The sequence below is a fragment of the Gossypium hirsutum genome, chromosome A06, assembly GCF_007990345.1.
Source record: "Gossypium hirsutum isolate 1008001.06 chromosome A06, Gossypium_hirsutum_v2.1, whole genome shotgun sequence".
Lineage (NCBI taxonomy): Eukaryota > Viridiplantae > Streptophyta > Magnoliopsida > Malvales > Malvaceae > Gossypium > Gossypium hirsutum.
The window spans coordinates 116,917,324-116,989,412 of record NC_053429.1 but is presented as its reverse complement, the minus strand read 5'-3'; the positions used below and the strand labels follow the sequence as shown (position 1 = coordinate 116,989,412).

The 72,089-nt window shown below is 33.6% G+C and overlaps 3 protein-coding genes and 1 long non-coding RNA gene across 7 annotated transcripts; 3 read left to right on the top strand and 1 right to left on the bottom strand.

Annotated features, from left to right (window-relative positions):
- Positions 1-9,333: 9,333 nt before the first annotated feature.
- LOC107962003 (probable F-box protein At4g22030) lies at positions 9,334-10,149 on the bottom strand (the record flags this gene model as incomplete). The annotated part of the gene is made up of 1 exon (XM_016898210.2): positions 9,334-10,149. A coding segment is annotated over exon 1 (816 nt), but the record flags the coding sequence as incomplete, so codon positions are not given.
- Positions 10,150-30,315: 20,166 nt separating this feature from the next.
- LOC121230709 (uncharacterized) lies at positions 30,316-32,825 on the top strand. The gene is made up of 3 exons (XR_005928837.1): positions 30,316-31,094; positions 31,222-31,257; positions 31,822-32,825. It is a non-coding gene; the product is annotated as an uncharacterized lncRNA (long non-coding RNA).
- Positions 32,826-34,710: 1,885 nt separating this feature from the next.
- LOC107963441 (probable F-box protein At4g22030) lies at positions 34,711-36,210 on the top strand. The gene has a single exon (XM_016899959.2). The coding sequence runs from the start codon at positions 34,737-34,739 to the stop codon at positions 36,081-36,083; it is 1,347 nt and encodes a 448-aa protein (XP_016755448.2). The 5' UTR covers positions 34,711-34,736; the 3' UTR covers positions 36,084-36,210.
- A 31,186-nt stretch (positions 36,211-67,396) lies between these two features.
- On the top strand, positions 67,397-70,743 carry LOC107962002 (ABC transporter F family member 5). 4 transcript variants are annotated; one of them, XM_016898209.2, is made up of 7 exons: positions 67,397-68,699; positions 68,785-68,900; positions 68,984-69,106; positions 69,793-69,891; positions 69,988-70,032; positions 70,119-70,192; positions 70,292-70,743. In XM_016898209.2, exons 1-7 carry the CDS (start codon positions 67,625-67,627, stop codon positions 70,374-70,376), a joined length of 1,617 nt encoding a protein of 538 aa, XP_016753698.1. In that variant the 5' UTR covers positions 67,397-67,624; the 3' UTR covers positions 70,377-70,743. The 4 variants fall into 4 exon arrangements, with proteins under 4 accessions (XP_016753698.1, XP_040971900.1, XP_040971902.1 ...); XM_041115966.1 differs by having other exon boundaries at positions 70,119-70,547; XM_041115968.1 differs by lacking the exons at positions 69,988-70,032; positions 70,119-70,192; positions 70,292-70,743 and having other exon boundaries at positions 67,398-68,699; positions 69,803-69,883.
- Positions 70,744-72,089: the final 1,346 nt, after the last annotated feature.

Genomic DNA, 72,089 nt, shown 5'->3' with positions numbered 1-72,089 from the left:
GAAAAATTTATATAAAATGAAAATTAATTATTAATTTGGTTGGGTATTGATAATATTGTATATTTATGTTAATACGTAGCTAACATCGACTCGAATTCCTCAAGAGGAAAAGGAAAAGCTAAAGTCGTCGACGAATAGCTTGAAATTTCAGTTTGTATTTCTATGATCTGTTGAGTCTAATTATTGCTTGTTCTTGTTAAATTGCATGATTTATTCATGAGGTAAGTATATAATTCTTGTATGAGTTAAGTTGAGATGATTGATATGGTATATCGAGATAAAGGACTAAATCAAATAAGATAGAAAGTTGTATAACTTACCTGATACATGAAATTGGTATGAATTTGAGTTAAGAATTTATATACGATATTGAAATATTAAATTCATGATTAAATTGAGATTGCTAGAATGTAAATTGAACTTATAATGGAATTGAAAATTGGTTACCTATTAAATGGATAGATTATACTTCGGTTTATCCGATGATGCACCGTGTGCCAATATAATTGCTTCAGCTTGTCTGATGATGTACTGTGTGTGCCAGTATAATTGTTTCGGCTTGTCAGATGATGCACTGTGTGTGCCAATATAATTGCTTCAGTATGTATTTTTTTTACATAAAACTTTTATTCGAAAATGTATGTATTTTTTTTTACTTAGAGAAAGATATTATTTTCTTTTTTTTTTAAATTTTTGGTACTAATACTTTTTTTAGAATTTTACTAGCAATAAATAATTTGAATTTATTTATAATATCAATAAAACAAACAAAATTATACAAAATTATAAAATATTTTTAAAATGTTTTAATTGATACATATAACCAAACTCATGCCTCACCAGGTAAGAAAACTTATATTAACTAGCATTCGGATGTTATTGATGAGACATTTTTGAAGTGTATTCATTGCTAAAAATAAAAGTTTATAGATGAATAAATAATATGAATAATCTTTGTTGTTGTTTTTTTTAAAATAATAACCCCAAGCTAAATGTGTTTTATATATGATTGCACATTTTTTACTCTATTTTATAAAGGTTGAACTAAAATAGGTTTTAACTAGAAATTAAATATGTCATACGCAATATATATGATTAATTTTCTAGTCATAGAATAGTGGAAAGCATTAGTTGATCTCATAAAATCACTATTCTAGCACAAAATCTTTTAGTGGAAATGTGAATGTAATAATCCTAGATTTGAAAGCGAGATCATATTATGCATGTTCCTAATAGTGTACATGATACTTTTATATATATATATAGCTTAGATATGATCTATAATCTTATAGTCTTATAATTTTGAGATATAGTAAAATTTTGAAATTCACTTTAAAAGTTGTGAATCAAAGATCTCGTTAGTATGAAAATACCAATATTAATTCTATTTGACCTATTTTAGTAATGGACATGGTTTTGATTATAGTCACAAAATGATTAAAAATATCCATGATAAAAGGTGTATAAATGTGTGACGTTGTAGTCAAATAGTTGGACAGTAGATTATCCTCTAATATGACTATTTACTAAAATATATGAAATACCCTTGCTTTGTTAAGAAATAATGTTATTTGGATATGCATATGTGATAAGTTTTAAAGGTCGTGTATTGACAATGAAAAGAGGTTATGAAAAATAGGAAATATGTTGTCTAGTTTCACTAAGGGATTTGAGGTCTTTTTGCAACATTTTACTTGGTGAAAAATACATGATAATACCAATAAAGTGATCATTGTTAATTGATAATCATACAAATGGCATTCTTGATAGCATTCTTTTGCAAAAGAATGAATAACATGGTGGAGATGTTGGTCTTGTGAACTTTCAAGACACAAATAAATATAAAGTTTCACCAAGTGATATAGAAAATTAATATAGCTATGTTAGAAATTTGGAAATTTAGGAATGAGGTACAAGACCATACTATTTGAGTTACCCATGACGGAAACTCGATCCAACGCCTGGTATAACATTAAGTCTTAAGTTCAATGAGATAAAGTACATCATCAGTATGTGACTACTAACACTATAAAACATTATATAATATACCATCATAGGGTGAAAAGTGCTAGGTATCCGTAATGATGGGGGGATGAGTATTACATTCTCAATAGACACATAACATAAATATGTTAGATTCTTATAATTACGGGAACAATCTCAATGAGATCTACCTATGTAAGTAGAAATGTAATCGCTTCTAGGAGCTCAAGGACTTGGCTTTAACAACATGAAAAGAGGTTACAAACACATGGTCATAATAGTGTCCCTAGATACCGTGCATTGATTGGTGTTGAAATCGTTGTGTGAGATGTGTTCAGTTAATCAAATGAAATAGTTGGTTCAAACCATAGTCTACCATGCAATTTTGATTAACTATAACATGTTTTCATTAAATTAAAGTTCAATCCTAAGACCCCTTCATTTATGCAATCGATTTTCAAGATTATCAAAATCTAAAATATTTTGAAAATGCAGAGAGGAGGGAATTGTTGGAACATTTTCAAAATATTTTTAATGTTCCAATAGTTATAATTAAAAAGTTACAAGTGATTCAAAAGTTGTCACTTGGTTATTAATTAAGAGTTGTCACTATTTATAGTGATAATTTATGTCTATTGTCAACAAAAGTTATATCACTTAATTAATAATAAAAAGTCATAATTATTCAAATATATATCTATTGAATAATTATGTTTATTGCTAAAAGATGTGATTATTCATTTGGATAGTTATGTCTCTATTAAGAGACATGAGAACTCCTATAAATAGAAGTTAAAATTCATTTATTTGGTACACCAAAAACACATCAAAACTTGAGAAGTAAAAGTTTCTTTTTATTCTCCTCCATCTTTTAATATTTCTAGATTGTTCTATAAATAATTACTGTAGAAATTTTTTGTAGAAATTGATATACTTGCTATGCTCTGCTCAATGCTCAGTGAACTATTTCTACTAGTGCAAAATGTAGACAACCATTGAGTTTCATTATCCTCGAGGTTCATTTACTATTAACTTTTTTGCATATCAAATTATTAGGGGGACAAATAAAAATTTTAAAGAAAGTAGCATTGATACACGCATATAAATTTTTTTAACTTATAAATTAATCAAAAATTATGAGTTAAGAAAACACACATAAATTTCAAACTTTCAACTTTACTATTATCTAATTTTTAATAAATATATTTTTTTCCAACTAGTTCAATATCATGGAAGGTGAATATAATTTGTGTGACATCATCTGTCTAGTCTCTTGGCCGAGAGTCAAATTAACGCTATAGCTAATTTTAATAATCACATTTTCCCTTTACACAAAAATCACATTTTCAAACCTTTCCATCTTAGTATATGCTATACTTTATAAAATTATATATAAATGAATTATTTATCTACAAAAATCCATCCATATGGGGCCAATCACAAAATCAGCCTCCCTTTTAGTTTTATCCATATTACATCATGATGTTTAAATATATATATATATAATGAATTATTTAAATATATATATATAATAAGTTATTTAGTTATGTTATTTTAATTTTTTATCTCTTTTAATTTTTAAATTTATAATTATTTTTAAAATAGATATTAATTAATTTTGTTGATGTAAAATGCACTATGCAAATTGCAAAATTTAAAGGTAGAAAGAAGTAAAAATTTAAATAAAATATTAAAATGATTTTTTTGTAAAGTTGAAGAGACAAATAAATAATTATTGCAAAATAAAAAAAAATTTATGTCTTACATCATGGTAGTTCAGGATGAATATAAAACTCCACTTTTTTTTTAATCAATTTGATCATCTTATCTTTGCAAGATGAAAATAAAACTTCATATGAATTCAAACTATGACTTCATGTTCTGAGTTCTAATAACCAGTTTTTTGTCAATACTCAACAAAGATGTTCATTTGATCAAGTAACTGTTAAAATTATGTTTGAATGGTTACGTATACATATATACATACAAAAGAATCATTTCTAAGATGTACAAAAAAATAAAGAATCATTTATAAGCTTATATATCAATCAAAATAGTTTGCTTGCAAATTCTTCACTGCATTCTGCAATTGCTGCAAGTTGCTTAAGTTCTGATAGGCTCCTCCCTAGCTGCAAAGCCACTTTCATTTCAAGGATTTCTCCATTTTCTCTTCTCTCAACATCTTTCTCATTGATATTTGACATTATGTTCTCTTCAATCAGCTTAAAGAATCCGACATTACCTCGATACATCTCGAACACCATTCCGACCTGGCCGCCATGTTCCAACGAGTTCACCGTGGTAGCTACTGCACCTGCTACGACTCCCATCATCACAGGCCATGAACAATCAGTAGTGCCCACGAAGGAAGATCCCAAGGCCCCTAAAATGGTTAACAAGGGACCTGATATTGCCAACATTTTATTAAGTTTCAATGCTTTGCTACCCAAATCTATATACTCAGCCAAATTGTAGTTGAATGATTAATATTTGGAGAAATAAAACAAAGAAAATGATAAAGAATATAATGGAGAAGAGAAATAAATTTTGTATGAAAAAATTCTTTCAAATAATCTTTTATTTCAAGCACACAAAGTTAATAATTCTTCATCACATACAACTCTTTATATAGGAGTTGTAAGTGACTATTCATCTATATCACTATATGCTAGGAGTTGTGACTATTCATGCATGTGTGTATCTTTTCATATTCAAGCCTCTTAACTTTTCATCTTCAAGTCTCTTCACTATTCATATTCAAGTTTTTTCACTTTTCATATTCAAGTCTCTTCACTCTTCTAACTTTTCATAATTTATTTGTGCAAGGTTAATTTAATTATGTGCCAACAATGCCTCCCTTAAATTAAACTTGCTTTGAACTCCCAACCTTTCAACATTTTTCTTGAAGACTTGTCCACTTAGAGGCTTTGTGAAGATATCAGCCATCTGATCTTCCGTCTTGCAATATTCAACTTGAACATCACCATTATTGACTAGTTCCCTCAAGAAGTGATATCGAATGCGAATGTGTTTTGTCCTTCTATGAAGAACTGGATCTTTTGTGACCGAAATAGTAGAACTATTGTCACAAAACAAAATTGTTGACTTGCTTTGCTTCTGCTTAAGACTTTCCAAAATTCCACGTAACCAAATCAATTGACATCCTGCATAAGATGCAGCAATATATTCAGCTTCTGTAGTCGAAAGCGCCACAATTGATTGTTTCTTTGAACTCCATGAAACTGCACCACTACCAAAGTGAAAAACATAACCAGAAGTGCTTCTGCTATCATCAATGCTTCCTGCTAAATCACTATCCGTATAACCAATGAGATCAACTAATGTATTAGCTTTATAGAAAATTCCATAATCAATGGTTCCCTTCACATATCTCAATATTCTCTTGGCAGCCTCCCAGTGATTGGAGTAAGGTTTCTCCATGAATCTACTTACCAAGCTAACAACATACACGATATCAGGCCTTGTCGAAGTCAGATACATCAACTTCCCAACCAAACTTCTGAATATGGTGGAATTGACAAGCTTTCCTTCACCCTCTTTAGATAACTTCAGACCTGTAATGCATGGAGTAGAGACTGGATTCGCATTTTCCATCATGAATTTTTTTAGAATTTCCTTTGCGTAGCTCTCTTGTGAAATAAAAATTCCTTTCTCGGATTGATGAACTTCAATGCCAAGAAAATGATGAAGTTTTCCCAAATCTGTCATCTTAAATTCTGCCATCATTGAGTGCTGAAATTCTTTCAACATCTTCACATCATTTCCTGTGAAAATAAGATCATCAACGTAGAGACTTACAACCATGAATCTTCCTTGATAATTGCCTTTGATGTAGAGAGTATGCTCATATGGAGATTTCTGGAATCCACACTTCTGAAAATAAGAATCGATGCGGCTGTACCATGCTCTGGGTGATTGCTTCAACCCGTACAAAGCTTTCTTCAACTTGTAAACTTTTTCTTCTTCTCCTTTTTTGACAAACCCTGGTGGTTGATCAACATAGACTTCTTCTTTGAGAACACCATTCAAAAACGCAGATTTTATGTCCATTTGGAACATTTTCCAATTGTTTTGGGCAGCAAGAGAAATAAGTAACCGAACTGTCTCAAGTCTTGAAACTGGAGCAAATACCTCTGTAAAATCTTCTCCTTCCTTTTGCTTGTATCCTTTTGCAACCAGTCTTGCCTTGTACTTGTTGATAGAGCCATTCGGATTCATCTTTGTCTTGTACACCCATTTGACTCCAATTGAATTCTTGTGCGGCGGTAAATCTGTGAGTTCCCATGTATCATTGTTTTCAATTGAGCAAATCTCTTCTTTCATGGCTTTCCTCCATATTTCTTCTTGATATGCATCATCAAAAGAAATTGGATCTTCTCCTGCAAAGAAGGCAAAGAATACAGCATCATTTTGTACAACTTCATCCGTTACATCATATAACTCTTGGATGCTTCTCGTTTTTCGGATCGGGCTGGATGAAGAAGAATTTGATGAAGAACTTGGGGAAGCAGGAGGATTTTCTACTTGAGCATCATCTTCAGCATTCTCAATTACTGCCTCTTCTTCTTCTTCTTCAAGTTCAAAAGGAAAAATTGGCAAATTTTCCTTTTCAACTTCCATATCTTCAAACATGGAATTTTCATCAAACCGAACATCTCGGCTTATCACAATCTTCTTTGTCACCGGATTATACAACTTGTATGCCTTACTTCTTTCACTATAGCCAATGAAAATGCATTTCTCTGACTTGTCATCCAACTTGCTTCTCATTGCATCTGGAATATGAGAGTAGGCAACACTCCCAAATACTCTAAGATGACTAACACTAGGCTTTATACCATACCACGCCTCATGTGGTGTGCAATTCTCCAAGCTTCTTGTCGGTGATCTGTTTATAAGATAAACTGCACAGGAAACAGCTTCAGCCCAAAATCTTCTTGATAACCTCTTCTTCTTAAGAAGACATCTAGCCATTTCCATAATTGTTCTGTTCTTTCTTTCACACACACCATTTTGCTGAGGTGTATGGCGGACTGTCATTTCATGCCGGATGCCACTATCTCGGCAATATTTCTCAAATTCTTTTGAAAAATATTCACCTCCACGATCTGTACGCAAGGTGTTAATTTTCAACCCAGTAAAGTTCTCCACTTCTGCCTTGAAATCTTTGAATCTCTGAAAAGCCTCTGATTTTTCTTTGACACAATACACCCATAACTTTCTTGAGTAATCATCAATGAAAGAGATAAAGTAACGATTACCTCCCAAAGATGAAACTGTCATTGGACCACAAAAATCTGAGTGAATAAGTTGCAATGGTCTTCTTGCTTTCCACGAGGATTGAGAAGGAAAATCAATTTTGTGTTGCTTTCCAAGTTGACATGCTTCACAAACATCATCAAGCCGATCGATTTTTGGTAAACCTCTAACCATCATCTTCCTTGAAAGCATCTTCAAATTTCCATAGTTTAAATGTCCATATCTATCATGCCATAACTTTGAAATTCCTTTATGAGCACCAATAAAACAAGACATATTCTGACTTTGAAGGGTAAGAGAGAAAAGATTATTTGATGCCACTCCAACTCTAGCAACAACCTGATTTTTCTTTGATAAATAGCAAGCCATGTCACGGAAATGAATATCATACTCCTTCTTCAAAAGATGCCCAACGCTAAGCAGATTATTTTTAAGACCAGGAACAAAATAAACTTCAGACATTTTCTCTACCCTTCCTTGCTTTGTTTTGAACTCCAACTCACCAACACCGCTAACTTTGTAAGCTTTTCCATCTCCTACTTTTACTTCTCCACAATCAGATTCAAAGAACTTCAAAAATAAATTTTTGTTACCTGTCATATGCTTGCTAGCACCACTGTCTATGTACCAGACATCATCAATCTCTCCACCATGAGATACGAGCAACAAAGTTTCTTGCTTTTGCTCTTGATTATTTTGTACTATATTAGCTTCATTTTTCTCTTCTTTTTTGTACCAGCATTCACTTGCCAAATGACCAGGTTTGCGACAATTATAACATTCAAAATAGCCACGATCTCTTCCTCTTTGATTTCCACGTCCACGTCCTCTTTGTGATCCTCTAAAATTTTGACTTTGGTTGGCTTCTTTCCATCCATTCTCCGTGCTTGCATCTTCACCTCTTTCACGAGCATTTGAGCCTCTTCCTCTAAAATTTCTTCCTCTTCCACGACCACGATTTCTCCCTCTTTGATTTTTAAAATCTCCCTTCTTCTCATTTAGAGACAACTTTGACTGGAGTGCTTGATCTAGATCTACTTCCTTTTTCTTCTTGTTTAATCTTTCTTCATGGGCTTGCAACGAACCTGTGAGTTCATCAATAGTCATGGTACTCAAGTCATTTGATTCTTCAATGGCAACCACAATGTAGTCAAATCTGAAATCTAAAGAACGGAGGATTTTCTCAACACCACGAATATCATCCATAGTTTCACCATTTCTTTTTAATTGATTGACTATGGACAAAACCCGTGAACAGTAATCAGAAACTGATTCTGACTCTGTTTTTTGCAATCTTTCAAACTCTCCTCGAAGAGTTTGCAACTGAACTCTTTTCACCTTTTCATCTCCTTTGAATGAATTTTGTAAAAATTCCCATGCTTGTTTTGCCGTGGTGGCACAAGCTATTTTTTCCCAAGCCGCTTCATATGATTGAACTCCTTGATATATCCAAAATAAGGCTTGCTGATTTTTCTTCCTTGATTTTCTTAGACTCTCTTTTTGAACTTGTGTTAATCCTTCCTCCTCTTCAGCCTCAACTTCATTATAACCTTTTTCAACAATCTCCCAAACTTCTAGAGATCCAAGAAGAGCCTTCATTTGGATGCTCCATTTGCCATAATTTTCTTTGGTTAATTGGGGAACGGAAGAAAGAGGAATAGAATTGTTCATTTTGATCGAACCTGGCTCTGATACCAATTTGTAGTTGAATGATTAATATTTGGAGAAATAAAACAAAGAAAATGATAAAGAATATAATGGAGAAGAGAAATAAATTTTGTATGAAAAAATTCTTTCAAATAATCTTTTATTTCAAGCACACAAAATTAATAATTCTTCATCACATACAACTCTTTATATAGGAGTTGTAAGTGACTATTCATCTATATCACTATATGCTAGGAGTTGTGACTATTCATGCATGTGTGTATCTTTTCATATTCAAGCCTCTTAACTTTTCATCTTCAAGTCTCTTCACTATTCATATTCAAGTTTTTTCACTTTTCATATTCAAGTCTCTTCACTCTTCTAACTTTTCATAATTTATTTGTGCAAGGTTAATTTAATTATGTGCCAACAATCTTTCTGCTTCAAAACTCTAACAACTTGCCTCATTTCTTCCTCTAGCTTTCTGGTCCAACCATTGTTTCCCTCTATTTTCCCAACAAATCCTTGTTTTGACCTTTGTTTTGGCCACCACCTTGCTGGTTCAACTTTTGAAGGGAATTTTTCAAGCATAGAACCCAGTAAAGGAAGTGGATATGCCTTAGCAAGAGCTAAAACTTTCTCCATTGCTTCATTAACATCATTTATATCTGGTTTGCCAAGAGCTAATGTCGTTTCAATTTGAACACGAAGCTGCTTGAACAATCTCGCAGCACTTCTTTGTTCTTCTGCAAGTTGGGATGGTTGAATCTTGTTCATAACCAACAACAAGCCCGTGGCTGCTACGTAAAGCACAATGGAAGATAGCTTAAATGCCATCAAAGGTGACCCTTCAGCAGCTAAAGCGGCTAGCCCGGCCATGGTGGCACCACTGAGGGTCATGGCATTGATGGAAGTCAAAAGGAGGCCATTCCAATTATCACGCTGCTCTCCAATGTTCTTATGCATCTCCACTCTATCTGCAACAGCCTCCATGATCGCATAAAGCTTGGCAATCACCTGAGGATCATCAGATGATTTGGTGTCATGTCTAGCAATAGGATAACCGGTTCTCGTTTCCATTTCGTCAACTAAATATCTGCTAGAGAGCTTCGGGTGAGAGACTACACCAAGGTGGACCCTTGGTGCGTTAACTCTCGCACCAACTATTTCACGACGATAGCGCAAGGAAGGCAAACTTTTTGACAACAACAGGCTGCTTGAAACTTGAATGCCTGCCATGGCTTGTTTAAGTTTAATCTAAGAGCACCAAAGTGAATTGGGTTTTAATAGGAATGAATTCTATATATATGTAGATATGGTCTAATCGTTGAAACTTGAACATTTGAACAAGATTTATGGGCTTCCTTCGCTGACTTTCAACGGTAATAACGAGTAACAGATGTTGAAACAGACAACAGCATGGGAGCTGACCATGGCTGTCTTTTGTCTTAACTTCAACCCCAATGCCAAAACTGCTACATAGATTGAAGAAAACAAGACCATATATAACCAAAACTTTTATTTTTGTTTAATGATAATTTAGTCAAATTATTCATGTGTACACTATAAATTAATTCTCCCCCAAGAGCAATATCTGGGAATTAGAAATTCTGCAAAAATCCTAACCACATTTTCGTGTTAAAAATAAACTTCGTTGAAACTACTAGAAGTCATGTATTAAAGTATGTGAAACGTGCTTACCAAAAATAAATAAATTACAGTACTTAAGCATTTTAAAACCATTTCGTTAATTTTTTTGTTGACTAATTATTTCGTTAATTAATACAGTCGAGGTATGGAAAATGTCAGTATATCACTTCTCAGCGAAATCATTCTTTCTCTACTAGTGTTATCGAATCTTACGAAATCTTTTGCTGAGGGTAGCTGAGGGTATAAGCAAGTGATCTATATCAAAAAAGTCCCATAAGTCCTCAAGGTTTCGTCACCTTCCGATGCACCTCCATATCTTCAAACACACAATAAGTGCCTACCAATCGGTGTAATTCCAACATAACAACACCACATACTCGTAACACGAATCCTACAAACATATAAAGTGATATATGTATTAAACTGAAACATAAAATATCAAACGCTAAAATTCATAAATTTTGTATTACATCTTGATGAAAAGTATAATAATTTTTCTAATTAACATATTACTGATGTTTAAAGGACTATAAGAATATGCTAACTCGAAATCAAAGGTTTAACGCCAATGACATAGGTGGAAAACTAAAGTTAACTTTAGCGGGAACTCCAATGGCAATGAGTTAGAAGTATATATAAAAAAAAAAAACCTTAATGGTTGTACAGAATATAACCAAAACAATTGTCAATCAATATTTATATCACAAAGTAGATGTTGACATAATCAACGTTTAAACCTTGTCGACAAAGTGCATATTCATATTAGAAGATTTAGATTAAGCAGTAATAAATTTTACAAAACACATCAAAACATCTTACATAATAAATCATAGTTATGTATAAACAATTAATTGAATATAAAAATATATCCAAAGATCAAATCTCGAAATGAAATCACATTCTAAATTCATATCAAATCATATAATTTGCGTACATAATGCAGCTGAGTTTGGATGAGATCTTTTTCCTTATTAAATTAAAATCTTTTTATCGGGTGAAGGTAAGGAAAGATGAGGTGGATTTATTGGAAGCGCAATGGTGGGACTACCCCTCGGTTATGTTTGCCTTCCAGCTCCAGGCAGGGTTCTAGAGTGGGTATCAAATGGTCAGCTTCGTCCTTTGGAGCAGCAAAATTCAATGTCAATAGCGCTGCTCGACGAAAACTAGGTTTGGCTGGCTTCGGTGGAGCGTTGAGGGATCACTTCGGGAAAATATTGATGTTATTCTCAAGATCTCTTGGTATTATGGACTCTAATGAGCCTGAACTCAAGGCCATTGTGATGGCATTGCAAATTTATGCTTGTTCTCGGTGGAGAAATTTGTTCAGTTTGATTGTGGAATTGAACTCTCGAACGGTTATTTCATGGTGGTTTAATCACACTAATCGACCTCGGAAATTCTGGGTCGACCTATATAAAACTATTGATGCCATCTGTTTAAAGCTAAACTGTGTGGCGTTTGATAATGTCTTCAGAGAAGCGAACAATCTTGTGGATGCCCTCGTCAACAGTGACACTGGTCGAAATTCTTTACTCCAAGTATGCTAGCTCGGGGGTGGCTAATGGATTATATTTAGGTGAATTTGTCTATTTGGCATGTTCCTTGGTCTGGTTGTTTGTTTTTATAGTTCCCTTTGTAACACCCTATACCTGACTTGCTCGTCAGATTCGAGACAACGAGATATCACATTCGTTACTAGGGAAACTACAATTTCATTCACATATTGAATAAACAAGCCATTATATTTCAAACTAATTTAAATGCATTATTTAAATAAATAAGGGTTATAAACGAACTTATGAAAGCTCTCATATTAATCTGATGATGAATGAGGGGTTTAAATGTAAAATAATCAAAACAGGGGTGTGCTGTCGCAACACTGATGATTAATGTCGTGACCCCCAATGCAGAAGTCTGATGTTGCGACATCATATAGAATGTGTCATGACCTTGAAAACAGAATCCCGACATCGTGACTTCAATAAGGAAACATCGCGACCTTGAAGGTAGGGGTAACTCAATATCGTAACTTCAACAAGGGAGAGCCATGACTATGAAGACAGAAGCTCAATATCGCAATACTAAAAGGGAGTGTCGAGATCTTCAATGTTCCTCAAGTTGCATCTTTCAACTCAAACCTACAAATCACACCACTCAAATGGTCTAAATGACCCAAAATCTAACTCAACTCATCTTAAAACAAATGATCATATTTATATTTCCATCCAATTGAATCTCATACATCATACATATACTAAATGAGCATATACACCCTTGTTTTACTAACTTTGATCATGACCATGCTATTTAGTAAGTATATTGTCATTTACAAAATGTAACATTCTTACCATTTGCACCAAAACATCCAAAATAGACCTTAATATCAATTTATGACCTTAGGTACATGTCAATTTTCATAAAATAAAATAAAACTTATATGAACTTTGTTGAGTCGAGAGTGAGTTTTGGACTCTGTTTTACTCCTCAAGACCTCGAGATTTAACGATATCTACGCACTAAAATAAACAAACCGTACTTTGAGCAATAGGGTTCAGTGGTACTTTCATAATTTAAATAAATAATCAATAGAAATAAGATATAATACAATCAATATATGATTCATCTATCAATTAAATCATTTCACATTTCATGTCTCAAGTGCATAACCGATATAAAATTCCATTTGAAATTTCATACATTAACACTTAATTTCTTTTATTATCATTGTAGACACTCAATTTTGCCCGGGCCCAGAAATAAGTCCAAAAACAAAAATAATAAACCCCCAAAAAAAAACGAAGTCCAAGTTCAGTCCAGAATTACAAATATAATTTGGCCCGATCAGAATGGCCAATTACTTGAAAAGATTTAAGGTCCATCTACAAGCTTGACTCATATGGAAATATAATCTTCAATGATATGCAATCTTAGATATGATATGCAATCTTAGATATGATACAATCTTAGATATGATTGCAATCTTAGATATGATATGCAATCTTAGAAGATATGATTTTGTAATCTTAGAGATTTAATTTGTAGATACCTTTTAATCTTAACCGTTGATGTAATTGATCTGTACTGCTGGATTTGAGGAGGTTCAACTATAAATAGAGGCCTCTCCCTTCATTGTAAACACACTGGAGTTTTGGGAAACAATAAAATTTTTTTAGAGCTTTCACTCAAATTTCTCTCCCTCTTACGTTCTTATTTTCTACGGTTTGTTCTTATTTTATTCTTTGTTCATCTTCGTTTTTCAACCCTTTTTATTTTGATTTAATCAATGTTTCCCTGAACCTTAATATCAATTTATGACCTTAGGTACATGTCAATTTTCATAAAATAAAATAAAACTTATATGAACTTTGTTGAGTCGAGAGTGAGTTTTGGACTCTGTTTTACTCCTCAAGACCTCGAGATTTAACGATATCTACGCACTAAAATAAACAAACCGTACTTTGAGCAATAGGGTTCAGTGGTACTTTCATAATTTAAATAAATAATCAATAGAAATAAGATATAATACAATCAATATATGATTCATCTATCAATTAAATCATTTCACATTTCATGTCTCAAGTGCATAACCGATATAAAATTCCATTTGAAATTTCATACATTAACACTTAATTTCTTTTATCATCATTGTAGACACTCAATTTTTCCCGGGCCCAAAAATAAGTCCAAAAACAAAAATAATAAACTTAAAAAAAAAGTCCAAGTTCAGTCCAGAATTACAAATATAATTTGGCTCGATCGGAATGGCCCATTACTTGAATAGATTTAAGGTCCATTTACAAGCTTGACTCATATGGAAATATAATCTTCAATGATATGCAATCTTAGATATCATATGCAATCTTAGATATGATACAATCTTAGATATGATTGCAATCTTAGAAGATATGATTTTTTAATCTTAGAGATTTAATTTGTAGATACATTTTAATCTTAATCGTTGATGTAATTGATCTGTACTGTTGGATTTGAGGAGGTTCAACTATAAATAGAGGCCTCTCCCTTCATTGTAAACACACTGGAGTTTTGGGAAACAATAAAATTTTTTTAGAGCTTTCACTCAAATTTCTCTCCCTCTTACGTTCTTATTTTCTACAGTTTGTTCTTATTTTATTCTTTGTTCATCTTCATTTTTCAACCCTTTTTATTTTGATTTAATCCATGTTTCCCTGATTTTTTTATATTTTATTTTTTTAATAATTTTAGTATCATATCAAACTCTTTCATTTTTTTAATAATTTTTTTTAGTATTACTCTTAGTAAATTATTTTTTAAATTTTACTCAAATCATTATTTTAAAAAAAATATATTTCATTTAATTGTCATATTTTATCCAAAAGTTTTTCTAAAATGAGGCAATGTTTTTCGTATTTAGGAATTCGGGAAATAGTGCCCTAACATGCTGGGTTGCGATTTCCCGTTTGTCTAAATGCCTAAAGTATCCTTCTAAATAGATTTTGTAAATCACGAGATGGTTTCCGTTACAAGAGTTTAAGAATATCGTGTCCTATCATGCTGGATGTGATGTTTGTATTCTTTCGGAGCTAAGGAATCTCGATTTTTCAACTTAAATAATTTTGATTTTAAAAAAAGGATCCTATTTTTAAATCCTTTCAAAATTTTGACATTAAGACAGAAAACTATTCAATTTGGTACCAATTTTGGGCGTTGCGAGGATGCTAATCCTTCCTCGTACGTAACCGACTCCCGAACCTGTTTTCTTAATTTTCGTAGACCAAAACGTTTTATAAAGTGATCCAATCACACCTAAAAAGGTTGGTGGCGACTCCCGTTTTTGTTTTTCAAAAGTCGATCCCTATTTTTCAAACATCCCTTTAAAAAAATGGTTTCGACAGCTTGGCGACTCCACTTTAAGAGAGTTAAGCCAAGAAATTGAGTATTTTATGTCTTAATGTCAAAAGTTTTTTAAATTTAAAATTGGATCCTTTTTACATGTGTTTGCTGCATATGTTTGTTACCTTATTGCTGTACATTGCATTTGCATGATCGTTGTGGTCACACCCTTAAGTGGGAGTGAGAAGCTAAGCTTTCGTGAGGTTTTCACCTCCGCATGAGTTAGTGGATTACTTCCGGGATATATTTGTACCTATGTTTTCGTGAGATTTTCATCTCCGCATGGTCATAGGGAAATGTATCCTTCTAAACCGAACTTAGTCCATATGAGCCTATAATGGGTGAGGATCGAGGAATCTACTAGTTTAGGTACCCTTACTTTAGAACTGAACTACATATAGTGAACTTTAAGTGCTTGCTCTAGGTAGTATGGTGATGACCTTTAATACCTACCTTTATAAGTGCTTGTTTATTACATCTTTTTATATGATACCGACTTGTTTTTTATTTTGTCATCATCGCATATCATTCATCATTAAAAGGTGTCGATTCAAGGTTCGATTTCTAAGTTAGGAAGTTTTGTAAAAAGGAACGAATATCTTAAAATGGAGGACAACTCTTCCGTTTGTGCGTAGTCAGAGAAAACCCAGTTAGAGAAAGGAGATAGTGTCACTGAGGGATATACATCAGAGTTGTGGGACTTTACTCGTATCAATTCGACACAGAATATTTTCAAGAGATGAAGGACATTTGGGCCCAATGGGGTGACGGGGCTAGATAGCTTTTCTTTCATACTTATGGAGATCTTTCTTATTTGCTAGACATTAAGGTAGATAAGCATCTGTTTCGAGCTATGGTACAGTTCTGGAACCCTGCTTATAGTTGCTTTACATTTGGAGAGGTAGATGTAGTGCCTACTTTGGAGAAGTATACAACCTTGCTTTGCTGTTCGAGAATTCAAGGTAACAAAGCTTATGTTAGGCCTACTAGTCTCCCAATTTTCGTGAGGAAATTAGTGATGATCACAGGGATGAGTGAGCAGTGCACTGCAGCTCGAGTGCAGCAAAAGGGACATAGTAAGTGCATTCCGTGGGCCATTTTGAGGGATCTGATATTGACACACCCAGATGTGACGAAGAAGGTCAACGTTTTGGCCTTAAGTATTTACGGCTTGGTGATTATCCCGAAGGCGATAGGGCACATAGATGAGACAGTCACAGATTTGTTTGATCATATTGATAAACAGAACACACCGGTGCTAGTAATCCTAGCTGAGACGTTTAGATCCTTGAAGTACATGTTGGAGAGCCAGTGAAGTAGATTCATTGGATGTGCACAGTTGTTGTTAGTATGGTTCCATAGTCACTTTTGAAAGCTTGAGAAGGTTCCTTGCCGAGTGTTCTTTGAGGGTTATTCCCCCTTAAAGGAAGCAGCAACTACACCAAGGAGAGACGATATTACAGAAGAAAGGTGGATGGATATTCTTCAGAATCTTCGAGAGGAGGAGGTTTTGTGGAAAGCACCTTGGATGACTCCTAATGAAGTCCTTTATCGCTGCAACAGTTTTGATTGGGTACCTCTTCCTGGGATTTGGGGAGTCGTTGGCTATGCACCGTTACTCATCCTAAAGTAATATAAAGCGGGACAGTTCAGATAGAGGTTAAGAGTTAGCTTTGTTATTAGATAGGGTTAAGACTCTGGGCCTATGAGTGAAAGCGTATTTGTAATCCGTTTTATGAAAAGACTTTTGTTCCTTAAATAACGTTTTCTAAAATGAAACTGAATCGATATCGATACCTTTTTGCATTCATGCATTTGCATTACATTACATCAAAGAAAAGAAGGTGTTGATTCGAAATTCAATTCCTAAATAGAATAGTTTGTCATAAGGAAACGAATTTCTTGATAAAGTGGATAATAGTGCGGTTGCCTGAATATAGTCCAAGTAAACACGACGAGAGAAAGCTGGTAGTCCATGGAGGAATACATGATGTAATTGCCAGAGATTCAAGCCAACAAAGGCATGACGAGAGAAAGCCGGAAGTCCACGAAGGAATACATGACTTAATTTAATTGCCAACGAAGATTATCCAAGAGCCGGTACTTTTTGATGAGTATCATTCGAGTCTTGTTAGAGATAAAGTTGAATGAAGCTGAATGGATACAATCGTGATATGATTAGTTGAACTTGATTGAGGAAAAGAGGCTAAAGGCTATTCGTCATGGTCAGATGTATCAGAAGCGAATGATGCGAGCTTACGACAAGAAAGTGAGACCAAGAGAATTCCATAAGGGGGATCTTGTGCTGAAAAGATCTTCCCTATTCAGAAGGACTTTAGAGGAAAATGGATGCCAAATTGAGAAGGGTCGTATGTCGTGAAGAAGGCTTTCTCTGGGGGTGCATTGATCTTAACGGAAATGGATGGGAAGAGTTTGCCCAATCCAGTGAATTCAGACTCAGTCAAAAAGTACTTTGTCTAAAGGAGAGAAGAATTCAGGGTGAAAACTCGCAAAGGGCGCCTTGAGTTTTCGAAAAAAAAATAGAGAGGCCAAGGTGAAAACCCGCAAAGGGCCCCTTGTGACCAAAGGGGTTTTGAGTTGAAAACCCGAAAAGGCAGCTCAAATTTTGAAGAGCGCACGGTAATCTTGCTATATCTGATTCAACGAAGAGTGAAGCGCGTTGCATATCGGGGCATCAACAAAGTACTTTGGATCTTTTAAACACATGTTGAATTCAAGAAAGTCTTCATGGAGTTGGCATATAAACGCTCAAGTGGCGATATCTAGGGCATCTAACTTTTGTCCTGTTTGCTATCTTTAGATTCTTTTTCTTCTCAAAGATAGGCTTTCAGATTAATTTCGTTTGTATTTTTGACAAATTTATTTAAATCTAATTATTCTCAAGATTAAATTCATCTTCTATTATTCTTAAAGTATGTTGCATTAAAATAATGATAGATGAACTAAATAATTTTCACAAATGAAGTTTTGCTCATTACTCTGGAAATTTCTAGATAATACAAGAAACTAAAACAGAATAATTGTTCGAAGAATTCACGTAAGTAAGGTTTGAAAGAACTCGAGAAAATTCTTTCTTTAGTCTAAAATGATGATTGGACAAATCAAATGATTCGATCCTAAGAGAGGATCATCTTACAGACATTTTTGGTGGGTCATAGCGTTTGAAGAATGGTGCAAACCCACAAGCTGAGTAGGAATGATACTTCGAGAGAAATAAGGATAAACTTCAACGAAAGAATGAGTGGTGACGTCTGGAATAGGGGTCATATTCATAAACATTTTGCATTATAACAGGTTTAATTAGGAGCATTTGACTCACTTCGATCATAGCATCCTAATCATTAGGCATGAACTCATACACATTATATAAGTTATGTCCTTCAAGGGACAATGAAGATTGATGCGCCTTAACCCCCAAAACAATAGGGTAACAGGCTAAAGCATAGCAGATTTGACCTTCAGGTGTTTATGCTGAAGCAGATCCAAGATGATTTAACATCTCTGTATTGTCAGAGAACAAATCGAAGAAACAGATTTGGCATCTCCATATTCGACGGAGAGCAGATCGAAGACATAGCAGATCTAACCTTCGGATGTCTTCACATCGAAGTAGATCCAAGATGATTTGGCATCCTTGCGTTGACAAGGAGCAAATCGAAGACATAGCAGATTTAGCTTTCACGTGTTTACGCTGAAGCAGATCTAAGATGATTTGGCATCTCTGTACTATCAGAGAACAAATCGAAGAAACAGATTTGGCATCTCCATATTTGACGGAGAGCAAATTGAAGACATAGCAGATCTGACCTTCATTGAAGCAGATCCAAGATGATTTGGCATCTCTGTATTAGATAGGGAGCAGATCGAAGACACAGCAGATCTGACCTTCATTCAAGCAGATCCAAGATGATTTGGCATCTCTGTATTAGACGGGGAGCAGATCGAAGACATAACAGATTGGACCTTCATTGAAGCAGATCCAAGATGATTTGGCATCTCTGTATTAGACGGGGAGCAGATCGAAGACATAGCAGATCTGACCTTCATGTGTTTACATCGAAGCAGATCCAAGATGACAGATTTGGCATCTTTATATTAGACAGGGAGAAAATCAGAGATAACAGATTTGGCATCTCTGTATTAGACGGGGAGCAGATTGAAGAAGAAGATTTGGCGTCTCTGTATTAGACGGGGAGCAGATCGAAGATAACAGATTTGGCGTCTCTGTAATTAGATGGGGAGCATATCAAAGATAGCAGATATCACCTTCCTGAGTTGCAGTGAAGCAAATTAAAGCCGTCAAGAGGCCATTTAAAGAAGATCAAGGATCAAGAACTCAAGACTCGGCGAGCCCAGGCAAAATTGGTCCTTTTATAGTCTTTGCTCTATTCCTGTTACACAGCAATGAGCAAAGAGGGGCAGCTGTAGACACTCAATTTTTCCCGGGCCCAGAAATAAGTCCAAAAACAAAAATAATAAACTTAAAAAAAAGTCCAAGTTCAGTCCAGAATTACAAATATAATTTGGCTCGATCGGAATGGCCCATTACTTGAATAGATTTAAGGTCCATTTACAAGCTTGACTCATATGGAAATATAATCTTCAATGATATGCAATCTTAGATATCATATGCAATCTTAGATATGATACAATCTTAGATATGATTGCAATCTTAGAAGATATGATTTTTTAATCTTAGAGATTTAATTTGTAGATACATTTTAATCTTAATCGTTGATGTAATTGATCTGTACTGTTGGATTTGAGGAGGTTCAACTATAAATAGAGGCCTCTCCCTTCATTGTAAACACACTGGAGTTTTGGGAAACAATAAAATTTTTTTAGAGCTTTCACTCAAATTTCTCTCCCTCTTACGTTCTTATTTTCTACGGTTTGTTCTTATTTTATTCTTTGTTCATCTTCGTTTTTCAACCCTTTTTATTTTGATTTAATCCATGTTTCCCTGATTTTTTTATATTTTATTTTTTTAATAATTTTAGTATCATATCAAACTCTTTCATTTTTTAATAATTTTTTTTAGTATTACTCTTATTAAATTATTTTTTAAATTTTACTCAAATCATTATTTAAAAAAAATATATTTCATTTAATTGTCATATTTTATCCAAAAGTTTTTCTAAAATGAGGCAATGTTTTTCGTATTTAGGAATTCGGGAAATAGTGCCCTAACATGCTGGGTTGCGATTTCCCGTTTGTCTAAATGCCTAAAGTATCCTTCTAAATAGATTTTGTAAATCACGAGATGATTTCAGTTACGAGAGTTTAAGAATATCGTGTCCTATCATGCTGGATGTGATGTTTGTATTCTTTCGGAGCTAAGGAATCTCGATTTTTCAACTTAAATAATTCCGGTTTTAAAAAAGGGATCATACTTTTAAATCCTTTCAAAATTTTGACATTAAGACAGAAAACTATTCAATTTGGTATCAATTTTGGGCGTTGCGAGGGTACTAATCCTTCCTCGTACGTAACCGACTCCCGAACATGTTTTCTTAATTTTCGTAGATCAAAACGTTTTATAAGGTGATCTAATCACACCTAAAAGGTTGGTGGCGACTCCCATTTTCGTTTTTCAAAAGTCGATCCCCATTTTTCAAACATCCCTTTAAAAAATGGTTTCGACAATCATATCTCAATTACATATATGGTATGTTATACTTTAATTCCATTCTTTTCTCCTTTTTATCTCAAATCTATATATATTTTTTATATTCATATCAGCCTTGAGAGCTTGCTTTAACCAATTTGCATGATCTTTCACATGTCATCTTTTATTACTTTAACAATAACATACAATATACATCATTCAATATTGGTATTTCATATCAAATGTCAAATAGAATGGTATATGCTTCATAATCCCTATTAACCGGACACGAACTCAAGACAGATACACGAATCATCCAACCATTACACCAATATATCTGAAAACCAATGCCTTATCGATATGCCCGAAGTATAAATTGCACTCCACGCCTCATCGATATAAACTGAAGTAATGTGCGCTCTGCACCTTATTAGAACATCCGAAGTATAATATGCATTTTGCGCCTCATCGGTATAAACCAAAATAAAACCCGTACAATAATCTTATGGCACACCAACTATACTCGACTCCGTCCGAGACAGTTAATAGGGTAACCAATGTTTTCAAGTATATATATGACCCATAAATCATAATTTCATACATAATAAATTGCATCAAGCTAAGTTTGATCCATACCATTTCATATCATCATATACATACTAAAGCATGAGCCAAGTAAGATTCTTACCTTAATTAAGCTAGTTTGTAACAAGGCATCTATATACATATTGAATTTAAATCATTAAAGTACAAATCGTATTAGCTACTTGTCTCCGGCTCTCGTCCTTCTTTTCTCTTGAGACAATCTGATGTCGTCTTTAGTTACATTCGACAATTCAATTATAAAATGGTATTAGTTTCCACTCAATCTCATGAAAAACATATAATCAAACATATTTTGCATTTTATTCATTTTAATCTTTATATCTAAAATACTCATATTTTTCGATATTTAACATCGAATCAAAATATTAATTCATATCTTTTCATTAGGGACCTTGTACTTTTAATATATATAGCATAATTTCTTAATAATTTTCGATTTATTCAATTTAGTTCCTAATATCATAAAATTATCTATAAAGCTTAACTTAATTTCTAAATCCTTAACATAATTCAAGCTTACTAACTAAAAATCTCTTCAAATCCAAACTTAAATTCATCAATTATACTTTAATGGTAACTTGCTAAACATCTAACAATTAAAGAAATTGATACATGGGTTAGCTAAATCAAGGTCTCATGCTTCAAAATTCATAAAATTCCAAACAAAATACAAGTTTACCTTAATTAGTTGGGACAAAAAATGGAGATGAAAACTTGGGAATTTTTCTTTCTTCCTAACTTGGGACAGCACAGCTAAGTCGAAAACGATGAATGTTTTCATCTTCCACTAACTATTTTTATTTATACTTTGATTAATAATATAATTAGACTTAATTAACTTGATTAACCAATGTTTAATAATTATAATCCAACTTAAATTAGTTAAATAGAAATGGAAGACTTGATTTGGTCTCACCGACAAACTCATGCATTAATAATGGTTAAATAACCATTAGGCCCTTTAATTAATTGCTAATTGAGTCCTCAATCATTTTCTAATTTAAAATTCAATAGTGATTGAAATTTTACAATTTAGTTCCTGAACTTTAATTAATGTTTTTCCATATTTAATTACTTAAACATTCTTTAATATACTTCCATACCAAACTTCATAAATCCTCCTATTATAAACCACAAACTCGGTTCACTGAATTTGATTCCGAACCATAATTTTCAACACGAACTAAGGTTGGGTCGTTACATCCTTATTATAGATTTTGGCTATCTATTTTTATATTTATGTAAGTTTGGTGCTTTTCTCGTCCTGCACCTTTGTATGTTTTCTATTGTTTTGGTAGCTCATCTTAATAAATCCTAGTGGCTGAGCAAAAACAAAAAAACAAAAAAAAAAGTGTACTTAATCCTATATGTACAAGATTAGGTTGATTTTAAGGGTGATATCAAGTCACTTACTTGAGCTCCTTATTCTAATAACTTAGCTCATCCCCAGGATAGGTAAAGTCCTATCCAGAACCATATAAGAAAAATAAACTAACCATATACTTGGAAGTAACTCCAAATATTTTAGATAACAGTCTTACCAACTTGCGTAATATGTATTAAATTAGTCACATTTTGAGTTTAAAATACTTGAAATCATGATGGATATAGAAATTAGACTTAAAAATTGTTTAGTAAAATATTGAAACTACCTTTAGTGCTACTGTTACACAATGTTTACTAAAAATAAAATATCCTTAATGGCTCAAATCCTAACAAGTTTTATATAAGATCCAATAATTCTACCAATTTACCTTTCTTGTTATTTTCTATCTTTACTTACAAAACTCAAGATTCGCTTATGTTTATTTCATGACAAAGTAGGCTTAGGACGTTTCTAAAAATATAATAATTCATATATATATTTTTTAAATCCATATATACGGATAATACAAAAATTTTCATATCATTCTTCTATATTCATAATTTACAATTTAAGTTCTTTACCTACCGTATCTTAAATCCAATAAAAGAAGCTTAAGCATTATATCTTATACGTGATAGAATAAAACCCAATAAATTTACCTAATCTATCAAGAAGAATCTTGAGAAATGTATTTATGTTTTCTCATTAATCAACTACTCCCGATTCTTGCAATCTAACAAAATATTTATTTTGTAATTCAAATAAGACAATTTAATATCTTATTCTTTTTAATTAGAGGACCCAACATTTAATCTCCAAGCTTCCTTTTCTCTTTAGATGTAAAAATCCTCACCCGATCCAATTGATAACTTGAGTTACAAGATGCTACAGTAGAACAGGGACATTCACATACAAAACCAACAAAGAAATCTATTCTATTTAGATCACAAGCGTATATAGTAGATGTTATAACATAAATGAGGCTGATCAAGTTTTAAACAACATTATTAGTTTCTGGTATTTTACAAATCTATACGAAAAATTTTAAACAAAAAATGCCAAGATGGTCCGTCAGAAAAATGTCCGCCCAAAGTCTATCTGCCATGTGTTCCTATTACTTTATTATTATTCGTCCAAATAGTTTGCATTTGCAAGTCCACCAATTATTCAAAATAAGTTAGCATATTTAACACATGCAATTATTTCCATTTCAAACGCACTAATAGTCTACACCAACATTGAACAAGTATCACAAAAGAGTACATATATATATATACACACACTCAACGTTCAAAACATCACAATTCATTCACATACAATTTCACCAAATAGTCCTTATATACATATCACTTGACCCAGTGTAGAGTTCAAATAATTTTACCGAAATAGGAACCAGATAGTGTGAGTTGTGGACCGACTTGCCTATCGAGTTTCGTTAAAATCTCTATCGGGAAGAGGAAATTAAACGAGATAAATATTAAATATGCTTAGTAAATGCATAGGTTTAAAAATTAAATTCACCTCGCAAAAGATTCATACATATATATAACTTAACTAAATTCTTTAAGTTGTCAACACAATTCACATGTAGAAGGTAAGTGCATCGCATTCAAACATATAACATATCCCAAACATTTCATTATTCATTCACACATTATTTCAACTCATATAAATCATACTGTCAACATTTATATTTCAGAAATATCCAGCCCAATGAATCACCATGAACAGAAAGGAATATACACAGGTGACCATCCGATAACACACCAAATTGCTCATAAAAGCTTTCCAACCAATAACACTCCAGATGCACATAGTGCTAAGCTCGTAGGCTAAATATTCTCCCCCGATAACATGCTAGATTGCTCATAAGAGTTTTCCAACCAATAACACTCCAGAATCTCCGAAGATATTAAATTGGAAATTCGCAAAAAATACAGGGTTTCAGAAACATTCAGTAAACTTCTTGCATCTTCTTCACATTTTTCTTCTTCCCGTACAATGCGCAGGTACCTTGATTAGCATGCCAATTGTATCATTTGTTCATTCGGGCAACACACACATAACTAGACTTTCTTTTTACAATTTAACACATTTTCTCATTTTACCAATACAAGTTTACTAACAATTTTCCATTACGTTCACATTCAAACGTATCATAAATAAACATAACAACACCCTATAAACTTACTTGGTACAGCAGTAGAACATGATATTAGAGACTATTCCAAGAGTTTTCCTTTCCCTCTGTTATCAATGGGTTGATTTGATTTTTGATATAAACATTAATACATTCAGTTCATCAATGACAACACTTCAAACTTTAACGTTTTAAAATTAGACATGAAAGTTAGCTAAATCGAGATACAAGAATCTCAAAAACATGAACTCATGAAGAATAGGGCTTTGGAAACACTTATATGCAAAACCAATTAATCAAGAAAGCTTAGAGTTTTTCTTTCTTATACAGAGAACTATGGTTTCGGTGAAGGAAAACGAGAATAAGACTCCCTTTCCATCCATTTCAGCATATAACACTTAACATTTTAGTTTCATCATTAAATGAAAATTAACAGGTGTTTCCACTAAACATTGACACAATCGGTACTACCATGCAAGAGTGGTTATTTACCACTTTGACCCTTAAAATTTTTTTACGGTTTAGTACGTACATTTTTATTTCTAACCTGCTAACTGAATTTTACCAATTCAAACATCAATAAAACAATATAATGAACTCGTAAATATTATTACTCTATCATCAGAATTGTGGTCCCCGAACTATTGTTTTTGACATTGCAGAATATCAGGTTATTACATTAGGGTTTTTCATTTTCCCTTAAATTTTTATTCTTTTTCTTTTCTCGAAAAAAATTGTTACCTAGTGTGCTCTTGGGACTTTTCCCATTCATTTTCACATATTTTTTTATATTCTTGTAGGTTGGATAAGGTAATTACCCTTTAAGATATGGGTTCTAAACTGGCTATTATAAAGATAATATTGATACTACCTCTATATTTTCGAATCTTGGCACTTTTGATAATATCATATAATTGGCTTAACCATAAAAAAATTGATTTAAGGCAACGTTTTTGAATCAAATGTGATTGACTACAAAATGGAAGACTCTCATTGGAAACTTACATACCTTAAGAGATTTAGAAAGGTTTGATGTGATTTGTTTTAAAGAAACTTTCTAATAGGAAAAAAGAGTCGAGAGAAAGCTATGATGCAAAAATTGAACATTATCTAATAAGAATGAAATCATATTCTGTGACTTTGTTTATCAAAAATCTTCCACTAAGGCTTCACTACAAAAGACTATGATTGGTGTTCTAATACCATGGTAGAGTTGTTGATTTATTTATCTCGCAAAAGAGGAACAAAAGTGGATAAAATTTTTGTTTTGTTAGATTATCATCAATGACCAATGCATGAAGGGAGATGTATAGATTGAATGGATTTAAGCTTATGGCTAGCAGAATCTATGTTTTTTTTTTTGCTAGATTCAACAGTAAAAGTGAGTAAACCTGCTAATGGTAGTCTTCAAAACAAGGAGAATAGAGACAATGGTGATGATGTCATCATCTTGGATAATAATAATAATAATAATAATAATAATAATAATAATAATAATAATAATAATAATAAACATGAATGAAAGTCATTCCATTATAGGAAGGAAAAATGGATTTGGATCAAAAAGAAAAAGAAAGATAGGGATTGGCATGCTAATGGGGATTTATGTATACCTAGAGTCCTGTATCCGAAGTCTTGTACTGGGAGTTATGTTGCCTTCGAGCATTGCACACATTACGTGCATTCTTTGTTGCTTTTTAGCTTAACACTTTGGTGCTCTTTGGTGTGTTTGGTGTCTTGGCACTTTAGTGCCTTTTAATGTGTTTGAGAGGGATGTGATTTGGTACCTAACACTATGTGCTCCTTGGTGTGTTTTGGAGGGAGTATCATGTATTCAGTTCATTTCCCTAATGTTTACTATGGGCTATTTGAACCAAAATATTGATAACAAGATGTGTTTATGACTATAAATTTCAAAATGTACTCTAAAGTGGGATATGTTAGAGAAATAATAAGTTAAAAGACTATATTTATATAATAAGGTTAACTATGAGCTATAAAACATGAAACTGTGATTAAAATCTATGTCTTTATATACCCCTAATAGAGAAACAAACAAGGGATGATAAGATTTACTTAATGTCTCATAACCAGTGGCGGAGCCAAAAAAATTTTTTTGGGGGGGGCGGAATTAAATTGTATATTTTTACAATAGTAAAAATGCAATTTCACGATTTTAATAATCTATATCTTTATCAATTTTAAAGGATTAAATCAAATTTTTTATTTTTTGAGGGGGCAATGTCACATCCCAAAAATCGAGGGTTAGTGGAATTTGCTTTGTGAACCGAGAGTGAGAGAGAGGTCATGTCCAAATTTTTGAGATTATCTGTGTTTCTGGGGGGGAAAATGAGTTACTGGCCTATTGGTTAAATGTTGCTGAAATTGTTCTTGAAATCCAAGTTCAAATTCCTTCCCTTACACTATTTTTATTATTTTGCAAATTTTACTTCAAACATGTAACATCCCAATTTTTTTATTTAAATTTGGTAAAATTATTTCAATAATGAGTAATTGGCCTAGTGTTTAAGAGAAAACAAGGAGCCAATATAACACCCCCAATCGGTATCTGTCGCCGGAACAGGGTTACGAGGCATTACCGGAGTTTACGGAATATTTACAACTAAATTAGTCAAATACTATTTAAATCCTGAAATTCATCATAACATCCCTTAGATGGGCCCTCAAGGTCCAAAAAAAATGTATTAGAAACGATTCGGGACTACATCAGGATGATAGGGAACTTTTCGTAAAATCCCCAAAAAAATTTCATTATTAAAGGTCTCACGCCTATGTAGCTGACCGTGTGTCACAAACAGCCTGGACACACATCCTGTCTACCTGTGTAGACAAAAACAAAGCTATATCCAAGCCTCGTTTCTTACCCGTTTTCATCCAGTACCTAAACCAAATTGTTCCAATACCAACCAAGCAATTTCAATATTGTTTCAAACCATTTTAAACACTCATCAATATGTGTTTATGCATAATCATAATTCGACTTATTAACATTTCAAAACCAAGTTCACACTAGCTATGCCAATAGCAAGGTTTACAACCATAGACTTCAACATTAACATTAGTATAACATTTTTATATACCAAAATGTGATGGTTGATAGTGTGATATGGCTCCGACCTATTTCCGACCTCTCGAGCTTCCAAACACTATAAAACAGGGAAAAATGAAACAGGGTAAGCACTTAGTACTTAGTAAGTTCATGTAACAAGAACTAACTTACCATATACTTCCATGAAAATTAAATCAAACATGTACATGTCCATAACAATAGAATACTTGCCTAACACATACAAACTCAACCAATGGATTAGTCAAATAACATCATATAATTTCAATACATAGATGAATGATGAGCTCATCAATTTCATGATTTCACGTATTTTCCATTTTCTATATTTTTCCCGTTGAATTTATCAGAATTTCAATGGATTTCTAGTAGTACACTTATGGTGTACAAGTTCAATTCCGTCAATTCATATTTATCCTTTTCAGGGAGCACACTCCCGAGTCTCATTCCACACAGCGGAATTACCGATCCAGACTAAATTCCCTGTAACATATGCTTAAAGAGTATTTTTCAGGATTACCAGTATTTTTCAGGATTACCAGTCCAGGCTAAATCCTTTTAGTGACAAATACTCTATTAAGCTCGATTTAGATTACCCTTCCGGGCCAAATCCTTTTATTTTCCCATGTAACATCCTTTTTCTGTGATCCATCGAATTCCTTTTATTCATTGGAATTATTTTTCTTTTTTATCAAATATGTTCAATCATTTCATCATTTACCATACATTAAACATTCAAATCACATTCATGTCACATAAACATGCAATTCAAGCATTAAAGAATTCAATTCAAGTTACACGAACTTACCTCGATATTTGTTTGTTAGTAAAGACTACTAATCCGAGACTTTTTCCTTGCCTCGATCTAACCTCGTATTTAAGTCATCCGGATCTATATAAATAAATTTAATCATCAATTTCATTCAATTTATATTCTATTGAGTTCAATCTACACTTTAGGAAAAATTACCATTTTGCCACTAAACTTTTCATTAATTCTAATTTCGTCCCTAGGCTTGAAAAAAAAGAAATTCATGCAATCTTATCCTTTACCCAATTCTAACTTGAAATTCTATTAATTCAACCCCTAATTCATCAATTAATTCAACATAAACCATGTTCAAAAATCTATTAACTTTCAAATTTTCAACATATACTAAACAGTATTTTATTCTAAGATCATAAAAACTCAAAAATTATAAGAAAATGAGTTAAATTGATTTACCAATTTGAGTTTAAACCTTAAAAATCTCTAATTTTTTTTTCCTTTCTTTTTCTTTCTCCCTTTTTCTCCCTTGTTTCGTCCTACCTATTCTGTTTCTTTCCTTTTTTTTTCATTTGTTTCTTTTTCTTTATGTTTTTGATATATAATATAATAATATATTATATTATAATATTAATACTTAAATATTAAGTTAATATATTAATATATATTTTAACTAAAAATCTCATATTTTTCCTTATTAAATCGCCTCAACTATAATAATGCCATAATGTTCTATTCAGTCCCTTTAGCTTTTCTTTAATCTATAATTAAACTTTTTACCTCTATTGCAAGTTAATCCTTTTACCTAATTATTTTTAATTCCAGCAAATTCACTTAACTAAAACCTAATTAACTACACAACTAAGTTCGTAAATATTTATTAAAAATATTTATAAATTCGACTTACCGGAACGGAGCCCGGGAATGCACTTTTTTTAGTCTTTTTTCTAATTAACCACATAATCAATAGAATTTTCTGATCGAAATTTTCTTGCAACATTCCTATCATAATATATATCATATCATAATATTAAAATAAAATTTTCTTTTTAGCATTTGTGGTTACAAAACTACTATTTCAATTTTACTGAAATTAAACTGCTACAGCCAGTGCTATTCACTTAAAAACTCGAGTTCAACAACCTTCCCTTGCAAAATAGCTTAATTTTGCTAATTTTTCTCCTTCCCCCTGTTTTTATGCTACTCATGCCTTTTAAGCTAAGTATAAATATCACTTTTTCACTTACTTTTCAGCCTTAAGTCTATTTTTTTCTCCTACCCTAGCAGTTCTCCTCTCGTCTCTTATTTTTTTTCTTTCAAAGTTTCTTCCTTTTTTTGGGATTTCATCACAGTTGTGTTGCCCTGTTGTTAGAGTTTTTCTATTTTGGTTTGTCCAGTCACCTTATTGAACATTTAGACCTCCTAAACCATCCTTATTTTCTGCCCTAAAATTTCCTTTTTTTCTCTCCTAACATCCTCTTTTACTGTCCATTGCCACTCCCTCTCCCTTGTTCATATCAATGCCAGTAAATCCTATTTTTTTTCTCTGTTCTTATACTTTGTGATCCGATTTTTGGCTACTATTTTTATATCCAATAAGTCAATCATTCTAGCCCTTAAAATTTTTCTTTTTGGTTGTCCAAAGATCCCTCCTTGTAGCACCCCAGATTTGCCTCTTTTGTCACCTCAAATGGTGTTGCCACGCCCTTAGAGTACCATTGTTTTGGGATTGTCGTTTCTCTTTAATTTTCTCCCCTACTATTTTAATTTTTTAGATTTTTCCCTCTATTTGGTTCTGATTTAAACGTTCCTAATTGATAATTCAGAAAGATGTTCATCCGACAACTCAGATCAGGGTAATGGGTGGTGGAAAGTGCAAACTTGTGCGAGATCTTGCACTGTTTTTCTTTATTACTAATTTCTTCTTTGGTCGATTGCTTTAAAATCTGAACAGGGGTTTTGGTTACTGATTTTTGGGGATTAATTATGTTTATATGCTGATTTAAACTTCTCGGATCATCAATGACTACAAAACTCATTCGTACGTATGTTTCGCATCAAATCAGTGTAAGTAGCCTAGTCGATTTAGACAAAAAATTATTACGGTAATGCTAATTTGATTGAACCTTTAAGAGGGTGCTTTAGGGCTGATTTGGAAACATTTTAACTCGATAAATATTGTATTTTAATTTAGGTTCAATTTAAGTCTAAAGGAGGAATCGCAAGTTTGGTAAGTAGTGCTACAGTTGTACAAAAATAAGGTGTGGGTTCCGACCTATAAAATTTAAATGTTAAATAATATTTTTAATACTTAAAATGATGATTAAGCTTGTTGGTCAAACTTAGTTAAATGGCTAAGTAAGTGATTTTAATGTGGCTGAATCAGGTACGTTTCGAACCTGAGATAAATGGCATGTTTGCAATGTTGCATGACTGATTGAATGTTTGAATGTCTGGTATTGATATGAATTAATATGAATTATTTTGTGATATAATGTATGCTGGTTGTATGAGTAGCACGTATTAGAATAAAAATGAAATGTATGTTTGGGTAAAATGTTGTGAAATATATGAAAGACTACTACACATGCACTGGAAAATTTCTTATGAATGATAATGAAACTATGACATGTTGGAATGTCACTGTATTGATGGTGAAACTAAATGATTGATAAATGTTATTATGGAATGAAAGTGAATGTTGTTATGAGCATGCAAAACATGCTATTGAAATGGGAATGTAATGGAAACATGATTTTAATTGAAATTTGTATGACATATTACATGTGCATAGGATGGGATTATGTGGATGAAGGAGGAGTTCCGTGAAGTAATGGAGGCATATTAAGTCCGCATATATGTTGTCAGTGCACTGCACTAGGAGTAATGAGGAGAACAACGATTATATCATATTTATTTTGAATGGCAGTATATCTTCATTACATATAATGGTGGTTTAACCACATTGAGCTCAACTCGCAATGTATGGAGTTTGGCAGATGAGTTCTGGGGAACTTGTGGTGTGTAGCGGATGGTTGGGGCAGGAAATCATTATGTATTATGTTTTGTCCATGACACTTTTGAATGGTAATGTTTATGCTATGTTTGTGTTACAATGTTATTAATGATGAATGATATATGAATAATATTATGTTTATGCTAGTTAGCTCACCCCATAGTTTCAACCATCTCAAGTAATGCTTGAGACTAGGATCGAACATGGCATGCGGACATATGATGGACTTCGGACTTATAAATTATTCTGCTTACGTTTTTCCTAAATTTATTTGGTTTTTGGACTTATAAATTTTTCTTTTTATAAACTTAACTTTCTAAATTATTCCCATGTGAGTTTTCCCACTTCTCATAGCCATAAGTGGTACTCACCCGTGAATAAGTTAGAAAGTTAAGTGAAAAGGGCTATGGACTTAGAATGGAAAATATCAATAACCTTGATGATGATCTTCAACATGAATTTCTATTGTGAATTGTTAAAGAACCATTGACCAGTATGTTGAGTTCCATAATTCGATAATCAAATTTGAATTAGTTGAAAAATGGCATAATATAATGGAAATGAATCTTGAATAGTTCTTGATAAGAGACTCAACATTTATATTAGGATAGGATAAGTCGACTTATCTTTGAGTACTTACTAAGCTTTTTAAAGCTCACGCGTTAATGGTTTAAAACACGTAGGTAAAATACGAGTGAAAAGCATAAGGTCCGAGCTTGGGAGCTTCATGTCACAACTCACTTGAGGTTGTAACATATTTATATTAGTGTTATTGTATAAGGATTTTGCATGTACATAAGGACCTAATTTGATTGTGGTATTTGTAAATTTTGATTTGAAAATTTAAGTTGTTTTAATGTAATTATCCAAGTTTTATTCCATTATTTGACTTGGATGTTTATGCTTCGAATTATGAGTTAAAATGTGTTTTAAATTAGATTTTTATGTTTTGGAACATATGAAAATGATATGGACATGTTTAGGCATGATTTTAAGTGTTTTTGAACTGATTCTCAATTTCAGGGGCCTAAGGTCCGGTACCTTTGCCAAGGGTATCGCACCCTGACTTGGCAGAATGCCAAAATCTACAGTACAGGGACCTAGGTATTGATACCTAGACCCTAGGTACTGACACATAGGCCCTTGGGCAAGGGTCCTACATTGTTTTGGTCGTTTTAAGTCCTCTGTGGCTTACACGTGACCTCGGGCACCTCCAATCACATGAAAAAATAGTAAAAAAAATTATGATTTTATTTAAAATTTTTAAAATTTTAAATTATGATAAAATTAGTACTTTCTTCAATCCAAACGACTTCATTTTAACCCAAAAAACATCGGGCATTTATTTTATGTTACATGTCAAACCTCTAAGAAGTATTTCAAAATGATTTTTGAAAGGATTCGAACTTCCTAAATGTTGAGATTTGTTTTTGAAGAATTTTTATTAAAACCTTAAATGATGTTTTATTAAAATAATAATTATTATATACTAGCTAAGAAAATATTTCGATAGCATCTTTTGAAAAAAAAAATTGATAAAGCGACAAATTTTTTATTGCGACAAAAATTTATTTTTTTAGGATGATGTTATTTATATGAAAATGGAGAAAGATTTCGATAAAAATACTTCAAAAAAGAAAAAATCCCTTTAGTAAAACCCAAATATTCAAAAACTCGACTCTACTTGATTTAGTTATGTAAAGTTCATACGCAAGAGAGAGCAGATTACGTCAGTTAGTTTGAGGTCAGTCTCAAAGAATGTTAACGGTAATACAAATAGACTGCCTATGAGAAAGCTTATTGAGACCTTACTTACTATTGAACCAATAGAATCAAACTCGCCTACACGCTACGCAAAAGTCGCCATGGACTTGGTTTTATCACTTCCATTGCTAATACCCCAAAGAGGAAACAATCCTGATCAACTTGAAGATTATGGAAGCCAATAGGGTAAGCCAACGGCAAAGGACCTTGGGATCATTGATCAATAGATAGTATAGATTTGGATATTTATATCCACTGTTTTTTTGCAAGTTTTAATATAGTGGGTTTACAGAATGAGGGTAGTATAAATTATCCAAATTTACTTTACAGTATGATGACTTTGAAATCAAACCATAGAGATAAAAATCAAATTCATACATTAACTTTGGGTTCAATTAGTATTCAATTAGTAATGTCATAAATGAACTTTGATTTTGTGCAATTTTATACATGACATTTTGATTTGATTTAATTTTCACAAATGACTAACAACATTATCTAATTAGCATAATTTTACGTTGATATATTACATGCACAAACAATATTAATATAATATGCAAATAAATGTGGGGTATTTATTTCTTTAAATGTATATAATTGAATCAAAATCAAAATTTTATGTATACATATAAATCACAATTCAAATTTCATGTATACAATTACAAAAAATTAAAATTCATATATCAAATTATACATTGACCCAAAATTGATACTCATTCCAAAAAATATATATTATTCATACTTAATTCAAATTCATTGTTGTAAATTTCCAAAATAATATTGAACTTACTAGATTGGGATGTTTAACATATACCATATGTGATAGATAATTTAATTAATACATATTTGTGTTGTAATACTTGAATTTAATACTAATGATAAATAGATTCTAATTTTGAATTATATTTCTAGATATTATAATATTAGGGATGAAAGAGTATATTTATGGATTTATATTCAAACTTTGCTGTAGCACTAGATCACTTACAGTCATTGGCTCCTCGGTTGCTATAAATGAGGCTCTAGAGTTTCCCCTTGGCTTTCTCTACAAGAAAACCTTACTTGTTTCCCATCTCAAAGAAGAACAACCCTGTCACATGGCTTCTTCTCCATCAGTTCCAAAAGTATCGACCCAAAATTTGAATGAGGAATTTAATACTGGGAATGGGTTTATCAACACAATCCCGAATGAAAAATGTGCCGTCACTAAGACACCATTGGTTCAAGAAACCTCATCTGTTTCAATGGCTACCATGCAACTTTATGCTATCTTAGAAACTGTTGCCGATAGAGTGGAGATGCACAAGAATATCGGCAATCAACGAGAAAACTGGAACACCCTTCTTCTTAACTCCACTAACATGATGATTCTTACTGGTGCAACTATGGCTGGTGTTACAGCTAGCCATGGTGTTTCTGTTTTGGGCTTGAAGTTGGGTTCCATTCTCTTGTTCTCAGCAGCCACTGCAACGTTGGTGATTATGAACAAGATCCAACCTTCACAGCTTGTGGAAGAGCAACGTAAGGCAACGAAATTGTTTAAGCAGCTTGGGAGCCAAGTACAAACCCTAATCACTGTTGGTTCCCCAATCAAAGAAGATGTGAAAGATGTTATGGCGAAAATCTTGGTCATTGATAAAGCTTACCCTCTTGCCCTGCTAGGTGGTGTAATGCTTGAAAAATTCCCGAAAAGTTTAGAGCATGCTGTTTGGTGGCCTAGAAACGAGTCTCAGAAAGATAATATCAATAGAAAGGTGGAGATGGGCAATGGGTGGACTAAGGAGCTCGAAATGGAAATGAGGGAAATCGTTGAGGTGATTAAGAGAAAAGACAGTGAAGATTATGAGAGATTAGGCAACAAAGCATTGAAGATAAACAAAGTTTTAGCTACATCAGGGACATTACTAACTGGAATTGCAGCTTTGGCATCTACTTTCATGGGGTCTTCCAATATCGGACCTTGGGCAGCAATAGTCGCAACCATTACAGGAGCTTTAGCTTCAGCTGTTAACACTTTCGAGCATGGCGGCCAAGTTGGTATGGTGTTTGAGATGTATAGGAACAACGCCGGCTTCTTTAAATATATGCAGGAATCGATTGAATCGACTTTGGATGAAAGTGATGTGAAGAAAAGAGAACAGGGAGCGTTGTTTGAAATGAAGGTAGCATTGCAATTAGGCAGAAGCTTATCACAGTTGAGAAATTTAGCCAAAAAATCCAGTTATTCTCGTCTAGAAGGAATCCCCATTGATGAATTTGCAAGCAAGTTGTTTTAATGTTGCACTAGATTCATGATCATAACAAGAACTATTAATTGCATGGCACTGTATTCACACCTGATGGATCCCAATACTCTGTTTCCATAATAAATTAGAATAAAAATACTTTTAAGTTTTGTTACTATATAAATTTTTACACCTACCACCCGAAATACAATGTTTCGGTTTATACAAAATAAATATTTCTTTTTTAATATTTTACTATACCTTATACAACATTTATTAACTCCTAACATTATTTTTAAAGTCTAAAATACCAAAATATTATTTTATCTTCAATATATGGCTTTAGTAATTACTAATATTTGCAAAGCCTAGCAAGGTCCTAGAGGGTTTCTCCTTCATAGGAGCGCCAATGCGCGCTCCTTCCAATATAAGAAAGTTAATGATTGTTCTATTCTGTTTAGGTACGAAGTTAAATAAATGAATATAAATAAAAATTTGAGGCTTTATTAAATGAATTAAACATAAATAAAGTTTATTCAATTTATTTATGTTCATGAACAAATTAGTTTATGCTCATTTAAAATTCGTTTAATAAATTATTTAAAGTTCATTTATTGTTTCATTAGTATATATTAATAAAATTATTATGGTTTTTATTTTTTTATTTATAATATTTATATTTGATTATTGTATATCTAAAAATAATATGTGAATGTGTTTATTGTTTGTTTATTTGTTTATCATTCATGAACATTGTTCGTGAACATGTTCAATTATATGTTCATGTTGAACATGTTTGAGAACATGTTCGTTTAATGTTCACGAACATGTTCATTTAATTTAAACGAACAAATAGGAACACGCATAATTTTAAATAAACAAAAAAGAGCAAAAATTTTGAAATTCTTAAGGAACATGAAACGAACACAAACAAACTTAAAGTAAACAAACAAACATAAACAAAGGTCCATTCATTCAAGCTTGGTTCATTTCCAACCCTAATTCTACTGAATCTAAGAAACCTCTATGGTTTCCTCTATCAACTCAATCAAAGGAAACTGTAATAGCCCATTTTTCAGTAATGTCAAAAACGTTGGTTTCAGGACTACATTTTCGATGTTCGAGTCCTTAAATATTAATATTTAATATTTATGAGGTTGGTATAAAGGTTAATTAAAGTTTGGTCCCTTAACTTTGTCACATTGAAAGATAATTATGGTACAATGACTAAATTGTAAAAATTATAAAAATTTATCACTATGAATTTTTAAATAGCCGAAGGACCAATTGAGTAATTGGGCCATTAGTATATGACAATCGGTGGTGGATGTGAATTGTAATCCACCAACTTTGCTTAAGGTGAAATAATTACAATTAATTAAATTAATGTAGATTAATTAAATATTAAGCTTAAGTATAAAAATAAAACAAAATATTTTTCCAATTCATCTTCTCCACCCGTAGCAAAAGAAGAAAGAATAGGGTTTGAGCTTTCAAACTTTCAACCTTAATTAGGTATGATCAATGTAGTCATTTTTTTTTTGTAATTATTATATTTTTGAAGTTGTGGGAACTTGATTTAGCTAGCCCATGTAGCAATTTACAAAATTTTTAAGGTTTCTAAAAGCTTCCATTGATGATTGTTAAAGAATTTGATGTTAAATTGATAGATTTTAAGCTTAGATGTGAAAATGATTAGATTGTAAAATTGATTTGCTAATTGTTCAATATAGGGACTAAAGTGTATAGATTTCAAAATTAGTGTAAAATTTCTATAATTTTAGATGATATAGGCTCCTAAAAGAATGTAATTAAGATCGATTTTGAAATAGAAGCTCAAATTTAAAAGTTATGGCAAATTCAGTTTTAGGGACTAAATTGAATAAAATGTAAAACTTTAGCGGCATTCAAAAAATGAAATTGAACTTATTTATGGATATAATAGGATGATATAAGATGTTTGGAATTGATAAATCGAAATGAATTATTGTATAGATCGATAATTGTACCAAAACGAGGATAATCGGGGAAAAGACAAAATTGATGATTAGTTCTTAGAGAATTGTTCGTTTGTTGTTTTGCCATGTAAGTTCAGATAGAACTTACTATGTTGTTTTATGTTATGTTTGAATTGTGCTATTTTGCCTATAATTTCTTATTATGAATTTAGTGACTTTTGGCATCAAATGGACTAATTTGCAAGGTGTGAAATATATGACAAGTATGAATAAGTACAAGGTACGTAAATGAAATGAAATTCTTATGTGAATGGTATAACATGTATATGATGTTACAGGGATTGAAATGATATGAATATAGTAATATATGATGTCAATGTGAACTTAGTAAAGGATTAAGATACGCATGGCATGGTATTAGGGTCAAATATGAAAACGATTTGGGATTTACATGGTTATTTGAGATCCAAAATTTGTTTCAGATTCTCAATTCATAAATGTTCGTTTATGTGAGAAAATTCCTATGTAACACCCCAAACCAGGCCCGGACATTATGGCCAAATCTGACGTGTTACATTGAAGTGTTTTAGCGAAAACCGTGTTTTCATTGAAAACCCTTCTTAAACAAAAGAAACCTTAATAAACACACCTTTCAGTTGCGAAAGCCTTGTTTTAAGCATTTGATTTAAGAAAACTTATCACTTAGAAAGTAAGTTACAGAAACGTAGAAAACATACTATAATTTAGGAAACCCATGTTCAACTTCTCGTAATTACAATGGAAATAATAATACTTCAAGTAATAATAGCATAATGAAAACCTTATTACAATCTGGTCTGAAACATACTTAATAAAATAAAACTTATAAGCTTTAAAAAAAAAGTCCAAGTTTGTCTTGCTAGCTGGCCACCTAGAGTCCCTCCAAACATCGAACCGTCTACTAAGCATCACCTGAAAATAAAATAAAAGAGGGGGTGTGTTTTCGCAAACTCAGTGTGTACAACCCTCGACGGAAAACAAGCATTCAAAAAAAAATAATCATACATCAAACATGCAATGCAATCCCATTCAAATTATCCATCCGCTACACACCAGCTCCGTCCCCCATCACACCATGTGGGGATATAAATATCGACCCACCCAGCCCACACACCAATGGTAGCCCGGTTACGGAACTACCTTTATTTACATATTGGGCTTTAAAAGTCGTCGGTGGATCTACGATTGTCAGGCAACCATGCGATCCTCATATACCTCCTCCGTACCATAATTCCCACCCCATATGCAACCTAAGCAGAACATCATATGTACACATGTCACATCCACAAAACTTATATTCAACACGTAGGGGTACTTTGGTCATCTTCACCTTTAGGGGTATTTTGATAATTTTCCCTTAATTACAATTTTCACTCACCTTGGCCCATGAACAAGCACTGCGAGCTAGAGTGAACGAATACTATGCACCATGTAGGATTCCAGAGAAGAGGAGGTGGGTCGTTAAGACCACTTAAGTACCAAGCTCTCCCTAGATCCAATCCTAGACATGCATATACCAGTTGCCACACCTTAACCCTATGACTTGTCCACGGTCTCAATTAATTAATTAAGTTTTATGTAGTCACCATATACTAGGCCTAATACCCCTACATACATGTATATAACCCATTAAGCCCAATCTTATTCAAATGGCCCATCTGGCCCAGTTTATATTCTCATGGCCTACTAGGCCCAATTCACCTTCATGTGGCCCATTAGGCCCAAATCATATTATACTCATGCTCACATATAAATTTTCTAACACATAGCATCACTTATCAATCTTTGCCTATTATAGGCACAACAGCCCATCATTTAGCCCATTCCAGCCCATTTGGCCAATTCTCAACCCAAGTTCACGGAATCGCCCGTGGGCCTCAGGCAACTTATCGGTTTCTTTTCTACAAGTGTTCGTGCACTCGTGTGACTACCGTAGCCCAACTTTCGACTTTTTGACATTTCAACTTTTCGGGTTTTTGGCATTTCGGCTTTTGCCAATTCATTGTGTGTGTGCAGTGTATGTACACACTTGGTAAGCAAGCGTGATGCGATCTTCTTAGCCCCAAACCTACAATCGTTATCACCCTTCGATTAATCGCACGTTTAATACATATCTTACTAAAAACCGAAACCTCACCTTAACCTTACTTGGAACACAAATCCCTAATAGCTTTTCCTTGATCACGTACTCCTTAGATCTGTATTAATCTTAACTATTAAACCAGAATCAGAGATGACTCGTATCCAACACAAGTCCCCTTACCTTAACTATAAACATTCGGCCACCTTAGCCAATGAGAGAGAGGAATACTTACCAAAACCGCAACACCTAAAGAGCAATTTTGGTAGAGAGCTAAGATCCAGGATCCGATGCTAATTCCCTACCACAGTTGATTAGAAAGAGTGGGGAAAGAATAGCGTAATAGATTCTTAGCAAAACCGATTGGAAGAATAACACTTACACTAGATTTGACCGAAGTAGAAGGAGTAGTGATTGCACCAAGGGTATTCGACTAAAGAGGTTCGGCCCTTTACGATTTGTATGGTAAAAAAGAGTTATTCGACTCTAAGGAAAAAGAAAGAAAAGTCAGTAATGAGGTAGAGGAAGAATAGAATTTGGCACAAGGAAGAAGAAAAAGAAAAAGAAAAGAAAGTAGAGGGTTTTCGTCTTTTAGAGAAAAGAGTTTCTGGTAACAGGGTGAAGGAAATTCAGCATTAGCTTCATACCTTGGACCTTGGACCTCCTTGCTAGCTATTAACGCCACCTCCCTACACTCTAAGTGGCGTCATTTAGCCACTCTTCTACAAGGCTTTTTGATACTATTTTCCCCTAACTTTATTTAAAAGCCCAACTACTTGCTAGCCCTGATTCTTTTAATATCTAAACTATAATTTCATCTATTCCTAGGTTTGAACTCAAACCTTAACTAAGACCTACTAAAATTATCGCTTGGATAAGATTATTAAACATAATTTTTATCAAAACCAAAACAAAGAAAGTTCAGGATTTCGAGATTTTTGGGTTTCGAGATTTTTGGGGTGTTACAACTCTACCCCCTAAAAGAAATTTCGTCCTCAAAATTCATACCTGATTCAAACAATTGAGAATATTGACATCGCATCGCTTCCTCAGGTTCCCAAGTAGCCTCCTCAGCCTTGTGATTGCGCCAAAGTACTTTGACCAATGGAACGGACTTCCTTTTCAATACTTTGACATCTCGACCAATTATTCATATGGGTTCTTCCTCAAAAGTTAGGTCTGGCCTAACCTCAATTTCTTCAACCGCCACGACATGTGAAGGATCCGAGCGATACTGCCTTAGCACAGAAACATGAAACACGTCGTGGATCTTGCTTAGTTTAGGAGGTAACTCCAGCTGATAAGCGACTGGCCCAATCCGCCTTACCACCCGATATGGCCCGATAAACCTTGGGCTTAGATTTTCCTTCTGTCCAAACCTTAATACCTTCTTCCACGGAGAGACCTTAAGAAAAACTAAGTCTCCCACTGCATACTCTATCTCTCGTCGTTTAAGGTCAGCATACGACTTCTGCATATTCGAGGCCTCCTTTAAACGATCTCGAATCAATTTCACCTTATCCTCAATATCTGCTATTAGCTCAGGGCCCAAAACTCTTCATTCGCCCAACTTTGTCAAACAAGTTGGAGTTCGACACCTTCGCCCATACAGTGCTTCATATGGAGCCATCCCAATGCTTGCTTGGTAGCTATTATTGTATGCGAATTTGGCTAACGGTAAATAGTCTTCCCAACTACCTCGGAACTCAATCACACATCCCCTCAACATATCTTCCAATACTTGAATCACCCTTTTCGACTGTCCATCAGTTTGAGGGTGGAAAGCTGTACTGAAGTTCAACCTAGTACCTAACGCCTTATGCAGCTTCTTTCAAAATTGCGAAGTGAAACATGGGTCCCTGTCTGATATTATGGAGACTGGCACTCCATGTAATCTCACAATCTCTGCCACATACAACCTCATCAGCCTTTGTAACGAGTAATCGGTGTGAACCGATGTAAAATGGGCAGACTTGGTTAACCGATCCACTATAACCCATATCAAGTCTTTCTTAGTAGACGTTAAGGTTAGCCCACTAACAAAGTCCATAGTTATCCTTTCCCACTTCCAGAGTGGAATCTTTACTGGCTGAAGTAATCCCGAAGGAAAATGATGTTCCGCCTTCACCTTTTGATAGACCAAACACTTACTTACAAACTCCACAACCTTGCACTTAAATCCAGGCCACCAATAAAGCTCACACAAATTCCGATACATCTTGTTTCTGCCAGGATGCATAGCATAGAGACCGCTATGTGCTTCCTGCAGAATAGACTACCTTAGATCATCGCCCTTTGGTATACACATTCTCCCATAAAAGCACAATACCCCTTCATTATTTATCCCAAAGCCCGTTGTCTCCCAACTCTCTACTTGTCTAAAACAAGCACCTAAGGTATCATCCATTAACTGCTTACTCCTTATCTGCTCAACTCACACCGATTTTACTTAAAGCCCCACTAACAAGCTACCATCGTCCAACAAGCTTAAACGAGCGAGCATAGCTCTCAAGTCTGACTTAACCCTACGACTCAATGCGTCAACTACCACATTTGCTTTTCCAGGGTGGTATTCTATTGTGCAATCGTAATCCTTCAATAATTCCACCCACCTACGTTGCCTAAGGTTTAGCTCCTTTTGGGTAAGGAGGTACTTCAAACTCTTGTGGTCTGAATAAATTACGTACTTCTCCCCGTATAAGTAATGCCTCCATATCTTAAGCACGAACACCACCGCAGCTAGCTCCAAATTATGGGTTGGGTAATTCGCCTCGTGAGTCTTAAGTTTTCGTGACGCGTACGCAACTACCTTTATTTCTTGCATCAATACGCATCCTAAGCCCACATGCGACGCGTCACAATAAGCCGTAAACTCCTTTCCAAGCACTGGATGAATCAATACAAGGGCCTCCACTAATACTTTCTTGAGTTTTCCAAAACTCTATTGTTGCTTGTCTGTCCAAACAAACAGTAAACCTTTCCTCAACAACTTAGTTACGGGTGCAGCAATTACTGAAAAGCCCTCGACAAACCGCCTATAGTATCTTGCCAAGCCCTAAAAACTTTGGATTTCTAATACCGACTTGGGTGTTTTCCAATCTAACACCACTTCAATTTTTCGGGGATCTACCTTAATCCCCTCAGCTGACACCACATGTCCAAGGAAAGTAACCTCCCTTAGCCAAAATTCACACTTATTGAATTTGTATATAACTGCTTCTCCCTCAAAGTCTGTAACACAATCCTTAAGTGTGCATCATGCTCATTCTTATCTCCTGAGTACACCAAAATATCATCTATAAAGACTACCACGAATCGATCCAAGTAGGGTTGAAAAACTCGATTCATGAGATCCATGAAAGCGGCAGGTGCGTTCGTCAGCCCGAATGGCATCACCAAGAACTCGTAGTGTCCATAACGAGTTCTAAAAGCTATCCTATGAACATCCGCCTCCTTCACCCTCAATTGGTGATATCTCTAACGCAAATCAATCTTTGAGAAAATCGAAGCTCCCCTAAACTGATCAAAAAATCATCGATTCTCGGTAGAGGATATGTTTTTTAACAGTTAACTTGTTTAACTGTCAATAGTCGATGCACATTTGCAAAGCTCCATCCTTATTCTTCACGAATAACACCGGTGCTCCTCATGGAGACACACTTGGTCAGATGAATCCTCGATTCAAAAATTCCAGAATCTGTGCCTTAAGTTCGACCAACTCCTTTAGTGCCATCCGGTAAGGAGCGATAGACACCGGAGCCGTCCCAAGTCCTTAAAGTAGGACTCTTAGCCTCTGTATTACTAATATAAGCCAAAAAAGCTTCGCATCCCTTTCGTACTAACTTCTCAGCCCTTAATGCCAAAATCACGTTCGATAGATAATTTCGACGTTCACCAATCACCACTACTTCCTTATCCTCTGTCGTTCTTAACACCATTTACTTTGCAGCGCAATCCAAGATGGCTCAGTGTTTCACCAGCCAATCCATACCTAAGATTAAGTCGAGCTCGTTAAACAGCAGCTCCATCATGTCCGCTAAAAAGGTAACCCCTTGGACTACTAAGGGTACCTCCCTAAACAACTTATTCACTCCTACGGACTGCCCTAACGGATTTACCACAGTCATCTCATTTGTAGTAATTCCAAACAAATCACCCATAGACTCAGTCTTATTACATGCAACATATGAATGCGTCGATCCAATATCAATCAAGGCTGTGTAAGGTAACTCGTATATAAACAACATACCCGTTATCACATCTGGGGCATCCCGTCTTCTTGGTGACGAGCAGTATAAACCAAAGCTGGCTGTCTCACCTCAGCATGGCCCGTAATTCTGCCTGGTGCCCCGCGTCCAGGTTTATTACCGTTACCGCCCCTGGCCTGTCCACGACCCCTTGGCAGCAGCTGTCTACCCCTTGGCGGCTGAGCACCACCTTGGCCCACTGTCGGCTCTCGACCTACCGTTCGGGGGCAATCCCTGATCTTGTGTTCCATAGACCCACAAGTAAAACAAGCTCTCGTCCTCTTCCAACACTCGCCTCTATGGCTTCTTTCACAATCAGCACAAGGTGGCACCCCTGGATTAGCAGCAGGGGGCCCTGCTCTAACTGGCCCATTAACTTTAGCCCTAGCCCTAGGCCTCTATCCAACACCAGAAGTCTCAGCCTCCCTTTTATTCCTACCCCTTTCTTTTTCCCGATTTAAGCACTCAATGCGTTTAACCTCCTCCGCTATCTTTGCCTTTTTCGCTAATTCTGAGAAAACTCGCTCCTTTTGTAGAGCTATCAATACCCTAAGGCTATCTCTAAGTCTATCCTCAAACCTCACGCAACGCTCATACTTCGTTGCAACCATTACTTTTGCATACCTACTAAGGCGTAGAAACTCCGCCTCATACTCCGCCACCGATTTGTTTCCTTGGGTCAGGTTCAAGAAATCCTTCTTTCTAGCATCCACATAGCTTGCACCCACATACTTCCCTCGGAATGCAACTTTGAAGAACTCCCAAGTGACTCGCTCCGATTGGGTGCCCTCTTTCACCGTCAACCACCACTGGTAGGCTTCTTCCCTAAGCACTGACACTGCTCCTTTCAACTTTTGCTCAGGTGAGCAGTCCAGGTCCTCCATTATCCTTTCTGTGGCCTCCAATCAATATTCTGCCACGTTAGGAGCCACACCAGCCATGCTCTTAAAAATCTTAGCCCCATTTGATCGAAGTCGCTCCAGAATGGACCCCCGATTTCCCGTGCCATTATTGGGCCCAGCGACCCTCTCCAAAATCCTTAGCATTGCTTGCGACAATGCATCATCCCTTGTGGCCCGATCGTACTGTCCATTCTCAGCCACGGGTAAGGCCGGAGCCTCTTCTACTCCAACATTGGGCACATGGCCTGACGCTGACGACTCAACCCTAATATTTCCGCGACCTCGGCCACGACCTATCGCACCTCTTCTAGCACTTATCATCGATTCACGTATTATCTGGATTAAAATTTTTATGAAGTTTTAGTTAGTTTCAATATTTAACCCAATGTTTTCTGAAAGTATTTAGAGAGAATATTGTTCTCGAAAATCCTCTACAGTTTCAGGATCCTACGGGCTTCAGTTCCACTCTAACAAAATCATCTAAAGTAGCCTTCTAACTATCTACTGTATAACAATTTAAACAAATTTAAGAATAAAAGTACTTACTTGGTTCGACGTCGGAGACTCGGTGTGCCGCTCAGCAAGACTTCTCCTTTTCAATTTAAAACACAACAAGAAATGAAGTAACAAGGCCCACTTCACAGCCCGTGTTTTGCAACCTCGGCTCTGATACCACTAAATGTAACACCCCAAACCCGGCTTGGATGTTATGGTCGAATTTGACGTGTTACATTGAAGTGTTTTAGCTAAAACCGTATTTTCATTGAAAACCCTTCTTAAGCAAAAGAAAACTTAATAAACACACATTTCAGTTGCAAAAGCCTTGTTTTAAGCATTTGATTTAAGAAAACTTATCTTTTAGAAATTAAGTTACGAAAACGTAGAAAACATACTATAATTTAGGAAACCCATGTTCAACTTCTCGTAATTACAATGGAAATAATAATGCTTCAAGTAATAATAGCATAATGAAAACCTTATTACAATCTGGTCTGAAACATACTTAATAAAATAAAACTTATAAGCTTTAAAAAAAAGTCTAAGTTTGTCTTGCTAGCTGGCCACCCAGAGTCCCTCCAAACATCGAACCGTCTACTGATCATCACCTGAAAATAAAACAAAAGAGGGGCTGAGTTTTCGCAAACTCAGTGTATACAACCCTCGACAAAAAACAAGCATTCAAAAAAAATCATCATACATCAAACATGCAATGCAATCCTATTCAAATTATCCATCCGCTACACACCAGCTCCGTCCCCCATCACAGCATATAGGGATATAAATATCAACCCACCCAGCCCATACACCAATGGTAGCTCAGTTACGGAACTACCTTTATTTACATATTGGGCTTTAAAAACCGTCGGTAGATCTACGATTGTCAGGCAACCATGCGATCCTCATATACTTCTTCCGTACTATAATTCCCACCCCATATGCAACCTAAGCAGAACATCATATGTACGCATGTCACATCCACAAAACTTATATTCAACACCTAAGGGTACTTTGGTCATTTTCACCCTTAGGGGCATTTTCGATAATTTTCCTTTAATTACGGCTAAGGTGAACGAATACTATGCACCAGGTAGGATTCCAAAGAAGAGGAGGTGGGTCGTTAAGACCGCTTACGTACCAAGCTCTCCCTAGATCCAATCCTAGACATGCATATACCCGTTGCCACACCTTAACCCTATGGCTTGTCCATGATCTCAATTAATTAATGAAGTTTTATGTAGTCGTCATATACTAGGCCCAATACCCCTACATACATGCATATAGCCTACTAGGCCCAATCTTATTCAAATGGCCCATTTGGCCCACTTCATATTCTTATGGTCCACTAGGCCCAATTCACCTTCATGTGGCCCATTAGGCCCAAATCATATTATACTCATGCTCACATACAAATTTTCTAACACATAGCATCACTTATCAATCTTTGCCTATTATGGGCTCAACAACCCATCAAGCCCATTTAGCCCATTCTGGCCCGTTTGGCCAATTCTCAACCCAAGTCCATGGAATTGCCCGTGGGCCTCAGGCAACCTATCGATTTCCTCCCCATGAGTGTTCGCTCACTCGTGTGACTACCGTAGCCCAACTTTAGGCTTTTCGGTATTTTAGCTTTTTGGCTTTTCGGCATTTCAACTATTGCTGATTCATTGTGTGTGTGCAGTGTATGTACACACCTGGTAAACAAGCGTGATGCGATCTCCTTAGCCCCAAACCTACAATCGTTATCACCTTTCAATTAATCCCATGTTTAATACATATCTTACTAAAAACCGAAACCTCACCTTAATCTTACCTTGAACACAAATCTCTAATAGATTTTCCTTGATCACGTACTCCTTAGATCTATAATAATCTTAACTATTAAACTGGAATTAGAGATGACTAGTATCCAACACAAGTCCCCTTACTTAACTATAAACATTCGACCACCTTAACTAATGAGAAAGAGAAATACTTACCAAAATCGCAACACCTAAAGAGCAATTTTGGCAGAGAGCTAATATCCGGGATCCGATACTAATTCCCTACCACAGTTGATTAGAAAGAGTGAGGAAAGAATAGTGTAATAGATTCTTAACAAAATCGTTTGGAAGAATAACACTTACACTAGATTTGACCGAAATAGAAGGAGTAGTGATTGCACCAAGGGTATTCGGCCAAAGAGGTTCGACCCTTTACAATTTGTATGGTAAAAGAGAGTTATTCGGCTCCAAGAAAAAAGAAAGAAAAGTCAGCAATGAGGTAGAGGAAGAATAGAATTCGGCACAAGGAAGAAGAAAAAGAAAAGAAAGCAGAAAGTTTTCGACTTTTAGAGAAAATAGTTTCTAGTAATAGGGTAAAGGAAATTCGGCATTAGCTTCATACCCTAGCATTCGGCACCTATTTATAAGCCTTATAGCCGAATTTTCCCATGCCCAATTCCCCATTCGGCTCCATCACTTCTCCCTTCTCATCTTCTCATTTTTCTCCCTGATAACCCCTTAATCCTTTCCTTAATTTTCTCTCCTAAACACTTCCCTTGGAGTCCACTTTCATGCCACTTCCATCCTTCTAGAAGGCCAAAATTACACTTCTAAAAACACTAAGCTAGGATTCGAACCTTGGACCTCCTTGCTAGCTATTAACGCCACCTCCCTACACTCTAAGTGGCATCACTTAGCCACTCTTCTACAAGGCTTTTTGATACTATTTTTCCCTAACTTTATTTAAAAGCCCAACTACTTGCTAGCCCTGATTCTTTTCATATCTAAACTATAATTTCATTTATTCCTAGGTTCGAACTCAAACCTTAACTAAGACCTACTAAAATTATCGCTTGGATAAGAATATTACACACGATTTTTATCAAAACCGAAAAAAAGTTCAAGATTTCAGGATTTTTGGGTTTCGAGATTTTTGGGGCGTTACATCCTAAATGCCAGCTTGTGTGAGCAAATTCATAAATGTCAACTTCTGTCAGCAACCCTAATCACTATTAGCTTGTGTGAGCACTATAATCTCATGTATTTGATTTAGGTTTACTAAGGTTCTCTCGGGCAAGAAAACGGTAACCTAATGAAAATGTAATGGTTGAAATGATTGAACATGAATTGAGTTACTTATGTTTTCAATATGAATATGAATTGGTTAGTATTTGATATAAGATGGAATTGTTGCATACATATATGATTTAAGCTAGAAGTCCTTGTTATGCAAATGAACTAACCTATTGGTTGTATTGTTGAATTACATATGAAAGTATAAGGATGCCAAAGGATGCCATGATATATACTAAGGTGTTTTAATTGCTTAATTTATTGTATTGTCAAGGTAAGTTAAGTGATTTTCATATAGACTTACTAAGCATTCAATATGCTTACTCCGTTACCTCCATTTTTTCTTGTAGATTGTTGACTTATGGAACATGTCAAGTGGATAAAAAAGAAGCTCACACTATCCTGTTCCTAACTCAGTAGTCTTTTAAATGTTTTAAAGCTCTATTTTGTGGTATGTACATAGGTGTTATGTATTTGGTTAATTTTGAATAATGACATAACTTGTCATTTATTTTATGCATGAATTTGCATAGCGGTAATGCTTGTTGATATGGTATTCTTTTGGTAAATGGTTTGAGTTGAGTATATGGAATTTGGAATGGTGTTTTGAATGTGAATTGATAATGCCAAAGATGGTATTTGGTTAATGGTTTATATGTATGCTTCGATAAAGGAATGTTATATTCAACGGTCGAATTAGTAGTATAAGTTGATGTAAGGATGACTGTAGATGTTTAAACATGTTTAAATATGTGTTAGGGATGTTTTTGTGTAGGAGAATTTGTATAAATATGAACCAGTTCAAATTGAAAGGTAACCATGAAATAGGTACTAAATGGCCCAACTTGTACTAAAAATAGAGTCCATGTTGCAACGTCAGGTAGTGGTTGTCACGACGAGCTCTGGGCTTCAAGCCACGGCATGGCAAGGAACCCTATAATCACAAAAAGGCCAAATCATCATGTCATGTCACGACAAGTTGCAATGAAGAACTCTCTCATGTCGTGACGTCGACCTAAATTTATGAAACTTTTACAAATTGGTCATTGCTCAATCTCAGGCTAACTTTAGAGCTTACATAAGCTTGTATAAGACCCGGTAAATGTTATATATCATGTCTATGGTTTGAAAGTTTTTGTATCAATACCGTTTTGAGATTCGATGTTTTTAAAATTAAAGAAAAATTGCCAATTATCAATACCCTCCCTAAGGTGTCGATATTTCACATCAAGTATCGATACATTCTATATTGTATCGATACTATAGGCGCTTAACGATCACTAAATTTAGGCATTAAATGCCTAAAGTATCGATACCTTTTTTGTAGGAGTCATTAATGCTTTAGTTTTTATACCCTCAAAGACTTAATTCATTTTCCAGCAACCCAAATAGTTGGAAATCAATGAGAGTCTATAAATACTAGCTTCCAAAGCTTCTACAAAAACAAGATAGATTATAAGAGATTAAGAGCTATAAAAAAACATTAAGAAATCTATAACCAACCATTTGTGCTTAAATTTTTCTTGTGGGCATTCATTGTATTTTCTTAGATCAAGTGTTTTTATTAAGTGTATACTTCATTTGCAAACGTTCTAATCTTGTAAGAATTGTTTCTTTATTTGCTTATTTGTTTGCTTTTTTGAAATGGTTTGTGTCTTAAGGTTTGGGTAGAAAACATGTAACACCCATATCTCGTTTCCATTTCTGAAATAGGATACCAAATATTACCAGTCAAGTTGGAACAGTTAATGAAAGAGATCATTCAGTTTCAAGTCTTAAATCAAGCTTTCGAAGCTCTAAAAATAAGTTACAAACATTTAGGGACCAAATCAGAACAAATTAAAACTTTCAGGAAAATTTTAAAAATTTTCAAGTTAGGGGTCACACAACTGTGTGTCCATGTCATGGGACAGAGTCCAACCCATTTGGCTCCAAACATGGTTGTGTGGTTAACCTACACGCTCGTGTGCATGAATAGTGTAACTCTCTGGTTTGGATCACAGGGTTTTGTTGTAGGCCGTGTACCAGCCCGTGTAACATTTGAAATACCCTTACAAGTCATGTCACAGGCCGTGTGTCTGCCCACATGAAAACTACACCTATACTATTTTTAAACAGGTTCTAGGCACACAGCCATGTGACAGCCTTTGTCTCAAGCCATGTGGGACCAAAAATGACCAATTCCAAGCTAAATTTTCACCTATTTGCTTAAGAGTTTAAACATATTCAAATACACACTTTCATAGGCTAAAAACCATCTTCAAACACATTCAAAACATGTCAATGGATTCAACCTATTTATCAAACCAATGTGCCCTCATTGACACCACAAATCATTTCATAACATTTCATCTTCAAGGTTTCATATACAAGATATAGTTACACATCAAAACATCAATTCATTTCAAATCATAATCTCACATATTGTCAATATTTTCTACCATCAAGCTTAACACTTAAACTTAGATGAAACATGCATAATTTCATTTGTCACAACCATAGCACAAACTTAAGTAAACTTGCTCAAACCAGGATTCAACATCATACATATAAAGAGGTCCTAGTACATGCCATATATACCAAACTAAAACAAAGTTTACCAGAGATCTCCTAGATAGTGTGTGTTGATCTGAACTTCTAAGCCTTCAAAATGTAATTTACAAAATAAGACAAATACAGGTAAGCTTGAATAAAGCTTAGTAAATTCATTTGTATATATTGATAAACCTTTCCATTTAAACATAGTAATCAATTAAAATTAAATGTTGAAATTCCATAAAACACAACATTTATCATAAATTAATGATCAGTATAGTAGTTCAATATATTCAGTGGATAATGCTCGCTTGAGCTTTACTTAGTATATCAGTAGATTTCACTCGATTGAGCTTCTTCAGTATATCAGTGGATAACGTTCCATGAGATTTATTCAGTATACCAGTAGATTCTTTTACTCAATAGAGCATTATTTTCAATAGATTCAATAGGTAAGGCTTGAGAGCGCATACGTTTCAGAAAATTCAGTAGGTATGGCTCGAAAGTGCATATGTTTCAGTAGATTCAGTAAGTATCGTTCGTCTAAACACCAATCAGTATATCAATGGGTAACGCTCGCTGATCTCATTCGGTATATAATATAACATTCAATAATAGTATACTAACAAAGAGTACAAGGATTATTAGAAGCATATATAAATGCTTGAACTTACAAGATTGATTTACAGTAACGACTCATAGTATCTAAATCAGTTATCAATGTCATTTCAATTCATTATTTCCATTTCCAATTACACACATCAATATAATCCAATATTATGCAATTAAGTTCCTACAACAGATTTAAATATTCACTAAAATTAAACCATACAAACTTACCGGACTAAACTACAACAACGACAAAGTACAGGGGCTATTTGGTAACTCCTCTTTTCCTCGATTTTCCACTCGTATAGGACAAAAAATAATAATTCCATTTAATTCACTAATTCTAACAGCAAAATTTATTCATTTTATGTAATTAAGTCATTTTTGACATTTTTATAAAATTGCCCCCAATATTTTATTTTTATACAATTTAGTACCTAAGCCCAAAACATGCAATTTAACCAATTTCAAATAAAATAAAGTTTAACTGAACTATATAAGGCCTCTCTACAGCCCATAATTTTTGTTATTACACAATAAGTCTCTGTAATTTTATCTCTTTAATGATTTAGTCCTTAAACATTAAAATTACCAAAAATTACTTTACAAAATAGTCTTATCTATCAACCAAACTTAATATTCTACCATAAAACTTCACGATTCAATGGCATCATCCAAAACTTTTGATAGCTTTATGAATTAATCCCTGAGTTAGCTAGATTAAGCTAATACAAGCTCAAAAACATAAAAATTACTAAAAATGGGCAAGATTTACCTATTCAAGCAACGAAACCTAGCTTGGTCGAAGGTTTCTCCTCTCAACAATGGTAGATTCAAATTTTGAAGGAAGAAACAAAAAGATGATAGCCAATTTTGGCTTTTTTTTAGTTTCATTTTACCTAATTTCGTAAATTATTATTATAACCTTACAATTTCAATAAAATTTCAAGTAATTAGCCTTGCAAACCGTCCATTATCTAATCAAATAGTATAATTTCTAATTAAGGAGGGTTTAATTGCACAACTGGTTCTTCAATTATTTTAAATTTTAACTAAATAAGCTTATTTTCAATTTAATCCTAAACTAATTAGGACTAAATGAGCAAATAACCCCAAAAGTTAGTGGATTTAATCATGCCACCACCTCTTCGACTTTTTGACCATGGTTTAATTACTTTTTTCATCCTTTTACTATTTTAAATTTATAACAATTAACTTTTACCTCTTTTACTTCAATTAAGCAAAAAAATCATCAAAATTACTGGACCCAACTTCAATTCATATATAATACGACTCTGTAAATATTTAATAAAAATATTTACGGCTTTATATTATAGAAACAAGATCATAATACCTCGTTGTCAATAACCACTTGACTTTTGAACTAAATCACTTATACTAACTTCTAATTCAATTATTTAAAATCATCAAATCAAAATTCAATATAAAAATTACTATTGACTCGTATAATTTGAATACTAATATATGAACTTACTCGTCGGATTTGTGGTCCCAAAACCACTATTTTCGACACCACTAAAAAACGAGTTGGTACAAATCCTTAGGGAGTTGTAAGGTTAAGTATTATCCTCAAAGGTTCATCAAATTAATGAATTTGGGAAATCTTTAGTTGTGGAAAGCTAAGATAGTAAAGTAGGCAATCGGGGCTGAACCAATCTAAAATCATTGTGTTCTGGGTTTCATTTTCTTATCCTTGCTTCCACAAAATTTTTAATAGCCAATTCACCCCCCTCTTGGCTATTTCGGTTGATCGATTGAGCTAACAGTAGGTCACACCATGAACATCACAAGTGAATGAATCCATAAATAGATCTAGGACAAATTCAACTTGGGGTCGATTGGACATATATAATAAGGGATTAAATAATATTTAATTAAGTTCCCACTTATAACACCCCATACCCTGTCCGGTCATTGGCCCTAAGCTGCAAGGTGCTACGAATAAAACAAAACAATCATGTAAAATTTAAAACATTAAATGATTCTATTTATACACACAATAATTATTACAAATGAGAACAGAACTAAAATCGATTTTTAAATACAAAGGATTAAATTTGGGCACGAAAAATGACCAAATTATAAAATTTTCAAAAACTGGACAAGTTTTTGATATTTTTGTAATAAGAATCAGTGTTTTTAAGTTCGATATCAATACCAAATTAAATATCGATACGAGTTTGAAATTCTATCAAATTTGGAAATTTTGGTTCAAACCATTTTCTCGATACCTTTTAGAGGTATCGATGTTTTTAAAGAATTTTCAATACTTTTTGAAAAATATCGATACCAAATTAGCATTCTATCGATTTTAAAATTGTTCGTTTGGACCAGTATCGATACCTTAGTCCTTGACATTGATACTTTTATCAAAATTGTCAAAATCATGAGTTTTAAAGTTCATTTCATGCTCAAATCACATACCATTTTAAGGATACACATATAACACCTTACAATTTCTTTAAGTTCCTACCTAAAACACTTTATGAACTCAACCCAAAACATGATATAATACATCCTAGTATTGCCTAACCAATATGCCATAAGACACCATCACAAACAACATTCAAGATTAAGCATAGCTAAGCAATTACCATATGAATCATCAAAGATATCATAAATTCTATCACTAACCAACAACCACATACCAAGGTATATTCACCAATGCATTTGCTAACAAAAGAAACATTATACATAACACCTAAATAACATCCAGATTAAATGTAAAACCATTATGCCTTATGTTCAACCAAAATCTCACTTAGCAATTCATTCCATACCATATTACAACCTACCAACTACCTATTTTATTTCATCATATACTAAGCTCAATTTCACATTCAAGATTACCACATCAGACCATGAGCAACAATACCATTTAACCATTAAGCACACTTCATTTGTGCAAGCACCAACATATATACATTACAACCACACAAGTTCATATACAAATTACTCTTATTACATGCCACAAACCAAAATATATCATTTTCAAAGTCTACCAAAAATGGTTGGATAGTGTGCTCCGATTACTCGGTTCTGCAACACGACAACTATGGAAAAACAAGAAAAACGAAGTAGAGTGGGCTTCAATTGAGCTTAGTAAGTTCATAGGTTAAAACGATATAACATACCTTTTATTTAAAATTTAAATAACAAACAATTAACTATACTTAACCCTGTCACCACAACCATATCAAGAGGTGGGTACTTCATATTCAAGCCATATGAACTTTCAAGTAAACTAGTTAATTCAACATCAGATCATCATGTAACATCTATAAATATGAGCACATTTTCAAGTCTTTCATCAAGGTTTATCACCATATATCCATACAATTCATTAAATCATTTAACAATCAAGATTCAGCTTGATGGACTAATATGAACATATCGATACGCGACTATCCACCCAAAACACGCTAGAATGCTCAATTGAGTTAGTCCAACCAAGAACACGCCTGGGCACCAATTGCCAAGCTCGTAGGCTTCACATCCTCCCCTAGTAACATGTCAAGATCATTATAAATATAACTCAGTAATTCGCAACAGATACTGGATTTCTATACATTCAATGTAAAATATCATATCATCTGTCATCATCTCAGCACATATCAATCCTGTAAAGCGTGCAATATAACCTATTGGCATGCCAATTGTATCCTATCCTATGTTCATCTGGGCTCGTTACATATAACGGTGTGCCATCCATCTCAATTCATTTTCTCACCTTGTATCAATTGTACCATTTAAGTTCATATTCAATATTCCCAAAATACAAAATTCAATAAAAAAATTACCAAAATACACAAGACAATACCGTATGAACTTACCAGGCCCAAATAACAAAGATAAGAGTATCAGGGATTAGTATGCGATTATCTCTTTTCCACGATTAACTACCGGTTCTTGATCTATATAGTAATTTTATTTTAATTCATCAGTCTCAATTACATTATAACATTCAATTCAATGCTTATGACTTCCTATTAACATTTTCACAATTTCTCTAAAATTTTACGTTTTGTTCAATTTAGCCCCTAAAACCAAAACAAGTTAATTTTTCACAATTAAGCCCTAAACCATCATGCTGAATTAATTCCCATCCTTATTAATAAACCATAAATATAACATGTTTGAATCCCATGATTAGTGTGTTTTTGGATGATTTATCATATAATTTAGTGAATTTGATGCTCCTAATATTTTAATTTCATGTTTTAGATTTAAGTGAGCATTAGGGAACAAAAGGAGTAGAAAATGGGCCAAAAACAGGCCAAACGGGCTAATTTAAGGATCCACACGGCCAAGACCATTCCCACACGGGCTAAGCACACGCTCGTGTGAGCCACACGGGCTGGCCACACGCCCATGTGACAGTCCTTGTTGATATCGCTCCCTGTTTCCAGAACACGCGGAAAAAGCCTATTTTTCAGGTTTCTTAGCATTCTAAAGTCTATAAATACATACTAGAAGAGGACCTAAGAGGGACGCAGAGTAGAAAGCAGAAATTACTCGAAGGAAGCCGTTGGAATCATCTCGGAAGCAGATCCACTTCAAGATTGAAGATCTCCATTAAAATTTCTCTCGAAGTTTATTTGGTTTTTTATGTCTCTTTGTTTTTCTAAATTTGAGATGTTTTCCTTTTACATTATGAACTAAACTCCTTAAATACCTAGGAGGATGAAATCTATGATGGATCTTGTACACGCCTAAATCTGCCTGGGCCCATAACAGAAACCAAATAAAATTAAACCCAAATCCAAAGTCCAAGTTCAAATTTTACAAACTCAAAAAAAAAAACCAAGCCCAGGCCCAAAATACATAAATTTTTTGGAAACCCTGGGTTTCCTCTTGCAGCTTTGCAGCCTCCAGCGTTGCTCCCATGGACGGCCTCCGTACCACCACTGCGTGCCTCCACGTCACCATCAGTACCTGCGAAAACGAACAACAATAACAGCAACAAAGAAAGCAATAGCAGAAAAACTTGTATTTTTTTTCTTTTTCCTTTTGGCTATAAAGCCCAAAAAGAATCAGTGTATTGAAAACACACACATTAGCAATAAAAAAAAACAAGAACAAGAAAAAAATTTCAAAAATGTTGCTCATTTATCTTGTTTTATTTATTTTATTTTTGTTTCTATTTCTTTCTCTACTTGTTTTTAAAAAAAGAAATAAACACAAAGAAAACTTACCCCTTTTGTTGCGTTTGCGCTGTCGTGGAGGGGCCTAGGTCGTCGTCTCCGATGAAAGAAGGCATTTTTGGGCTTGGGAAGTAGAAAAACAAAAAAAGGGTCTTTTTGGTTTTCGGCCACCGCGGACAGCCCGTCACTGGCGATCGGCGGCCGCCACAGTGGTCCAGTGACCGAAGTTCGACCAGAAGTGGAGAGGTGAGGGGGAGAGTTTGAGAGAATTTTGTTTTTTTTAGGAAGAAGAAAAAATGAATTTTTTTGGAAAAATTTTGACTTAAATAGGGGTTCCAAAACGATGTCGTTTTGGATTTTAATTTTAGACGCCAAAACGGCGTCGTTTTGCGCTCAACCCATGCCTTGACCCGACCCACCTGGAGGATCCGCGCGTTTCTTTCCAAAAGATTATTTACCCTTTTGGTCATTCTGCTTTTTCCACCTGTTTTAATTAGATCCTTTTTGTGCTTTTTTATTTCTTTTAATTTGGCCTGATAATTTTGTTTCATTGCTTTTTAGTCCCTAATGGAACTATGAGTTTTGGAGGACGGGTATATTTCCCATCTGGTCCTTCCATGTTATTCGCACGTTACAATTTGGTCCTTTTTCGCCTTTATCATTAAATTTATTACGATTTGTGCCTCTAATTTTGTTCTGACTCCAATTCAGTCCTTTGTTTAATTCATTTCATTATTGACTCATTAATTTGCATAGTATTCTTCATTTCTTAATTACCTAAGTTAGTATTATTTTTATTTTATGCCCATTATTTATCATTTCATATACTTATATTCCATATTTTTTTCTTCACTCTTAAAATACCTAGACCTACTATTATATATATCTAATTTATTCAGTCACTTATATGGTTATTTTATTCCATTATTATTATTTTATTATCATCTATTCGTCTAATTGTGGCCTTTTTACACTTTTCAAAATTAGATTGCTTAGGTTTTTTTTTTTTACTTGTACTTAGATAATTTTTCAATTCAATCTCGATTCTAACCCTTTCATTCAGTTTGTGACCACACCCTCTAACCAAAGCCACGTTACAACCCTCTAAAGACCTTTTGATTGATGTTTCATATCAATTTATAGTGGTGGGGATTTGATTTTCATGCAAGCTTATGGTAATGACTTTTCATTATTGACTATTGAGTGCTTCATTTATTATCCTTAAACACCTCGAGTGATTTGAGTGAATCTTTAGTGAGGATGTGAAACTCTGTGATATTTTAAATCAAAGGTAATTACTTAGATGAGGGGAGACACCTATGATTTCATGATAAAATACTCAACTTGGAATGTTTGAAACTTTGATGTTCTTTCGGTTGAATTTTCAATGTATGATTACCTATAGATTATTTTGAGATATTGCCAATAGAAATTATAAGTTGAGAAGAATTTATTTTGATTATGAGTTGAGGATTTTGCTTGAAGACAAGAAAATGCTTAAGTGTGGGGGTATTTGATAAACCGTAATTTATACATATTTCTATCCCATGCTTAGCACATTTTATGGATGATTTTTCCTTAGATTTGGTGAATTTGATGCTCCTAATGCCTTAATTTCATGTTTTATACTTAGGTGAGTATAGAAGAGTGAAAAAAATGAGAAACGGGCCAAAAATGGAGAAAATGGGCCAACGTACGAAATCAACACGACCTGGACGTCCTCACACGGGCAGACCACACGGCCGTGTCAATTTGGTAGAATCGAAGCACGACTCACACGGGTAGATCACACGTCCGTGCCCATTTAACAGCCTTGACCACGGCCTTAAGCAATCGCACACGGGCGTGTCCCTGTCGAGCCCAAATTGAGTCCAATTTAGAAAAGGCCAATTTTGAGGGTTCTTAGGCATTCACAAGCCTATAAATGCACCCTAGAGGAGGAGGAAAATGGGGACACAGAGGAGAAAGCATGGAACTGCTCAAGGAAATTCGATTGATCCATCTCAGAAGCCGGATTCATCATCAAGACTGAAGATCTCCCCTCAATTTCCCTTCAAGAGTTTTGGGTTTTTCTTTATGTTTTGTATTCATTATTCTTCTGATATGTTTACCTTTTTAGTTATGAGTTAAAACCTCTAAATACCTAAGGGGAATGAAACCTAAGACGGATCTTGTTATTATTATCTAAATTATATGATAAATATTTAACTTGTTCTTAATTATGTGTTCTTAATTCTTGTCTTGATATTCCAGGATATTGATTCAAGTTAAGCTCTTATTCAGAGGAGGAATAAACCCTGTCTAAGAGTACATTTGTCATAATTAAGTGGAGTTGATTGCGCGTCTAGAGATAGGGTGACAAGATTTTGCCAGATTAGGGTGAAACCTAATAAGGAGATGTATAGATCGAGTTAATGCAAGCCTAGGGAGTTAATTAGAAAGAGATTTCAATTATTCAACCTAGGGTTAGACGTTGTTAGTCTAGAGAGGGATAATAATATAACTTAGGGATTTCTACGGATCAAGTCAAATGAATAAATCGTTTGATTCAGAGTCAAATAACAAGTGAAGTCTAGGTGGATTTTTCCTTAGGTATTGTCTTAATCAATCGAGTTTTCCAAAAAGTATTTTCCCCAAATTTCTTTTCTGTAATTTCTTAGTTTAATTAATTAGTTATATAAACAAAACCCTTTTATTTTTTAAGCTAGATAATAAAAAGAAAGTTAATACTAGTACTTTTAGTTCCTTTGGGTTTGATAACCCGGTCTTGCTAAAGATATACTACTGTTCGATAGGTACACTTGCCTTCATCGTGATAATAGTTAGTTTCAAGAACGATTCATTATAAATATTTAAAACCTGTCACGAATATCACGTATCAGGAAACAACTGAAGGCAAATGGCATCATCAGAAACGCCATTGATTTTAAAAGTGTCGCAAAACTCCAGAAAATTTGCCAAGTGATTGTTTGGATTCTTATCCTGCAAACCATCAAACTGAATAACCTGTTGTATCATTTGAATTGTGTTAGGTTTCAGTTTAAAATTATTTGCAGCAATAGTAGGTCTAACTATACTTGACTCAGTTCTTGTTAAATTAGGTTTAGCATAATCATACATAGTGCGTAGAGCAGGATTCTGATTTACTGGATCAGCAGTAATCGCAGGAGGTAGCGGATTTTCCTGATTTTCAGCCATCTCCTCGATTATAGTGTGAATGTCGTACTCTTGCTCTTCCTCTGTGTATCTTAGGGTTCACCTTATTTCTCTTCGGTTTCTGCGAGTTGTGTGATCGATCTCACTATCAAAAAGTAATGGTCTCGACGGGTTTCTTCTAGTCATACACTATAAAAACCTGCCAGAAGCGAATAAACAAAAAATTAGAAAAGAAAATAAAAATTTAAATTGTAATAAAAGTAAAATGGCTAAAGTAATAAAAATCAAGTGTTCCTAATATCTTAGTTCCCCGAAAATGGCGCCAAAAACTTGATCGTGTGATGTGATACGTGCAATAAGTTTTATAATTTTTATAATGGATCGCTCCTTGAAAACCAACTAACTATCACGACGAAGGCAAGTGTACCTATCAAACAGTTGTATAGCTTTAGTAAGACCGAATTGTCGAACCCAAAGGAACTAAAAGTACTAGTATTAAATTTCTTTTTATTATCTAGCCTAAAAATTAAGGGTTTTGTTTATCTAAACTAATTAACTAAACTAAGAACGCATAGAAAGAAAATTTAAAAAAAACTTTTGAGAAAACTGATTGATTAAGACAATACCCAAGGAAAAATCCACCTAGACTTCACTTGTTATTTGACTCTGAATCAGATGATTTATTCATTTGACTTAATCCGTAGAAATTTCTAATTTATATTATTATCTCTCTCGAGACTAACAACGGCTAACCCTAGGTTGATTAATTGAAATCTCTTTCTAATTAACTCCCTAGTGTTGCATTAACTCGATCTATGGATTCCCTTATTAGGTTTCACCCTAATTCGGCAAAAATCTTGTCACCCTATCTCTAGGCATGCAATCAAATCTACTCAATTATGCTAGATCTACTCTTAGACAGGGACTTTTGCTCCTCTGAATAAGCACATCAATACTTGAATCAATATCCTCGAATATTAAAGCAAGAATTAAGAACACATAATTAAGAACAAGTCAAATATTTATCATAAAATTCAGAACATATCTTAAGTTTCATTCCTCTTAGGTATTTAGGGGATTTAGTTTATATTTATGAAAGGAAACATCTCAAAAGAATAAAGATAACAAAAACATAAAGAAAAACCCAAACTCCTGAAGGAAATTGAAGGGAGATCTTCAGTCTTGAAGATGAATCGGGCTTCTGAGATGGATCAACCAGCTTTCTTCGAGTAATTCCTTGCCTCCTACCCTGTGTGTCCCCTCTAATCCTCCTCTAGTGTGTTTAAATAGGCTTTAGAATGCCTAAAAGCCCTCAAGAGTGGCCTTTTCTGAATAGGACTAAACTTGGGCTCGACAGGGACACGTCCGTGTGACACGCCCGTGTTCGATTTCTTCAATCTGTGTTCAAGGCTGTTAAATAGACATGGTCATGTGGTTTACCTGTGTAAGTCGTGCTCGGTTCTGCTAAAAGGACGCGAGCACGTGGTCTACCCGTGTAAAGAAGTCCAAGCCGTATTAGAACCTGCTAAAACTACACAAGCGTGTGGTTTGCCCGTGTACGGAAGTCCAGGCCGTGTTGATTTCACATGTTGGTCCATTTTCTCCGTTTTCAGCTCGTTTCTTGCTCTTTTTACTCTCTTATGCTCACCTAAGTATAAAACATGAAATTAAAGGATTAGGAGCATCGAATTCACCAAATCCAAAGAGAAATCATCCATAAATGTGCTAAGCATGGGATAAAAATATGTATAAATTGCGGTTTATCATAGATCAAGAACGAAAGAAAACAGAATTAGATCGGAGGAAATCGAAAATGGTCGAATAGTCGTTCCAGCCCGTTCGTGTCCGTATGAGGTAAGTTCATAAGTAAATAAATGTTTTAAATTTGAATGTATATGTATTATATGTGCCGAATTGAATTGTAAATAAATATATGTATGTGCCGAATTGAATTAAGCATTGGAGAACTTGTTACGAGCTTGAATTGATTGAATTACGACGTCTGAAAGCCCCGTATGAACCATAGGAATAGTATAGAATACGTATGTCATGACATTAGGACATCCAATTTTTGATTCGTGTAAGACCATGTCTGGGACATTGGCATTGAAGTGAGAAAACGTGTGAGACCCTGTCTGGGACAGTGGCATCAATAAGTGATAGCATGTAAGACCATATCCGAGATAAGGCATTGTACGAGCTTATATGATTTTCGTGTATCCTTGTCAATTCCGAATGGTTCAACGGGCAATGTCGAGTCAAGATCGAATGTGAAATCGAGCTAAATGGTTCAGGTACGTGTGAAGTTAAATGTTCATGAAAGTAAGGTAAGTGTAGTACTTAAGGTGATAATATGAATTATGTATGATAAGAGGGTGATTATATATATGTATATGAGATTGATCATATTTGGCCAAGTTGAATTTATAATGCAAATGTTATTTTGATAATTTATTTTGCTTATGGCTTACTAAGCTTTCCAAGCTTACTTTGTGTGCTCATTCGGTGTTTTATAGATTTTGGAAGCTAGTTACGAGCTCAATGATCGTCAAGGATCATCGTCACATTATCGACTATCATTCGGTACTTTTGAAGTTTGAAACTTTCAACATATGGCATGTATAGGCTAGTTTAAAAATGTTTGGTATTGAATTTGTATATTTATGTACCCATGCGAAAATGGCTTGATTACAATATTATGGCTTGTGTATATGTGGTTATGACTTATACTTATTTTGGAGGTATGTTTCATGGTTTATATGCTTGAAGTGTTTGGTTTTATGATTCGACAATGAGTAATAAAAAGTATGATGAACAATCGACTATGAAAATTAGCTCATTTGGAAATGTGTTTTATGATATAATTTGTGTGGTAGATGGATGTGTCTTTGAATTGTGGTGCATGTATCTAAAAGCTATGTGATGAATTTGTTATAAATTGTGAAATTGATATTTGGTGTGGCTTATTATTGACTTATTTTGGATGTACAATTTGTCTAGTGAATTGGCTTGAAGGTGGCAAATGAGGTGTATGCACTTTCAGTCTTATAGGTAGTATATTTTGGAAGTATGATATGTGGTTATTTTGTGTGTTATATGATAACATGATTCGGCATGAATAAATAGGTAAAAAGATAGAAAGATGAGTATAACATTGATGGTGCATTGGTTATTTGGGTGCAATTTAAAATGGTAATTAATGTACATGTTTTAAAATGGTTTGGTTTGATCTTTTGAGGCTAAATTTAATGACTGGATATAGGGATAATTGATTTGCTGTGTTTATGTGTTTTGGGGCATGATATTTAGTATGCAAATTGGTGTACTTAAAATTATTGTTTATGTTCAAAAATTGTTTAACGTGGCTATGGTGTAATGCACATAGGTTGGTATTGTTTACAAATGTATTTAGTCTTATAACGAAGCTTGATTATGATTTAAATTTGTATGCCTAATAAAGTGTGTGAAAACCTTAACCTAAGTAAATGTGCGCATGTGTATAACATACGAATTACTATTTTTATAAATTAGTTAAAGAATTAGGTTAACCATGATTTGGTATTTTTATTTAGAAATGGCTTTCATTTTAGAGTGTTATGCACATGTATATATCTTATAAAATGATATACTTGTTATTTAGTTAAAGATATGGATTGATATGACTTACTATGCATATGTGCATAGTTTATAAAATAGTATGGCTAGAAGTTTGTTAATGAAATAAATATATGCAATGGATGATTTGACATAAGCTTAGTATATATGATGTATTATTATAAGCTTGAATATATTATAAATATTCGAATGGTATGAATATGATAGTAAATAGATTCAAACAATGGGTTTGTAAAGCATGCAATATTTTATTCATGTATGATAGTTTGGTTTTAACTTTTAAATAGGTTAAAGTATTGATTGATTGAATTTCAAAGTATGATTTATAACGTGAATCTTGATACATGAAAGGTGATAAATAACTGTGTTAAACTGTGTTTTGTTTAGTAATACCTCGTAACCCTAATCCGGCGACGGATACGGGTTAGGGGTGTTACATTTCTGATGTGGGGTTTTGGCATGATGCAGAGAACAAGAAGATTGAAGGCCATGGGGAGTATGGAAAGTGATTCAGATTGAAGATACATCAATGGCCGCAGCAGGACCCTTTTTCTTTTCTGATATATTTGGGGGAATGTTTTTGGAATTGATGTTAATAGGTTGGGGGAAAATATAGAGAAGTCAAAATAGAGTTCTGCTTGCTGGGGCTTGTTTGGTGTATAGATATTTGATATTTTTCATATATATATATATACATAAAATGAGAATAATTATTGTTTTTGGATCAATATTTATAATATTGGCAACTATGATCTCATGAGATTATGTTATGATTTTTATTAATTCATATTTTAATAATAATTATATTAAGAATGTTATTAAATTATATATTTTTATTTTTATTAAATTACATTTGGTAATAATTATATTAAAATATAATTAAATAATTTATTATTAAATTTAATAATAATCTTAGTAAAATTTAATAACAAAAATTATTTTACTTAACAAAATTCTACTAAGAGTATTTTGGTCATTTTAGTTTTTTTCTTAGGCTATTACAACATCATTCCATTCAACCAAATACAAGAATACCATTATATTTCTATTCCATTCCATTCAATCAAACAATTGAATTATTGATTGTAGTTCTATTCTATTACAGTTTTATTCCATTACAATAGCTCTATTCTATTACAGCGAACCAAATTTGGTGTAAGTGGAAGAAGATGATCATTCATTTTTATGGTTTTTCATTACTTTATTTTATAAATTACATTTTTAACTAATAAACTTTAAAATAAAACATCACCAATAGTCCATAATATTTTAATTATGGTCTAATTTCAACATAAAATCTCCCACTTTTACTATTTAAGTCATTTAATTAATAAAGTAACTTTTGCAACTTTTATGATTTAGTCCTTGTTCCTAAATTAATTATCCAAACATCAAAATTACCAAACCAAACTTCAATACGACACTTTAATAACCTCGTAAAAATTAAATAAAGAATATTTATGGGCTCACACATTGAAATTGTGGTCTCGAAACCACTGTCTCTAATACCACTGAAATCAAGTTGTTACACTATTCTTCATCTATTAATTACAACATTATTTAGTTATAAAGTCAATCCACTAAAAGTGTCATGAATAAACTTCTCATTTTATACTATTACGAAAAAAAACTTAGATTTATGCTTTATTCAATGGTCTTGTTATTTGTGTGTTACTCTCATAATATATCCTTGAGCTATTCTAATTAAATTTATTTATCCAATATAATCATATTTTATCTCATGGTCAGCATTGCATCTTCCACAATGAAAAAGATTATTTTTAACAAATAGTAATAGCAATCATTTGTCCCAAACGAATAACCCATGACTACATTCCTATTTCATAATTAATGCAATGGCCATAAAAAGACACCATTTACTCTTTGAGCGAGCCATAAATTCTACTATTACACCAATAATTATTATTAAATAATTTTTTTGAAAAAAAACAAATATTTTATATAAAATGTTTTCTCTCACCCATATCATTTATCCATATTCACTATTATTTAAACCCTTAATTGAGTTTGTGTCACAGTTAATTGGATAACATCTTAATTGGAAAAAGACTAATTTATCATTTCTATTATTTTGATGGGGTTTTGTCTTTTCATATTTTAATATAATTTTTAAATAAAAATTAAAAATTAACATACCAATTATTAAACACTTGTTCAATGAATTTATAAACAAGTTCTTTACTACTACATGAATAATTATTATTAAATACTTTTTTAGCAAATAATTTTTTTTATAAAAAATATTTTCTCTCACCCTCATCACATATCTATATAATATTTAAATTAGTGACTAATTTAGTGTTACAGGTTAATTAGATACAAACTCAATTAGAAACAGATTAATTTACCCTTTCTTTTAAATGATTGCTATTATTATTTTGATAAAGTTTTTATATTTTCATACTTTTATATAATTTTTAAAAGAAAAATTAAAACTAAATGAAAAATGAAAAATCCAAGGATCCAATACATGTTCAATGGATTTATAAACAATTTCTTTATCACTATACCAATATTTTCATAAATTGGTGTCAAAAGTCAACTGGATATTTAATATTTTATAATTAGATTTGTAATATTGGTTTCCTTTCACTCGAATGATAACTTTTTTATGTGCTAGAAAGATGACAATACCATGAAATATTTGGAGCGTATTTATTATTCTTAATATGATATATTTGTCTATTTAATTTTTTTACTCACAATTTAAACTATTTTTTTTAATTTCATAGATATTGCATTTGTGTTGCTATTATTATTAATTTTAAACAATACATTTTATTATTTGTTGTATGTTATTTTTAAACCATACTTATCTTCTAAATACACACCCATGTGATAAAATTTTAGTTATATTTGTATATTTGTTTATGAGAAAAAATAAAAGTAGATATTTTTAATTTATTTATGGGTAAACTACAAAAATAGTTACTTTTATTTGTCTCATGTTATATTTTAGTCATTTATGTTTGAAATGTTACGTTTTAATCACTTATATTATCGTTTTGTTATGAAATGGTCACTTTGCCGTTAAAATCGTTACCTCCCAACTGACAGTTTAACGTGACACTTAAAATGAGTTTTAAATGTCAACTTAGATGTCCAACCAACTAAATTAATTGATTTTTTAATTAAATATATTTAATTAATTAAATTTTCTAAATTAATTAAAGAAAAATGTTAATTTAGTTTCCCAAAATAATCAAAACCTATGGATCAAATTAATCCTTGAACTAGAAAAAAGAATTATTGGTCTTTTTTTTTCTTTTACTTTTCGCAGTAGAAATCAAATTGACTAGTCCATAATCGATTAGATTTTTTATTCAAAATGAAAAAACAAAAGATCAATTGAATGGAGGTTCAAGCAAATTAGAGTAACTAATGTATTTTTTGTTTTTTTACCAAATTTTAAGTTCAAATTTTTTTTTTAAGGTGGTCCATCTTTTTATATTTTTCTGCCACTTATCTTTGTTTATTTGTGTATTATGTGCAACACAAATAGCAATGTATAGAGGTTAGAAATCTCCCTCTTTCACCTGTATATCATCCGTCTCCCCTGCTCATCTCATCTCGTCTCAACTTGTGGGCTGAGAGTTTCTCTTTTACTCTACTGGCTGAGAAACTCCCCCATTGCCTTTCTTCACACCTCTGTTCTTTGTCCTTTTTTCCTTTCATTTCCCGTACTTTCCTTCACTTTCCCACCGCCCAAACATGGTGCTCTCCACAAAACTCCACCGTTTTGACCTTCGTTCAACATTCTTCACCTCTCCTTGCCCCTCGTTTACTCCCAATTCCTCCTCTTTAGTCTCCCGCAAAACCTTTAAATTTAAACCAACTAAAATAACCGCCCAAGTTTTCACTCTCAGCGTTGAAACCTCCGTTAAGGACCCTGAAAGCGACATTGAATCACTGATTTCCTCCAATACAGAAGAAATTAATCGGAAACGTTCCAGCAAGCAATCCATTACTGGTGCGTCGGGTATTTCCTCCGGCGTAAAGCTTGAAAACATTAGTAAGAGCTATAAAGGAGTAACTGTTTCGAAAGATGTGAGTTGGGAAGTGAAAAAAGGCGAGAAAGTTGGACTGGTTGGAGTAAATGCAGCAGGGAAAACGACCGGGTTGAGAATTATAACGGGACAAGAAGAACCCGATTCGGGGAACGTTATAAAGGCCAAATCAAACATGAAAAATGCATTTTTGAACCAAGAATTTGAGGTTTCGATGAGCAGGACGGTGAGGGAGGAGTTAATGAGTGCTTTTAAAGAAGAAATGGAGATTTCTGAAAGGTTAGAGAGGGTACAGAAGACGATAGAAGGGGCTACCGAGGATTTGGAGTTGATGGGAAGGCTTTTGGATGAGTTTGATTTGTTGCAGAGGAGGGCTCAGGCTGTGGATTTGGATGAGGTTGATGCTAAGGTTAGTAAGTTGATGCCCGAGCTTGGGTTTTCCCCCGAGGATTCCGATAGCTCTGGGTTTCATTTTCTTTCCACAACACGAAGGAAACAAAACTTGTTTGCACCAACCATTTCCAACAAGCTTATCCACCCTCCACCACTCCATGCTCCCCCTTTGCTTCCTTCCATATCCAGAATCAATGGAAAGATGAAAGCTTGCTGCAGGGCAATCTCAACCACATATCCAATGTCTATCACCTCTAGATTCAACCCCTGTTTCATCACTAAAGTGGCTGAACCTAACGCTGGCTTAATCGGCGATGAGGATGATGTATTACAAGATCCTAACACACTTTCCCACCTCAAAACTGAACTCTTACAGCAACTCAAAGGTATGGTCCTCCTCTATATTTACCTCAGGATAACATGGTGAACATCTCCTGAGATAATTGTCTTTTTCTGTATATGTGTTCCAAGGAATCAATAGAGGGATTTTTGGAGTCCCATCCTCAAAGAAATCTGACGTTGAAGCTATGGTGAAGCTGCTAGAATCTCACAATCCAACTCCAGATCCTATCTTGAATCTAGAAAAGGTGAACTTGAACTTATATTCTACTTGTTGAAATAATGTTAAGGATATAGTTTTAGAGTTTTTTTTTCTATAAATGGGATGAAGGTAGGTGGTTGCTGGAAGCTACTTTATAGTACTATTACAATCTTGGGTTCCAAGAGAACAAAGCTTGGGTTGAGGGATTTCATCACTTTGGGAGAGTTTTTCCAGATCATTGATATTGAAAAGGTATTGTATACATCTAAGAGTTTCTTATGCACTCTAAATACTGAGTTGCTTGAGAAATGTCAGGACGGTTTAATATATTATTTATTACCTGAGTTTCTTATGCACTTAAATACTCATGTTTTAGGCTTGATTTGATAAAAGTTAATTACTAATATTATTAGCTTTGAATGTTTTATGATTTTGGTAATAGAATAAATTTAGTGTTAATCGTGAATTTATTTAGTTTGTCAAATACTGTACTATGAACTTGATTTAATTTAGGTTTCAAGATTGATTTGATAAAAGTTAATTGCTAATATTATTAGTTAATTATAAATTTTCATCAATTAAACTCCAAAATTGGAATTAAAAACTAAAAAGTTAATACACTATTTTCTTTAGGTATCAAAATGTATAACTTTGTCCAATACAGTTACCACATTAAACTCAAAAAAAAAAAAAAAAGAAGCAAGTACCACTTCAGGAAAAAATGCAAGTACCACTTTAGAAAAAAATGCCAAACTTAGGTACCAAATTATGCATTAAACCTTTACAGGGACTTATACCACAACTGAATGATTTAAATATCCAGATTCTCATCCTAGTAGTGAAATAAAAACTGGTGTGCCATTTTTTCTATACGAAGCTGGATTTGTGATGTGATTCGTGTTTTACTAACATTAGCATTTGGTGATGGGAAAATGGAGAGCAAAGCAGTTAACGTGATAAAGTTCAATGCCAGAGGATTGAAATTGTTAAATGGGAAGCTCACAATTGAAGCTTCCTTCAAGATCGCATCCAAATCAGTTAAACCTCCTTTCTTTCTGCCTTTTCTTATATATTCCACCAACATACAAAACCTGGATCATGATTCAAGTGTATTTTTGTTTCAAAATCTGCAGAGAGTTGATGTAAGTTACGATAACTCGACAATCACTCCTGATCAGGTAAGCTGTAAACTGTTGTGTACATCACAGAGAAATACTCAAAATTTCCCAAACTTGAAGCTTAATTTGTTTTGGTGAAAGCGTAGCTGTTGAATGTGTTCTCGAAAAATTATGATGTTCTGCTTGCTATCTTCAATCCGGAAGGGTGGCTGGAGATAACGTATCCTTTACTATTTCTCCTAGTGCTTTGGTGGATGTTTTGTGGTATTAATATTGTAACTTCACATTGTTGTTCCTTGAGTTGGGTTTAACACTACAGGTATGTAGATGATACGATGAGGATAGGGAGAGATGATAAAGAGAACATCTTCATATTGGAAAGATCAGAAGAAGACACAGTCTAGCTGCCATTATACACATCAATTTGTTGACATAAAACTCTGTTTTTCATTTCATACAAGGTCCAGTTTTGTAGTTGGCATTCCTCATTTTATATGGTTGATTTGGAGCGCCCGGTCTTTCATCACTCTTTATCTTTTCCACGTTTGTTGGAATTTTTTACTTTTTAGGCTTTATTTCAACTCTTTTTAATCCGTTAGTATAAATATTACCCTTTGTAGAATAACAGGAAAGGAGAAAAAAAAGGGAGAAGATTGAAATCATAATTGTTTTTAGTTTCTCTGCATTTTTTTTTCTTAATTTTCTTTTTTACTTTGGTTTTAATTTTAAACTTTCAGACTCTTGTTTAGTAATTAAATCTTTACTTCTACACTTTGATTTATTACAGTTGATGGACAATGAGATTGGAAAGAAGATCAATGGAGGCTCATGAAAGAGGAGTCTCTTCTTGAATGAGCAAAAATCTCATCTCAATCTTATTCTTCAGTTTTATTTGATAAATGTTTTGATATAACAAATATAATATTTTTTAATAAAACTTGATAAATTTCAAATGACAATTTGTTTCAAAATACTTTTAAGGGAGAAACTTTTTAAAATCTATCTTTCAAATACTTAGAAAATATTTTTAACTTTCAAGTTCAAAAGTATCAATTCCTTCTATAAGGTATCAATATCACGATTCAAGTGTTGATACTTGGGGATGAAGTTAGAAAATTTTTTTAGGGGGTCAAAATTAAATTGTGACTTTTACGATAATAAAAATACAATTTTTAAATGATTAAATTAAAATTTTATTATTTTTAGGGAGTCAAAATATAATTTTATCTTTATTAATTTAAAATTTTAAAAATTTTAAACGAGCAAATTAGCAAGTTTTTCATTTTAGGAGGTTGGGTTCCTACCAGCCCTCTAGATTCGCCTTTGTCTATACCCATTTGACATTCAAAATTTAGGAAAATTAAACAAAAAAAAATATCAATACTTTTAATAAAGTTTCGATATCTTTTCTCAAAGTATCGATGTCTAATCTTGTATGAATACAGTTTTTGAGATTCGGTGTTTTAAAAATTAAAGAAAATTATTGAAATATTTTAACTTTTAATCTGTGAATATTTTAATTCTCAATTTAAAAATATATTAATAAAAAGAAAAAATTATAGATGAAAACGCATGAAAGAAATGGCGGAAGGAAAAAAGAGTATTAATTTTTTTTCTTTTTAAAATTATTGAGTCAGATTGTGTAGCAGCTTTATCAATCATTGAATGATAAGTTTATTGGCAAAACTTTATTACTGAGTCATAAGTTTGACCACAGCCATCTTCAAAGTCCAAAGAATCCTAGTATTTTCCCGACTCAGTTGATGATGCAACCAATTGAAAGACCAGCACATCTTCATGATCAAGAAGATCCAGATTGTTGCTGCTCTTTGTGTGAATTCGGCCCAGAAAGAAGCCTGATACAAGGTTTTTCTGCAGATGGAAAACCTTTGTATATGTTTAAAGACCTTGTAACTGGACATTGTCCTTGGGCTTTAAATTGCTCATGTGAGTTATGCGCAGATGACCGAATGACCGCCTGGATTGATAGCATGGACAAAACTGCATCAAAGCCAGGAAAGAAAAACAAAAACAAAAACTCCACTCAATCTGAGTTTTACAAGAGATGGATGGAAGGAGATCCAAATATCGGTCCTCTTGGAGAAGATAATGGTAAA

What these genes read in the sequence shown, in the direction of transcription:
- LOC107962002 (XM_041115966.1), top strand. Translation starts at nt 67,625, where the DNA reads ATGGTGCTCTCCACAAAACTCCACCGTTTTGACCTTCGTTCAACATTC. An exon ending in ACTCTTACAGCAACTCAAAG is followed by an intron (nt 68,700 to 68,784) that starts GTATGGTCCTCC and finishes ATGTGTTCCAAG; the next exon opens with GAATCAATAGAGGGATTTTT. An exon ending in CGACAATCACTCCTGATCAG is followed by an intron (nt 70,033 to 70,118) that starts GTAAGCTGTAAA and finishes GTGAAAGCGTAG; the next exon opens with CTGTTGAATGTGTTCTCGAA.
- LOC107963441 (XM_016899959.2), top strand. Translation starts at nt 34,737, where the DNA reads ATGAAAGAGTATATTTATGGATTTATATTCAAACTTTGCTGTAGCACT.